The sequence below is a fragment of the Ptychodera flava genome, chromosome 11 (assembly GCF_041260155.1).
Source record: "Ptychodera flava strain L36383 chromosome 11, AS_Pfla_20210202, whole genome shotgun sequence".
In the NCBI taxonomy this organism is placed as follows: domain Eukaryota; kingdom Metazoa; phylum Hemichordata; class Enteropneusta; family Ptychoderidae; genus Ptychodera; species Ptychodera flava.
This window is the reverse complement of record NC_091938.1, coordinates 10,833,151-10,905,239: the sequence shown is the minus strand read 5'-3', so window position 1 is coordinate 10,905,239 and position 72,089 is coordinate 10,833,151. Positions and strand designations below refer to the sequence as shown.

Here is a 72,089-nt window from a genome sequence, read left to right as displayed (position 1 = left end):
ATAAATATGCAAATGAGCAATTAATTAATAAGCCACACCCACCAAAATCTAATCAGATCTAAGTCTCATCATGATAATACCAAATACCAAATTGCATGACATTGGATCTAAGGGTTCTTAAGTTATGAGTGGAACAAAATCTGTCTACGGACGGACGGACGGACGGACGGACAGACGGACGGACAGACGGATGGACGGACAGACGGACACACACACAGACATTGTGGCGACATAGGACACCTTTGGTGCTTCGCACCACGGTGTCCAATAACAAAATGGCTGTCATGCCGGCATATTGGATCATTTCGTGAAACAAATTGACGTGCATATGTATGATATAGGTCAATGTCCTTGTACCAACTTTGAATAAAATCGGTTGAGATGTGCCTGAGTTATGGCTCTGCACATAAAAAATCGTAACAAAATGGCCGCATGGCAGCCATATTGGATCATATCACAAAACAAATCAATTTGCATATGTATGATTTATGAAGTAATCCTTGTACCAAGTGTGAGTGAAATCGCTCCAGGCATCTCTGAGATATCTGCGTGAATGGACGCACGCATGCATGGACAGACGGATGCACGGACATGGCCAAACCTATAAGTCCCCCGGACGGTGTCCATGGGGACTAAAAAAATGACAAGAATTGCCTCAAAATACAAATTTGCATATTTCACTAAAATTTGAACAATTAACCTAACTGAGGTCACCCCAAGTGAAATGCATATAAAATTTCAAAGCAATCAGATAAGCAACTTCAGAGAATAGATTTTGTGACCAAAAACAGCAAAAAAATATCTAAAATATAGAAATATGCAAATTCTGCACGAGTATCAAATTTCAAAGCAACCAGACAATTTATGTGATTTGAGAGAAGAGCGCAATTGTGATGGATGACGGACGGACGGATGATGGACGGAGGGAGAGATGGGCAATGACGTAAAATCAGCCCATTTGATAAGCTCCGCATTGCTGACAGCAGAGCTAAAAGGCTGACAAACAACAATACATATCCACTCATTAGATTAGCTCTGCTTTGCTGATAGTAAAGCTTAAAAGCAAATTCACCCCCAAAAATGCTAAAAGTTGACAGATGACAACACAACAACAACACACACCTACCAGGGTACACAAGATAGGCTCATTCACACTAACTGCAGAGCTAAAATAGAAAACAGTTTGATTCCCTGTCTGTTCTTTTAAAGTTATATCCATTAGAATACAAATAAACAAGTGATGATTATTACATATATAAATCTCTATTTTTCATAAGCTTGTCTGACTGCTAAAGGTGAATTTTGTTGAAATATTTTCACTTATTGCAACATACACCTTCGAGAAAATGGGACAGGCAACTGCTGTGGTTTCTTTGTGTAATCTTAGTAATATTGAAATATATTAAGTTTATTTGCCAAAGCGTCCCCAACAACAATACTTGGTACTTAACATTGAATCTCATGAACGATCAAACTGATGTTCTGAATATGTACACTTTGCTCTGGCATAGCGCGTTGCGAGTAATGAGGGTCGATGATTGCAAGCAATAGTTTTTATCTCCAAAGCCAACTTCAGATGTAGTTTTGAGCTTTTTTTCTTGATGATGGAATGTGACTTGGTGTGCTGTATTCATAAGTTAGTCCCATTTGCAATAATCTGCAACATTCTCTGTATCCTTTTGTCCACAAGTTGACATTGCCTGAAATCCATATCGCACAAGCTTGAAGATATATCTCCTAGGGAGCCATCATTATTTACAGCCTGGGGCAGAGGAATGTGAAGGGGTCACCCAAAATATTGAAAGCTATAAGGGAGGTTATTCAAAATGTTGAGAGAAAGAAGGGGGTTACTCAATTTTTGGTGCAAATGTATTGAAACACCTCTCAGATTGCCTACTTCACACATCATTTCTACAAATTTTTACTCAGTAAAATTACACATTGAAAATACCTCTTAGATTACACCAAACTGCACCAATGCACACTACAATTTCTCAAACTTTTCCATGCAAGGGAGGGGAGCAAGCCAAGCGGACACTTTCCCCATCAGCCCTGCATGTTCTTCAATCTGTACTTTCAAAGTCTACCCTGTCGGATATCCTAGTGAGGACCCTGTTATGATACCCATACATACAACAAAACTGTATGTGGTTGTATACTGGTTATAGTGTGACCTTTGACATCTATGTTTTGTTGTGACTTTGAATTTCATTTTGTTGGTTTCACCTTTTTCAACCGTCATGAGATAACCAATGATTATCTAGCAGGGTACACAAGGATTTGAATGGTCTTTCCTATGCTGTATTTATGTAAATTGTAGAAATACATGTATTGAAATTTAACTTTGCAAAATTGAGTGTGGGGGTCAGTCAAAATTTCCATGTAAGGGAGGGGGGGTTACTCAAATTCATCATGGTTTGGGGGGTACTCAAAATTTAGAGTTTCCGACGAAATTCCTCCAACATCTCCTCTCCGACCTGTACTCCGTAAATAATGACAGCTCCCCATGAAATTTGGGCTCCAGTTGCTGTAATTTTTTGATGAATTTTTCACAATTCTTTTGATATCAACTCCAGTTTTTGTTCTTCTTCTGGAAGCTCATTGGGAAACAAAGTGTATCATACATGTGCACATTGCAATGTTATTGACAAGTATATGTAAATCTGGGTCCTGATTGACATGTACACCCTCTGGAGCAGAAAAAGAAGTTATAATGGAATGTTTATAAACAATCATCACAAGTGACAACTAGCTACAGGTCCGTTAATATACTACAGAGATCACCATGATACTGAGGGGAGGCATGAAATAATAATTGTCTTTTCTCAGTGCTCTGAAAGTTGAATTTTTCCTCTCTATGAGCTGGATATATAATTATATAATTATATATCCAGGTATATAATTATATACCTTCAACAGTTCTGTACTAGCTGTATCTGATGATGCTTAGTATTGAGGGTTTTGTCTGTTAAGTTGCCCACTCTTTATCTGTGGTAGGTGCTATGGTTTAGGATCCTCTGATCCTAACATACACAAATCTGTGTGCTGAGCAGTGTAAGGGTGCACGTCTCTCCACCATACTGACTAATAGGAAATCCTCTACCAAATGGAGGTGCAATCCCACTGTCTTCATCTTGAGACAACTGTCCCTGGTGGTTGGTTCCTTTCTTTGAATGGTAAAATGCTGCCTTATAGTCGGTTTTGGATTTATCCTGCTTCCTCTTCTGCATGGATTACACACCTGTTCCCTAACATAGTAATAATAATAAACTCATGGAAGATAATCATGGACAAATCATGGAAGATAATAATTTCTCTTCACAAAAAGTTAGTTTATTTGTGTGTCACATATCCAAGAATTCTTGTGTAAAGAACAATAAATTTATTTTTCTCTCCGCTATATGCATGTTTCTCTAACCTAGACATCTAAACCATACTTTTTCCTTCTTGCTCATGTCATATTACAGTCCGGGTCAGCTCCAAAATTGGAGACTCATTATGATAATGTATTCCGGCATTCAGCCAATCATCGACCAGATTACATCATTAATAAAGTACAGGTCACGCTGGGTCACAAATTACCCACCAAGTGTGATCGGCAGTTTTGGGCCGCTTATTAAGCCCCCGTCTTGTGAATTTCGACGAATTTCGACAGTCAACATAATCCACGTGTTCTGCAGAAGGTCATGTCCAACAAGGAGTCCGATTAGTGAACAAATATTCGAAATATTGACGATTCATTTCTACCCCCAGTTTATCGATTTCGCTCAAGTACCGAGAATCATTTTGTGGATGTTCGTCATCTCTATTAGAAATACTGTTATAAAGGTTATTTGTGTAGGTACGCGTATAACATTTTGCAAGAAAGAAGAGCAATGTCAGAGCTTTAAAACGATGCCTGTTTTGTAGTTGTCAAACGCAGACTAAAAATGGTACGCGATTTTGAAAATGTGTTGACAGAGTGGCCACACAACTGTTCCCCATACGGTAGAATTTGTATCGCTGCCATCTCCGATACAAATGGGGTATTCTGAACGATCTGTGTAGGTACACGATTTATATTTCGCAGGACTTCAAGCCAGAGTCTAGGAATCACAGCGATATATGGGGTTTGGTTGTCTTAGCCAGAATAAAACTGGTACGCGATTTTGAAATTGTGTTTTGACAGAGTGGCCACACAACTGTTCGACATTATGACAGAATACGGCGCGGGAGTTCGACACAGTATGGCGTACGTAATGAAGGACGCATGTGGAGGTTGCCAGGAAATACAATTTTTACTGATGGCGCGCTGGCCGCTGATTGGCTAATGAGAGGGGGAAATATTATGGTATAGCGTCTCCAATTTTGGAGCTGACCCGGACTGGTTAAGGTAATACAATGTAGATTGGCAACAACCAATGTCCTGCACAGTTTAAGAATGAGGATTGCTGTCACATGCATGTTGTGTATAATTCAGGATGAATTAGTGTAAAACTGATGTACCTACATAGTTGCAGCTGGCAATGTCAATTAAAATACAGAAATGTATCACTAATATTTTTGTGAACCTGTGATTCTAAATAGTATTCTTGTAATTGTAAACATGCTAAACATGTGTATAGCTATAAAGACAACTAACATAAAACACTTTGTGCAAGTTACAAGATACCAGTTCCAGCACATCTTTGCAACAGCCACTTGTGTATATATACTGTGGTGCAAGGACTAAAATGGAAATTTACCTGTTGTTTGATCATTTCCATTCATCTTTCGTAATAATGTCATGATCCAAGTCCAATCCAAAGCCTTCCACTTTGTCTTTAATGCTCTTTGTCAAGGTCAATGGTATTTCTCATCCTTGATATTGCGCAGCATGCACTGCTGATCCTGAATTGTAAACACATAGACTCGTGATTACTTATAACTCTTTAATAACAATGATAACCGGAATGATTAAAATACATTTGGTGATGGGATGTACTACAATGAATTGCAAACACTCTGTATGTCCTTAACCCTAATGATGATAAGCATTAGACACATGTAAACATTCTAAATCACGTGTGCATACCAGATGTATTCTCTCATTGGAATATACTTCATCATAACAGTTTTATGGATCCTACGAATGAAGCTACATGTATTGAATGTCTAGTCATGTGCATTTATCATATCATCTGCATTTCACTAGGCAATTCATAGAGTGCCAAGTGGCAAGAAAATTTTTTAGCAAATTCAGCTAAATAAGAGAAAATAACTTTACCAAAAATGTGTAAGCAATGATTATCACAACAAAGTTACTGATTAAATAGTATGGTAGAGGTGTAATACATTTGATCTACTCAAGAGGGTATTTTAGAAAAAGGACTACAAATGTGTATGACAACAGCAGTGTTTCCGCTGCCATTCGCAAGAGCGTGAAATGGCAAATGAAATGTCTGCAGATTGGGAAATATTTTTCAACTATCCTTCGCCAAACTGGTCTGTGCTATTTTTCAGGGGGCTGATCGAGAGTGCAGTTAAAGCCGCACTTTTCAATCCCAGGTTCTCGCATTAGTGGAGTTCTTCTCCAAGTCAAACACTTGGCCAGTACGATGTTTGATTTCTATAACATTAATTACACAAACTGATCTCAACCTTTTATCACCTTTTGCTAATCCTGCAAACAGAGTTTATACAAGCGTTTGATTGACGGTCAGTTTAAATCGCCAACAGTCACAACAAACACTCGAATTTCCTAAAAAATTGTCTTCTAGTCGCGTTAGACTTTTAATATAACCACAGAGTCCGATCGGCAGCAACTTCACGCCTACCGCTTGGCAGTCTGTCTGCCTTCTTGTGGCCGGGGAAAACTAAAAAGTGGCATTTTCTGGAGCGTGTAACCTTGTGTTGACTGTTTGCTGTCCACTAACACAATGAACGCTGCTATAGCTTTGCGTCCTTTTAAAGGGAGGCTCCACCTTTAAAAGGCAGAGAGATTTTTCAACATCCCTGGCTGGTCATTCTTTCCTTGCTTTAGTGTGGCAGTCTCAGAAAACTATTATAATCAGTAACTTATGAAGTTATATGCCATGCTTTCAGATGGCTGCATGCAATGACCTTGTTATTTTATGACAAGTGCTTTGTAAACAATGCTTTAACATAGTCAGGAAATACTGATTGCAGTGTATTTTCAAAAACTAAGCAGACAACAGCAGCCAATGACAGCAAGGGTGGTGAATAAAATGAAACCAGTGTTTCAAAAACGTCACCGTAGGACACTACTGCAGCAAACTCAGAGGCAGCTATTAATGAGCACAGTGTGGTAAACTGTCAATTGGATGACGTCCTGAGCCAAACTTCATGCAAATGTTATAACCTATGCAAATACAATGACCCAGGCCTATCCACAAAACAATTACTCAGCATCGCAGGTGACTCTGGACTATCCAGAATACACATACAGGTACCTGCTATGGAAGATGACCCAGGCCTATCCTGAATACAATACAGGTACACATTTTTGAAAATGACCTGGGCCTATCCTGAATACGATACAGGTACAGACTGTTTGTATTAATGATAGGCCTTAGTCATCTCCCATTTTGTATTCTATATAGGCCAGCTGATTCATCATACATGTACATACTGTGTGCATGTATGTGTATTGGCTTAGGCCATCCTCCATTGCATATATTATGTGTATTGTGGATATATGTCTGTGCCATCTTCCATACCATGTGAATGCATTTGGATTGAGGATAGGCCCGGGTTATCTTCCATACTGTGTACATGTATTTGTGGATATAGGCAGGGGTCACCTCCTGCCATGATGTGTACACGTACTGAGTAACACTGTATTGTGGATAGGCATTGGTCATAATATTTGCATGAAGATATGCCCAGGATGTTGTCCTGTTGAATGTTTACCACGCTGAACAACAAGCAGCACACTGCGACATGCTAAGTCGTGTTCGAGTACAATTAAGCAAAAAAGATAATTGCACAGGTTGTCCGCAGAGTTGCAGGGTAGTAGTAGTTACAAAAAAGAAAGTGTACCAGGAATAGTTTGTTGAATTTCCATGACTAGTGTTTTAATAAGAGAAGAGTCAGCTTTTTTTTTCTGTAAGACATATAAAGTGGCCAGACAGGACATTTTAAAATACATGTATACACCCAGTTTGATTTTGAAACTATTAAGCATTTACTGCTTGGAGTACACCTTCTTTAAGTGAACAGTTGGTTTAATAATCAGACTCTGTGATTGGAGAACTGAAAGCACTTGATGATTGAGGCAGAAGCTATGGATCTTTCAAAGGAAACATCTTGAAGTTACCCTGTCAATGATGCAATACTTGTAATACATCTTGATACATTTACAAAAGTGCAAAATTAAGTCACATAAGGTGTGGCACACAGGAAATAAAATTTGTTGTGAATGTTATTAAGAAAGCAGTTTGTTCCATAAAAAATAGTTGTTTATTTTCATTGCCACTATTATCAGTCGGTCGGATGAGTCCTACTTAAATTTTAAATCACAAATGTCCAATGGACCTGGTAATGTATTACCTTGAATAGAAATGATTATTGGACCAGTTTAATGTCATCTTGCCACTGTAGCAACTGATAGGACCCACCTGAGTATATATATACAACTGTCAGTTGGATAAAAATCATAAATGCAATTACATGTAATTTTGATGGCTATAGTTCTGGCTAATCAATTTTGGTCTCAATTAGCCAGAATGGTTTAAGGGAAAATTTACCCAGTGGAAACACTGAACAGTGTAAGTACAAACCTGTGCCACAGCAAGGACCCATTGTCTTAGGAAAATAAATATATTGATGAAAGATTCCCTCAATTCCACAGGTTTTTGCTCTGCATTGATGACAACACCATCATCTCTGTTCAGTGTTGGCTCTCTGCATAGCCACACACTGTGTATATGCTTTGCAATGGAGGATGGTATTGTCACTATGTTGCTTTTCACCTGGTTGTCATTGCCCAGTATGCACTGCCTCAGCAAGGGATCTTGAATCTGATTGGTGAAAAGAAACATTAACTTGAATCATGCAATGTAAATATTATCTCCTGCAAATTGCTGACATTAGTTTACATCAGTTCATTCTAAAACATGGCTTTTTATATGCAAGATAAGACAACTTGATTGTTTATGACTTCTGTAATTTTAATTAAACCTTTCATCACTGGTATAACTTTGCCCTAAACCCATTGTAATCACTGGTGATTGTGGACCTTTTTAAAGGAAACAGGTACATAATGTAGGTCAAGACGTGTATTCAAGCAAGTAGCAATATCTTTATATATTTATTTCAAAGAAAGACCAACAGGAACAAGTCACATTAACAGGCTCCATAAAATAAACATAATAATATGAATGCATGAAGTACAATAAACAATAAACAACAAACAACAAACTATATGAAACCATTAAAAATGTACAAATTTAAGCATGGCATTCTGACCAAGCATCTGAAACTTTGACAAGATAAAGTGTTGTCAATGGCAGGGTTGGAAATGCACGATTCATTTAAAGTAGCCATACATCTTTGAAGAGCCAAGTACCTAAAAACATCGAGTTTTATACTGCGAGTTCTTGTACATGTAGTTTACTGAGAAACATCAAAATTAATATGAAACATGATTGGGACAATCATACATATATTCACATATTTGTATAAAAATATAAATAATCTCTAATGATAAAGAGGCTAAAGTTAAAACGCTTGCAGAATTATCCATAATTATTTCAGCTGTAAGGATGCTATGTTTGAAACAGAAGAACTTCATGAATTTCATTTGCACTTGCTCTATTTTGTCCTGTTGAATTTTTTGCCAAGGAGATCACACTACAGACGCATATTCTGAAATACTTACATGTATTAAAGTTACGTAGAGAGCATTGAGGAGTTGATGTTGAAGAAAGTATTACAATTCCGCCAAATAAAACCGAACATGTGAAAAGCTTAACTGATAACGAACGAGACATGTGCAGGAAATTGAAAATCAAATCTTACCTGATGAAGGATTTTGTCAAAGAGCAGTTATCAATCTTTTGATTCTTGTTCCTTCTAAGTTTCACATACATGTACCTCTGAGGCTTTACGACCAGGTTACGCGAGGTATACTAACAGCTGTAGGCAAATGTCAACGAATACAATGAATTAGAATCTTGCAGATAGTCCTATTTCTCACCGTCTGTACAATGGATACTCAACTTTCTAATCATAGAATCTATGATATATGGGTCAAAAGATCAGTAAAATCATACACTCATTCATTATGTATTACCATGCTATAGACATCTCATTTAATTGGTGGAGCAAAACCATGTGACTGACCACAAATACACAGTAATGGTTTGTTTTGATGTCCATGAATATAATAATGCTGCTAACATTGTGACTTTTCATCAAAAATGTAAATTGTCAATTGTACAAAGATCATAATCAATCACAAAAACAAAATGAAGCACTTGTGGCCCAAGTTATACATTTTTTTAAAAATCTCCAGATTTGACAAATTTTTAGGTGGCCATGACTGTGCATTGCTTATTACATGCCTTGATGTGAGTGCAAATCAATGAATTGATTTGAAAGGAACATCCGGGGAGTTAGGGGGTCGGTGAACGACGTACTGACTGGTTTCCATGGTTACCAAGGCCAGTGAAGCCCTACAATGTTTTCGACATCTAAGTAGACCCTGAATGATAGATGTAAAATATACATGTGCACACTTCTATTTTGACTTTCGTTAAAATCCGTTTGATGCTGGTCAATAATGGTAAAACTGTTTGAAAATGTCCAGCATATAACTAAATGTCATACAGCATTTATAACCAGAGGCATGTAATAAAAATATTGTTGCCTGAATACATGGGTTTATGTGCCCTCGCAGCAGGAAACGATTTGCCATCCTGGTGTCTGGCAAATTGTCACCTGTTCTCTGGCACATAAACCCATGTATTCAGGCAATATTGCACAAGTTCTGGGGCTCCGTTGTCTTTCACATGGGAAATTTTTGTAAATATTGATGATTTTCTAGGGTTTGTTGGTAATATCATGGAAATAACAGGCTCTGCCCCGACCATTAACGTTTATCTATAGGCTTTGGCAAGACTGAAAGCCAAAATAAGCTTGCTCGCTAAGCCTTGTAAATTCTTGACTTTCCTCTCGCCCTTGGCCATAAATGAATAATAATGGTCAGAGCATCACCCATTATTTCTATAACATTAATTACATTAATCATTAATTAATATTGTTAAAATATCTGTGATAAGGGCATTTATGTACAAGAAATTAAATTTTGGAATTTCACCAAATGCACTACATGGATTATATGTGGCCTCTGTTCATTTACCTGCCAGCCTTTCCCCTGAACCGGAAGTTTACAAGGTCCCGTTCGATTGATTTCCCTGAACGCTACATGTAAACAATAATTGTAGAGCGGACTTTCAGACCTTCATTCAGACAGAATGAAAATGATTATCAAATCTGTGACTCCATGAAAGTTAAATATGCAATAATTTGCAAAGTTAAATATTAACTATGCACACACCGGAGTTTTTATACACCAGTTTAGCATGGAGCTAGAAATGGTGTATTTGTTCCTAGCTCCATGAGTGTATAGGTAAGGAAACTGTGAACACACACTCATGCTTACGATCCATGATACTGTACAGCATGTAACCATTTTACTTGACAAAAATTTCGTCAGTGCATGCACTGTCCGAACATAAAGCATACGGGCTCGGCACAGCTGCTTCCGATCCCGTGAGAACAAGCTTGATCTCACCATGGAGGTAATCTCTCTTCTACCTCCATGATCTCACAGTGTGACCTCTATCCGTATGATCTGATACCTCCTGGCCGCTGATGCCATATCGTTTTAATCAAACATCTCTGTACAGTACACTGAATCGCCAGCGTATGTAATGCAATTCAGCTCCCGTACGTATGTACGTGTACGTGTTCCACATATGAAAAAATCTAAGACACGAACACGAAAAAAGAACGAGTGTGACTATAAGCAAGTACACTACGTAGCCTGCGTACAGGTCTGTATTCCCGGCGTTACGGCCTCCGCCACGCCTGAGACCTGTACGCATGGCGATACTTATACAGTGAATCATCAGGTTACCTCAGCTGACAAAGGGGTAAAACCCCAGCTCTGCGTGGCAGCAGGGCAATGTTTTACCGGCGTTATACGGCGGGAGGCCGTATAACCCCGGTAAAACACAGTCCTGCCACGCACAGCTAATATACCCATGCCGTGAATAACCTGCGGTTTCGTGCAACGTTCACTCTTTCGATCCTCGGCGGTTCTAGCGTATGACCATATGTTGACACAACTGTCACACCACATATGATCGACTATACACCGAAATCAGTGCAATGAATATATCAAATTCAGTCAATTCGAGTATAATATGATCGAGCGTACCTCTGCGTGGCAGGGCTGTAAGTGTGTTCACCGTCCCTCCACCCACGAGGGAGGGGCGGTGGTGTGTTGAACACACAGTCGACTCGTGGCACGCACGCACAGCTACTAACATATTTTAATTGGCAGTACAGAAGTACTTACGTGGGAGGATGGACTTCACAACTCGAGCAAATAAGTTATCATCAGAGCTGTTACCCTACAACGGTGAGACTTGGCTTGAGTACGATGTAGCCTATACGGCGCCGCGTTGAGTTAACTTTCGCCGAGGCCAAGGGTTTCATTCTGCCTCCACAGTACCGGTCACCGCGCCGACCGTGTGCGGTCAGCGAAACATAGGTCCGCTTTACACATGTATATCCTTCCATGACAAGCAATCAAGTACGCCATTCTCAGCTTTATTTCGACAATACGTCAACGAAACTGAATGTTCAAATTTTACAGAATGCTTTATACAATACAAACCAACACTTCTAACACATTAAGCTTTCAATTGTAGTGTTAATTTAGCTTCGCTACACTTCGCGACACTTGTTCTCATTTGCATACAACTTTGTATATCGCTTCTTGCACTAGATGGTGATCATGACATCTAAGCGGCTTAATTTGATATATGAGCAAGCATTCCCGTGAATATTACGATTACGCTAATCACGCTTGCACGAGCGTTTGATTGTTACATTTTTGGCAGTTCGCGGCCTAATTATGAATCAGCCTGTTCCTGTAATTTTTCTGGAAATATTCATGATCGAAATGAAAGGATTGACAAAATTGAATTGTTTATTTTCTCCACCTTTATAGCATAGTATGCCCATACATTTACTCCAGTGGCACAATTAATATATGAAGATGATCAACGCGTCGAGGTCTATCACTCCGATACAATCCAAGCGCCCCTTTCGAATCTTAATGCTGTGACGAGCAAACCAATAAATGATTCATACATTTATTTCACAAGTTAGATTAATTTAACTAGGTTTATTCGACCACAGGGAGTTTTCATATTTCAAAATATGCCGGTCAAGATATTCATCATCGGGACTGTTGTACACCTTGTGTTCCTGCTGCTGCTCCTGGTTTACGTTGAATCATTGGCTGTCTTAATCGAGTTGTCAACATTGTCAGCTGTAATTATTAGCAAAGCGGAAATATCAGTCGATCACAAAGGAATACTCATTGCGAAAGTTGAAATATTGTCTAGCAGGAACTCAGATTTGTGATCAAAACAACACCGCCCGATCCACACACACCACGTTTGCTGATGATAACGCATTCACTTGTTACATTGTCGAATAAAACTTACTTCTTCGGCATCTGGCATCACATTTTATTTACATGTACATGTCCTTACATTACCTTGGAGCGATATATTCAGTTTATAACTTTGCAGAATGCAAGTGTGTACTTTGGAGTGGGACAGGTCTTGCCGAGCAAAGGTAAGTAGCAAATCGTTCAACAAATATTTCAATATACAAAGTACGTCAGTATTGTGATTGGTCCGGTATTTCTCCACACAGATGCCGTGATATTCGTCGCTCACTCTAATGACCATTATATGTTGCTGCCTATTATTTGGTAGGAGGGAGAAGGCATATGACAGGTAACTTAATTTCAGTACAATGAAGGAACTCATTTGAAAAGTATTTATATAAAGAAAAAGTTAATTTTGTTCAATCAAGTGATATGTCAATCGCCTCCTTGTCAATGTTTGGTTCATCGGATTGGCTGTTTCAAAGGTTTCCTCAATGACGTCAATGAGAAATCCCTATCGACCACGCCTAAACTCAAAGAGAAATTAGAATTTATTGTTGGCTTGTCAACATGGTATTGGCCAATCGAACATCGATAATTTTAAATGCGATTTGACAAATGAGTTTTGAAGAGTTAAAAAGGGAAAAGAAGAATTTGCCAAACAGAGTTTTAGAACAGGATGTATATTTCTACATATTCAATGAAGCTTTCAAAGCAAACCTTTGATTAGCCGGAAAGTACCATCCTCACAAAGGTCGCTCTAGATACAAAACCCAAACAAAACGACAATGAATGAACAAACACTACAATTATTTTTAGGTAGATATCACGGTCGGCTCCATTGAAAATAAAAATGTATCGTTCGTCCATTTACGATTAAACGTGTGTTTCTTCGTGATCTTCTCGATTAGAGAGATTCAACTAGCGTTGACTATTTATTCATTTGATGTCGCTACGGAAAGCTGACAAAATAATGAACGGAAAATGAATCCTCAAGATACCTTTAGATCTATTGTGCCCATGAAACAAATAAAAGTCCCCATTATTAACAAAAGTATGCATAAAATGTATACTAAAGTGTCATTTCAAGATCAAAAGTCATATTCCAGTTGAAAATTTAACACGACTTCTGCACATCTACGGACTTTGGAGAGCATTCTGCTGAGAGTACACGTATATCCATTTATTGATTTTGAGAGGGGCCCTTTCCATTTTCTAAGTGTACAATTTTGACTACCTCTATAATATCAACATAAAATCCACATTTCAATTCGTTAATGTTTGCTTATCGAAATATTGCAGAAAAACACATTGATATCCAAGTGTCAACAATGTCCCGTGAAATGGAAGTCGCGTTGACAGAAAAGAGATTGAAAACCCCACTAATCTCTTTTTGTTATAGCACATTTTTTCTGGGTTATGTTTAAAGTTGGATTAAAAGTAAAACCAGTCAAAATTAATATACACTCTAGTCCTCACTAGTACTAGTTGTACTATAAGAAGATTGTTTTTATTTATCCCCTTTACCCCTACCCCTCTAATGAACCAGACCCAAATGAGTCCAATGGTTGTCTTGCCAAAATCATTGAGTTTATGTCTACGGAAATGTCTTATAATTATAAAACGATATCACAGAATATCAAAAGTTTAAGATATTGGCTACGTAACAAATGTATATAAATTTCAAAGTTGAACAAGCGTATGGAGCCGTCGACAAGCTTCAAGAGTACCGCTGCCTCTCGGCTATGTTCAACAACATTCTAAGGTCAAAAATAGGTTTGTTTCTCATAGGTCTCTCACAAAAATGATGTGGCTGCGTGTTTTTCAAATTTTATTTATGGTTTTGTAGATTGGAAGATTTAACAGCCACGAGGAAATACGCATCAGGAATTCTTACATGCAATTGTAATTCAGAGAACCTGCATGATGGCGGCGGTTACTTTTCTGTTCAGAACTGTACAAAGTAGGCTAAGTATAAGATCTTACAGACAATAAATGTTACCTTTTCTGTTGTTCGTAACAAATTGTTATTTGTAAATAAAAGTTTTACAAGTGAAAATAAAAAGGCTGACACAACTAGTCTAGATCAACATGCGCGAGGACGAAAAACGTGCATTTTCCCCTTTCTGGCTGTGGCACAGTTTGTCATAGACAGAAAGAGCCGCCGTCGCTCGAGGGCGCTCGCTAAACTCCCTCTCTTAGCGCCCTCGAGCGACGGATCTTTGTCTAAGTTTGTCATAAACAAAAATGATTAATGAATGATGTTTTCATCACTTGGTTCACTTCTGTCAACAAAACTCAAACGCTTATAAGTACCCCACTTTTCTTGTAGCAGTCTTGGAATGTAGGAGGAAGGCGATTAGATGTTTGGTAAGTCTAAAAAGGTCAAAATAATGTATGCTAACAGCTTACACTGACTATGAGATAAGTGGTGAGGACAGGTTACCCGAAGCAATTTCCACGCGACAGCATGTTCAACAGTATGACCATCCTTGTGGGCGTGCGCTGGCTTAGCCGAAGAATACAGACTGATGCGTTTATCGTTGATTGATTGTTGACGTGGAGAGAGAACGCTGGTGACTGTTTGTAGGTATGTTCTTTACGGATGTTCGTCACTTTGGAATCCTTACATTGTCAAAATCTACTTGTTACTAAGTATGTTCAAAATCCTCGAGAATTCCCGTCGAGTAAGTTTCGAAAGGATGGTCTGCCGTGAAACTGGTGACAAACAATAGTGGAACACAAATAGAATAAACGATATCTAGGTTGGCCTAGACTTTGAAATATTTCGACGACGAATGAGCACGATGCACCTGCAAATGTGAAAAATAACAATAATCAATCATTTATCGCGTCTTTATACCATTAGCTATGATTGCTTAGCGACTTTCCATTGTTCGTAATAAAAAGAGTTAGGCGACTTCTGCAATACATATGCAGCCTGATCAAGACATTCAGCTTTGCAAAATGTCGTTCCTCGAACGTTATGAATCTGCTTTCATGTTCCACAGATAACTGGTAACAGCAAACTCAGTGCCGAAAGGAAAAAGCAACTATTATTTCCATTGTATAGGTATTGATTAATTTCACTCGTATTTAGTCAAAAACACGTAACCAAAGTTAACGATTGCCTTGTCGTTAGTTCTTGATGAATTTTATGAATTCATGGATATAAAATCCCCAAAGAAAGGATAGAAAATATCTGTAATGAATACAATTCACAAAAGGGCTAATACGTTGCAGATAACTATCGACTACAGATAAACATTTGCCGTGACTATACTCTGAGCTCTGAAATCACTACTTTACATCTACCCTACCGTTTGTAAAACCAGTTGAAATGAAAATGAGATTTGAAAGTTGTAGTCAATGTATAATGCATTCCCTAGATAACTCTAAGACTTCGATTTAGTTATGAACCCAAAAGTTATCCTGCTTAAAATAAAAACAAAAGTAAAAAATCGAACTTACAATTAAAATATAACTGTTATACCCCATATGGAAGCATTGGAGAACATTTCAATGAAGAAAAGGAAAGGAAAAAACCCAACCTAACCTAACAGAAAACAATGATTACGATTGTTTGGATGGTTGAATCTCACTCACACAGCCTGAAAAACATTTAAAAATTGAAAAAGGTCAATGTTGCATACATTACAACTCTATTTATAGTGTCTGTATACATAATATTAAAAAGGATGTTTTTCATGGTGTCGTTAATACATTTCATATAAAAGCCACATGACGTTACAAACAAAGTGATCGATTTATGAACCAATATTAAACCAGCGCGGACAAGCCGCTTTATCACGTCCTGATATTGGTAACACTGGTACTACAGCGTGTTGATAATGCGGCAAGTTGACAAGACAAATAATTTTGGAAGATCAGACAGTATTTTTGCAAGATCGTAAATATGTCGACGATGCCATTGTCTGTGATCCTCTGCAAATTTAAAAAATACAGGTACGCCACATCGCTCTGTAGCCAACATCCATTATAATGCAAATTATATTCACTTTCTCCTTCTTAGCTATGCAAAGATGATATGCACAAATTCTCCGTACTAATTCACTCATGTCTTTCAATCGTTCCTTAATTGGTAATAAAAGGGTACAAACGCAGAAACTTGTTCATGTCAAAGCTTACACTTAGATATTTATCAAAAACAATATCGTAAAAATCTATGGCATAGACGTAAAGTACGACTGTTTACAATGATTTTGGGTGCTCTCTACTATAACAGCGTAATTGATTGGTTTTGTAATTGATATGAATTGAAAACCAAGTACCGATACTACACTACATACGTTACATACTTTGTACGAAAACACAGATAATATATGTGATAAACGCAAACGTAGTTGTCTGTCATCTTGTGACCTACCATGTACACTAGTCGACGTCTTTCAGGTTAAACAGTCTGAGACATAGAGAATACGATTCAGAAACGACAACTCATCTATCATTTTACTTTTAAGATCTAGATCAAATTTCGTATTTTAAATTCATTCTCTTGGTTTTACTTAAAATATACTTTCTTGGTCATGATGATCTTCGTGAGGATTTGGTCAACTTCTTGTCCATTTTCTAACTTAATGGGCCTTTTTAAACACGATATCTCGTACCATTGTGAGCATGTCTAAAAGGTGTTCCTCGCTTGTATGTTTTTTCAGTATTTCAGTAAGCGTTTGAATGTACACGCTTCCTTCTTTTGGATGCCGGTAGCAGATGGCGTTTGGTTGGGAAGCATATGCGAAGAGAAAGTCTGTTTGATTCGCTATTTCATCCTTAGCGCTCTGTGGCTTTCACTTTCCATATTGGGTCTAGAGGCGTCTTTACGATATTGCGTTGGATGTTCTATGTCCCCTCTGCATGCTTGAATGAAGAACATTTTAGGTTTTCTCTCAAGGGAGGGACACTTACTGCCGACGAACATATCACGGACATCTTCCATCTTCACATTCTTGTGGTCACTTGTACAGACTCCGTTCTCATTCCCATGTGACATAATGAAACAAACGAAGGAGTCATGGTCTTTATGGTCGTAATCACGATAGTGCTCCAGTTTAGACATAAAATCTTCATACTTCAGGTCACAATGGACGTCCACTTTGTAGTTGAGGTTATTGGAAAACACATCCTTTACATATTCTGTAAGTATAAGGTAGATGTCATTGAGTCGTAGCTTCTCAGTTACTTGGCGTTTTGGTCGACTAATGTTTCTATGTATTGTCCGAATGTGTGTATTGAAGTAAAAGTAACGTTTCTCTCAAGTGCATCATATTGCAAGTATTGTCTGTGCTGTCTTCTTGCTTTAGCTCGACCAATAGCAATTACATCTCTCACACGCTGGCTGAACATCAGTTCAACGTGTTGCAAAGAACAAGAATTGTTACAGACTTATTTTTTGGCGTTTTAATATTGTTTTGTGATTTCGAAATCTGTATAAAGGTCAGTGAATGATACGACTGAACATCAAAGTCTGTGTAAAGGTTAATGAACGTTACAAATTTTCCTGCACATTGGATAAAACTTGCGTGTCGGGTACATTGAATGTATTTGCGTTATTGATACCTAATTACCAAGGTATAAAAAAATTTGCGTCAGTGACATCTAATGATCAAGCATGTAGACAGTGAATCTGCGTCTTTAGTACATAAATCCCAGACTTGTGACTGTACTGGGATGATTACATAAGGTAGAAATGGTGTAACAGATGCAGATCATGTAAAATTTGATATGATCGATGCCGAATGAGAGGAAGTTTAGTAATGTATTTTCCAATGAAAGAATATATCAGTCACTTTTAGCCAATCAAGGAATACTAATTCATTAGTGATTGGAGAGTTAACTAAATTAATCTACATACGATGCTACAATTTCTTTTAAATAGAGAAGATCACCAACTATCTTCAGCTGGGCATCTCTGATGTGTAAACTTTACACTTCGGCAATAAATCACCATCTATTGATATTAAACAACTTTGTGAGTCTCCACACTGTCCAATTTCCGACGCACCTCTCAGCAGTGAATAACCTCCCCAGACCGACGAAATGAGACTTAACAGTATCGCAATTTTGAAAACTGCTCACTCCACATGATCAGCTGATTCAACAATATACCGAGCATATTAAAGTTTTACTGGCCTTTGGGAGCAATATGCTTGACTGTCGAAAGGCAAAACAGTATCCTTGAAAGGTAAAGGACTATGCAAAAAATCTTTATGAATTTTTCGCCAATATGTGGATCTGAACTCTCATCAGCAACTCAGTATAGCCGATATTAGTGGGGACAACCCTTATAAATCATTCATGCTAATAGTAACACAATAAATGGCATGTTGAACGATAAAATTATTACAAACAGGTCTGTCGATCTATAGTGGGCGATTGTTAATATCTTGTTGTTGGGACGATTTATGGCAATTTTTCCCAATTTATATTAGTGTCAACAACATACCGACGTCTTTCTTAGCGCCACGTCTTGTCTTGTCTTCACTGCCAAAGTTCTCAAAGTTGAAAATGACGGCAAAGCCGTGCGGAGTACGGTCCATCGAGTAGTTAGGTGTGCGTTTGGATGAATCGAGTAAAAGATCTGTTCTCCAACTTGTATCCACGTTTGTCGCTTTTATGGGGATGTTTAACGGATCTTTCTTTATTGTAACGCGCGATCCAGCTAATGATTTTGGCAAGTTTTCGATATCGGTTCTTAGATCTGTCAGTTTTGCCATTCCACCAATGGAATCCGGAAGTGTTAACTCCTTGTTTCCAGTCACGTCAAGCTGTTCTAGATATTCTAAGTCCGATATTGTAGGTATGCTTTCTACGTCATTCTTAGCGATATTCAGGAGTCGTAAATTTTCCAACCTTTTAAAACTTCCCTCCGCCAACAAAAATTTGTATTTTTTATGAATTGTCTTTTTACTATCCTTTTTCCTTATTGTGCTCATGCCATTGCTATTCAAACACAAAATTTCCAAACTTGTCAGACTTTCTATCGTTTCAGAAAAACCTAATCTAGAATTGCAACCTATAATCAATACCTTTAAATTTTTAAGTTGGTCGAACTCTTCTGGTAGGGATGATAGTTTACAAGACTGTGCTCTGAAATCTTCTAAGCTCGGTAGATCGCATATTTCTCTCGGAAGAGCCTCACTGAAAGCATTGTGAGAGATATCGAATATTTTAAGTGATTTCAGTCTCCCTATTTCCTTCGGAACGTGACTGATAACATTGTGCGACAACGTCAGCTTTGTTAGCCGTTGCAATTCACAGAGTTTCGCGGGGAATTCGTTCAACGCATTGAAATCTGCAATGAAAGTGCGTAGGTTCACAAACTTTGCAATCTCGGCTGAGATATTTGGCAATTTATTGGAAGAAATATTGATTTCTGTAAGGCAGGAGGCATTAAAATCGCAAAGAGTCGACGGAAAGCCACAGAACCTGTTTCCACTCAGATTTACGTGACTTATATCGTACGAATTAAGTGAGGGTTGCAGGTTCTGTAACGAGCGGTGACTGAGATTCAATGAAAAGGGTCTCGTTTCGCCAATTGATGAAGTATGACTACAAGAGTGCTCAACATTCTCGAAATTTTCATTGTCGTCGGTGTTTTCTGCCATTCTCGAAATTACTAACTTTACTTCCTGTCAGAAAAAAAGGAAGAACAAAGTGAAAGAATGGTTGTAATTAATTAAGGTTCATTACAGTATTTATGTTGATATTTTATAATTACAAAAACATGCTTGCTCGTCGAAACAGATATTGACCTCGCAATCTCTTTCTATCACACCCATTTATTGTGGTGACGTCAAGTTTTTTTTTCTCACAAATATGATCGACGATGTAGCTCTTTCGGGGCAAATATCTACTAAAATTTAAGGATATGTCAGATATTCATAGAATAAGATGTAAGTTTTCCTCAGTCTTTAACAAAAAACCAGGTGAGAGGAGTCATTCTGAAAAAGTACTCATAAAATTGTTTCATTGCGCTAAATTTCAAGATAAACTGGCAAAAATATATTTTATTTGTGCCAGACACAACTCGTACAAAAATGCTTATTCATCAACTATTATTCTTGATGCATTTTGAAAACACACTATCGTTAATATATTTCTTTATATTTAAAAGAATGAAAAATACATATGGTTTATCAAAGTAGTGGGTTGTGTGGTCCAGTGAACAGTGCTAAACGGGAATTAAGTTGTGATGCACTTATTTACACATGGAAGACGCTATTTTTGTAACTTCAAACTATACTTTCATCAAGTTGTAGGAAACATGAACAGCTCATTTCGGAATTCTTCGTGAAGATTATTTTACAGCATTAGCGTTAATCTTGTACACATGCAACAGTTGACTCATGAATTTTACAACGGACTAAGCTTCGGTTGCTAAAATGCGAACTGACAATGCAATTACAAAGTATTGTGTACATTTACAAACTGAATGATTGGATTTAATTCGATAAGGTATAGGAATGGAACAAGAACGTTTACTTTGCGGACGAAACAACAGTGACGGAAAACACGTAAACGTTAAAAGTGGTGAAGTTATAAAAATGTCTGTACAAATTTCTGATAGCATACTCCTTATTATGTTATCACCTATTGTAATATCTTATTTCATGAAGTTTGGTCAATACCGAGTCGTATTCGCGTGATGCCATTCCATTCCACCTCAAAGAAGGGTTTATGATATACATTTAGAGCGAACAATTTCAATACTAGAAAGCATTTGCAAGCAAAAGCGAAGTTCCAGAGACCAGAGCAGCGGAAGAAACAAGAGAATGTGTGACAAAGATAGGTGCAGAATGAAAGAGTGCTTTGGATTTTAATATTTAGGGCTAATAGCAGTAAACACCATGATACAACTAAAAGCAAGGCAGTCCGGGGAATTACAGTACACAGATTACAAATGAATACATGTACGGTAAAAACACAACAGATACATCAGACGACATTCTCGCGAGCCAGTGCAATAATTTTCGCTCCGCTGACCTACCCAAAAATCAATCGCTTGACGGGTAGCGCTGAGTTGTTGCCATAAAGAGGCGCGTCATTTACGACAATGATCAGACGAGAGGAAACATCGGACCTCGGCCATTGAAATTGAGCCACATGCATTTTCATTTGATTAAAAGCACAGACTAAACAATTTTCATTGCTATGTCGCTGTTTTCACAAGATACTGACCATTTGATCTTGGAAAGTTGAGTTGCTTTTACGTGCAGCCAATGCATGCCGGTGCATGACAGACAGTACGTTCACTATGAATGCCTAGCTCTGCATGGCAGGGCTGTGTGGTACCGGCGTTAAACAGCCTCGCAGACTGATATAGGAAAAACCGCTGTTGGCTCCTCAGAAATACGGCGGGCAGTTTCTCCGCCAAAACAGCCGATTTTGAGTCAAAACTTTGCATTGATCATCGTTTTCGAGCACACCCACCTCGCCTAGGTACACGATGTGCCCAGCCGCGCTTGTAAACTTAGGGAAAGGCTACTTTTCTCTCTGTGTGCGAGCGAGGCGATCGATACGCCGCCATTTGTCTCATGAGCATTCGGGCGAAACAGTATAGCGCCACGTACGGCGAGTTTTTAGAGAAAAATAAAATCAAAAAGCAACAAAAAACAAAGCGAAAGAAAGCTAGAATTATTAATAACTGAACGCAATATGATAGTTGAGCAATGCCAAATAAAAAATGAATAAATAAACAAACAGAAATGCCCGTAAAACCCGTCCGAGCTGAGCGATGACGTCATAAGCGTTTCGCAATGCATTCTGGGTAATTAAGGTAAAATTTGTGTATAGTATGTTCTATGGTAGTAAAACCGGAAATAGAGAAAGAAAGAAAGAAAGAAAGAGGAAAGTGAGCAAAACTAACAGTTCCAGAGCTGGTCTCTGGAACTAATTAAGATGTCGACACAGGTTTTCATAATTTGAAGAAGGTTTATGTTTTAGCTTAATAGGGTGGTAGATGTAAAACATAGGCTGGAGTGTGTAAAATGAGCATTTTTAGTATTTTGAAACATAACGTCATCCCTTCGCGAAATTTATGAGGCCTGCCAAAACAAACGGATCGAAATACTCGCGCCAGCGTTTAATTTCAAGCTCGATCGAGTATGAACAGCAGAGAATAAAGCAAGCAGTTCTACAACATCTATGGATGCAAAGTGTATATAGTAGCCGCACCAGTGATTTATCATCTAAGAAGATATTTGTGAGCATATAGGGGAAAATTTGAATAGAGTACACTGTATAGCGTCGTAACTCGTCCATGTACATTTTGTTGCTGTACGAATAAAACCTTCAACTGTATTTACATCGCCTGCTCGTATCCTTTGGTTACTGGCTTGCCTAAATAGAAATAAACTTGCTTTAACACCCTAAACAAAAGTTTCATTTTCTTCGGAGTACCTTGCTGTAAAGACTAGATTAGCAGATTAATGGATAGGATTGGAAATCTATGTCTGCCCTGAGGGCAGCTCTGATATATTGCTGCCCTCGGGCAGATTAGTAGATATACACTTATGCAATGCTATAAGGATAGGAAATGTATGTCTGCCGTAAGGAAGCTCTGATATGTGGCTGCCGTCAGGGTAGGTTTGTAGATAGGATAAGAAATGTAATATCTGCCCTGGGGAAGCTCTGATAAACACTGTGCAATGCTGTAAGGATGGGAAATGTAAGTCTGCCCTGAGGGTAGCTCATCAGCTTATATATTGCTGCCCTCACGGCAGATTGGTATGCGCACTGGGACTATTTTCAAATAATTTGTGACGTCATTGAATTTTGTGCACATGCATATTTACTCCGCTCTACTGCCCTGAAGGCGGCGCTGCCCTCAGGTCATTTTTCAGTCGCAACTTATGCCGCCCGCAAGGTCACGCGTACGCCTAGCTGTGAGTTGTTCCGGTTACAGTGAAAATATAATTTGTATTTTAACATGTTAAAATACTGTTTCATAAAAGTACAGTCTAAACAATAGCAGAATGGCATAAAGGCAAAGCATGTATGATAAGATAGGGTAACAATCATTAAAGGAAATGAATCGTTACCTTAGGTCAACATTATTTAAATGACGCTCGAGAAGTAAGCTAAAAGAAGTTAGCTATAATATTGATCAGAATCGTGTAAATGCGGAAAGAGTGATCAACAAAACAACTTAACACATTCGAAGCATTGCCATCATGTAGAAAAAAGGAAAATTACAGAATTTGTCTCTGTAAGGTTGTAGAAACCAATAACAATTTCTTGCACGATGAAAATGTACTCACAGCTGGAATCTGATCAACCAAGTGGTGACGTGGATGCTTAACGTTGCAGTCACAGTCTCCTCAACAATCAACAAGTATGAGATGTGTCGCGTTCGGAGTTTGATGTAGTATGGATTATCGAGTCAAATCGGGTGTCCTTTTATTAAACGGTGTTTGTCATTGTTTATGCAACCTGTCGAAAAAAACAGGCGAGGGTTTTGTTCTAACAAGCATAAATCAACCATATTGTTTGCACACAGGATCCGGGCTATGCTTACGTTCATTGTAAATTTTGGGTGGATTCCAAATACATGGCGATACTAGATAAGACGAATGGAATTCAGACACGGAAAGACCTCGCATTCCAATGGCGTTATATAACATCTTATTTATCAAGGGTGGGTGCATTTTAGAATTATAATATCTCGTTTTTCGTCGACAAAACTGCCTAAAATTAAATTGTCCGGAGTGAAATACTGGATGCGTGTGTGTGTGTGATAAGCCTGTCTTTATTTTATCCTCTTATTACCCCTACAGTAACATTGTCGTAACATCATCCACAGTTACTAAAATAAAATGTTTTGGATAAATTCTGTGGTGAACAAACAGAACATGCACCTTTGAAGGTTTCTGAATTTCTGAATTCAGACGCCATAACTTTTAATTTTCTGTTGATAGAATATTTCTTGTTTGATATTGAGTTGCATGGAGAAAGACTTCAAGGATGGAGATGCGAAGACAGAACGTTCGGATGGAGATGTAAAGCTCAGTGAATATCGCGAAGTATACTTTAAAGAGAGAATTGTTTATACAGAAAAAAGTGTACAGTTGGGAATATCTAGTTCCACAGGGTATGCGAGCAGCAAAAATTTGCGGTTAAATTCTGTCGTCCATTCTAAATTTGTTAGTTTTTCTTTCTTTCTTTAATATTATGTCTTTCAATACTCTAACAATATGAGAAAGAATGAACTGTTTTGAAATTATAATATGACCAACACGCACTGTTAAAGCCATTTTTATCCCATATTTTTCGACAAGTAGATCGAGCGGTGCCGTGCTCGGCTGGTGTTCTATTACAATGTTATCGATTGTTGGCAAAAAGGTCACAAGGAAGTTCACTTTTTAAAACTCAAGCTCTTTTGTTATGTGCAGAAACTTTCCTCAACGAACCACATTTCATATTTTCTGCCTTGACATCCACTCACTAAAAGACATTAATCACAGACATATGTAGATCATTATGTCAAGAATCAAAAGCATAAATCATACCGGGGAATTATTGGATATCTAAAATATTTCAGAAAACTTGAGGACAAACTGAAAAAATAAACGCATGGTGATACCCTGTAACGAAAAAATTACGACAAAGCGCAAAAATTGTCAAATGCGAACGATATCAAAAACACGATAATGTCAGAGTCGTCATTTGAGTTCTTGGTTCTTGCCCTCTTCAAGCCAGACTCGTACAGCTGCACGATCATTCTCGACAGTCGTCAAATTATTTTGCTTCTACAAGAGTTTTCAGTTCACCTCGAATTTGATGACTCTCTGGGTGTGCTGTATATGGACGAGCCTGCCTATGTTTTTGGTGCCTGACAATAAACATGTGCTTCACTCCAGGGAAGAACAACGTAAGGTCGGCGTCCAATATATTAACAGGACCAACTAGACCATCTGCTCTGTAAAATTCCATGTGCCAAATCTCTTTGTATGCACCATACTAAACTGTAGATTCCTTCTGTACCTTCTCCAAGAAGCATGACTCAAAATAATTTTTCAGTTGTGTACGACTTGCTCGAATTACATTGGTACCAATAGGTAAAGAAACCGCTGCTCTGTAATCTGTAGTGGTAACCTTAAATGCAGGAACACTAACTTTAAATCTAGAAATTCCAAATGTAGCAAAGTAACTCCATCATATGGAACTGATTGAACTGTGGCACCCTCTATTAAAAAATACTGGATTGAAGAGGTTGTTTGTACAATTCTGGATGTTCATGTACAAAACTGCTCGTTACAGAAGTAATCTGTGAACCAGTGTCAATAAGCACCCTACAGACAACACCATTACAACTATAGACTCTGCATTAGCTGGACATATCAATTGGTGATGAGAACCATCAACAGTCTCTGCTTCAATATTCCCTTTTTCTTGGAGCATTTTGTAAGGTTTACCCGGTTTCATGTTACTGTCAGAATTCATAACAGGGCCATACCTCTCCTTACTGCCTCAGACGTGCCCTATCGTCAAGTCTTTGGTCGTTAAATGTGTTTTTGGGTACCAATTTTAGCAGTCTCATTTGGTCTGGCTGTACACACTCGGCTTTTATGGTCTTCCTTACCACAAGTATAGCAAAGAACTGGGAAACTAGGACGACTTTGAAAGTAGTTCTGATTGATATAGCAGCTGTGTTGCTTAGTTTAGCCGTCAAAACTTCAAATCTTTGTTCCAGATCATGCATTTTCTTGGCTTGTTCTTCCTGATTTGAAGCCATTTTCTTCATCAAAGCTGTACGCTCTGCAAACTGTGTAGAGGGGACATTATGTTTTTCAGTTTCTCCTTCACATTGCTGTTATCATCATTGACAACTTGTGGTTGGTGTTTTGGTGCCGTACTGAATATTTATATACATGGATATTAATATTTGGTGCCCTATTATTCTTTTCATTTTCAATTTGAGATTTCACTGCTTTGTGGCATTTCATGACAGTTATATTCAAAATGTATAAGAAAGACTATTATTATTATTATTATTATTATTATTATTATTATTATTATTATTATTATTATTGTTTGTTTCAGATATAATTATCCATATACAAAAACAGATAAATAAAAAGTAAATGACAGAAAAGGAGTTAAAAAATCCAATTACACAAGTTTTTCCATAATTTACTATATGTGAAAATGGAAAAATCCAGAACTGCTGAAACAATTTTACAGACAAATAAAAGTATAGAAACTGAGTGGCCAAAACCGAGTAAATAACAACCTTCATGACGTATACTGTAATCTAAGATGTGAAGTTATTGTTTTGACATGACATTCGGAATAATAAGTTATGGGAGTTTTTACTGGCTGGGGATGGGGGGGGGGGCGCAAAACATGCCATCTGAGTGCTCACAATGCTCTTCATTTGTTCACAAAATGAGATGAAATAGTACCAAAATTAAAATTGCGATCCATATATTGTAAAATGCTGATGTCCATTTGTATCATTGTAATGTAAGTTCGTCAATGTAGCTTTATAGTCCTATTGTATCTAAACGAGTATAGTAAATTAACACCTCCTCATATGTTAAAGATCAAGCATATTCTTGGCTCGCTCTTCCTGATTTTAAGCCATTTCTTTACTAAACCTGTGAGCTCTGCTATCTGTGTAGAGGGGACATCATTTGTTTCAGTTTTTCCTTCACATTACTGTTATAATAATTGACAAATTGTATTTCGGTGTTTGCTTTTTCGGCTAATAGGAAGGGTTTGCCCTCTGTTCACTGAGCAAACATTAAACTTGTGCCCTCGACTGACTGAAACTTAAACTTCATGTTTGCATGGGGTAAAGCCGGTTATAAACAACATCATCCTGCAGGCCTCTCATAAACTGATTTGTGAGATGATAGTCTCCGCCAGGAAGAAGAATCCCTCCATTCTGTTTCTTCTCCATATTACGTAAGATGGCTTCAAGTGATATCGCGTAAGAACTAGCTGATTCATTACATTTTGAATTCTTGTATGAAAATCTGCCATAGCATCTAGGAAACAACTGATGTCACCATATTCTGCCCTTTACTCATCAACAGCTCACTCTTGAGTTTGATCTACAGCAGGTATGTTAAGTATCATTCTGTTTTCTAGCCTCTCCACCTAAATTTCTAACAATAGTCATAAACTGTAAATGCGCAGGCATTTCTTCTGCATTAAGCAAATATTGGACATCTTTAATCCAATCTTCGAGCAAAATTTTACAGTCTGGGCCTCCCGTAAATGTAGGAACATTTTTAAGTTTATGTGAAGATTTCATGTTAAAACTTGACATATTTTGATATTGAGAGAATATTGAACAGGAATAAAGGTTGATATTCTGCTTGACTTTGAGCGGCAGGTTGGCTTACACCCAGGCTTGATGTTTCTGTAGCATTGTTTACATGCCCGCTGTACTAAAAGGAATTTTGCGTTGTTAAAAACTTTGATAACCTGGAATTTGTATAGTTTTAACCGTGCATTCAGCTGCTGCCATGTGTGCAAGAGGAAGAAGATTTGTTCCATATTCAGGAACAGAAAAATGCTGCTGTTTTGTTTGAACATATTGATAGTTTGACTGATAGTCAACATTACCACAAACCCCTAGAAAATACATGAGGATATTGCGTCGTATATGTTGGTATTGCACCAGAAGAATGTGTTTTTTTCAGGTAAAACAACACTATTCTGGGTGTCAACAACATACTCAGTAACAGGAGTATTCATTTGTTTGCCTTGTTGAAGTTATATTTTTCTCTACCTTGACAAATTGTTCAGGTGCGACACCAGTTGCTATGATTCAATACAACACACAAAAATATGTAAGATACAATAAAGTAATTGGCAATCTCTACAGTTCTGTCTTGTTGAAAACTTTGATAATATGGAATTTGTTTAGTTTTACCCATGCATTCACTTGTTGCCTTGTATTCAACAGGAGGAACATTTGTTCCATATTCAGGAACAGAAAATGCCGCTGTTTTGTTTGAACAGATTGATAGCTTGGCTGACAGTCAACATTACAATAACTCCCGTATATACATAAGAATATTGCGTTGTATATGTTGGTATTGCGCCAGAAGGATGTGTTTTTTCAGGTAAAACAGCACTAGTCTGGGTGTCAACAACAAACTTATAACACAGTAACAAGAGTATTCACTTGTTTGCCTTGTTCAAGGGAGTCTCTACCTTAACAAATTGTTCAGGTGTGACACCAGTTGCCATGGTTCAATACACACACAAAAATATATAAGACTCAATAAAGTAAGCGGTAACCTCTACAAAGGCTACAAGTTATATTAAATTTCAAACATATGTTGGGGATAAAAAAAAGAAAATACAATACAAGCCCCACTTTTTAATATGCAATGGCCAAATGTGGAACAGTACTTTTTTAGGTTAATTATTTGAAGACAAAATAACAAATTCGAAAATCATGCCGACACAAAAAATCCCTAAAGAACACCTAATGTAGAACTAAGGCCGCGTTCAAAAAAATGATGAGGAGGGGGATAGAGGAATTCAGGGGGGATTCGAAAATTTTGGGGTAGTCGACGGGGGACTTGAAAATTTTGCTCTGCCTATAGACGCCTGCAAATATTTTGACTACCAACATTTTGATGTCGTCCAATGGTTCTAATGTTCGTAATAATTAAACAAAATCTACAACCGTTTGTCGCATCTTATGTCTTTAATCTCGAAAAATCTAAAAATATATGAATGCCATTAAATTTTCGTAAACAAATTGGCCTTGTTATGGGGCACGAGCTGCAACCGTTGATAATTTGTCAATATTTCTATGCAATGTATTAAACACGGTTTCTTGGTGTCTCTCTACAGCATGCTGAAAAAAATATCCAGTTTGTCAACAAAGCCCATTAATATTTGTATAAATATTGGTGATAATTGAATAATACAAATGCACGGTACACGTAGGCTTTGTTGGCAAGCTGAATACTGGACAGCTCAACATGCTGTAGGGAGTAGAATAAGAACGCAATTGTAAAACCGAACAAATTATTGTCAAAAAAATAAACAACTACTGCCCTGCTACTACATACTGGCAGAGATTGTGATACATGTAGCTCTGACTCTGATGTAGTTTAAGAAGAGTTTCGGTCATAGGACACTCAATTGACAGTGAAACATACATCACTTGTACACAAGATCCAGCCAGAAACAACACATTGAAGACTAGGGAACTAACAGTTACCATGGATTTTTGAATTCTGGCATATGAGAACAATCAAATATTAGAGAAAAAAGATGGGGTCAACATACTTGATCGTATACAAATATACGATGAAAGTCAGTGTTTTCAAAAATCAATATATAAAACCATTCATTTCAAGTTCATGCAGTGAATGAAATTTTCACATCTCATTGTACAATAACACAATAGTAAAATTTTGAACAGTAAAGCCTCTAATTTAAATGGAAAAATGTGTGACTAAAGGGAATTGTTTATTTTTTATAAAATTTGCCATCATTACACCCAAAATTTCTGAGATTAAAACATTAATTTCATGGAATATTTTAATCTTCCAGTATTGTCAATTTTGTAAGACATTTATAAGTGGCATCTAACAAATCTTCAAATAACATGAAGTGGCATGTAACAAATCTTCTGCCCCATTGGATACCGATCAATGGTTACACTTGACAAAACTTGCTTCTTGCTTGCATCTGAAAAAAATGCGATCATTGGCTAGAAGAAAACTTGAATGCCACAGGCTCTTGTTCCCCATCGGCACAGCAAAAATTCGTTTGTTCCTCACAACCAGCTCAAAAAAATGCAGTTATAGCCAGCTACCACGATGCCAGACAGCTGGTACATGTCTTGTCAAACTAAACAAAAAATCGTACGCTAGAGTCAGCGGTGCGTAGGTGAACACCATCCAGAAGCAAGATGAGCTAACAGTATCCACAATCACGTCGGGTCACCATTTGTAGCTCGGTTTTCAATAAAGGTACTGCATTGACGGAATACGTATTCGTAGGTGGCTTGCATGCGATCAGAAAACACCCGAGTTCAGAAATTACGGAAATATCATCTTGGCTTCTTTCATTAAAACAATAAACTTGACAAAAATCCTACAACACACAAGATGGCAGGCTACGTTAATGGTTTGTCACATGGTTAGGAATTAACAAAACCTTTGTATCATAATTCAACTTATTGTCAGGATAGATAACATGTATGACACAATAGAGAAAAAGAATATTTTGAAGTGTCTCAAAAACATGTATTATTTGATCAAATATCTAAAGAAGACATTTTCTTGAAATTCAATACTCAACTCACTAGTACATCATATTCATAACGATTTATGCAAAAAATAAACACCACGAAACTGTAATTGCATAGAGCAAAAATCAATCACCTACAACACACAAGATGGCAGACTGGGTTAAAGGTCGTTATGTGAAATTTTATTTGCATATAATCAGATGGTGCCCCCACCATAGGTGAGACAGGTGAAAAAAATCTTTGTTTACACACACCACTTTTGCATAGATCGAAGTAGGCGCGGGTTACCTTGTCTGTCAAAATCTGTGCCACACTTTGCCATATGCAAACCGAGTGTATTTTAACTTCATCAACAAATTTTCATGTTCTATATCATGAGTGCCTGGTAGTAATCACCAGGGAAAACTCAAGAAAATATTGTACAAGACTATGAGTTATTCACAAATCGCATGTGATTAATGTAGACGAAATGAGATCTTCTGCACTTAATTTTGAAGTTCATTAACATGTTAGGGCTACGGGAAAATTATCGAGCAGGCACTCAAATGGCTCGCTTTCCTCTTATGCTTGCCCGTACATAAACGTTAATAGTACAAGTGGGAAGCAAACTAAACACTAATGTATTTTCAGCGTGACCAAGATAATATAAGTATTCTGCTCTGTTTCTCGAAATCATTCTGTTTACTCTAGTACGGAGAATAGAACACTGATAATGTATTTTAAATAAACTATGATTATTTGCAAACCATTTTGCTTGTGGACTTAATGAATCCAAATTCATTTTTCCACTGTCGTCTTGCAAAAGTTGGAAGTATATATTTTGTTATCACACACGTTAACGAGCTTTAAAACAGCCCCTTTATCGGGTTTAGTCATCGTTAAGTCACGTGGTCCTATACAATAATGAAGCCATAATTAATTGTTGACACAAATAGCAAAATAATTGCAATCATACCAATCCATAATCGGATAACACTAGGCCAGAATTCGTAATACAATAGTTATAAACATAGACACAAACAACACAGAACAGACAGTAAATTACCGCTATACACAACAAGTCAAATTCACGAATATGGATCTCTGGCCAGCGACCGAGAAGTGACGTCAGGTGTTTCGAAAATAGTAAGCGCATCCTGCCCCATGTGTGGCACCCGCCATATTTCAATCCGTTGGCAAAATAGGTAGTGGTCACCAACTGAGGCCTGATGACACTGATGCCACCAGCGATTATTTCTCGAAGAGAGATATATTCAATTTATCTACTAGCTTGTGATATTAATGACACCCAGAGAAAAATATACTGATACTTAGGTATATAAGCCATATACGGCTGCATTCACAAATACTATTGGAGGGGGCTGGAGGAAATCAGGGTGATGATTTTAAAATTCGTTGTGTAGTACAGGGGGACTTGATAGTTTTGCTCTGCCTGTAAGTGGAACTGGAAATATTTGGTGCCCTGTGTTTATCTTTTACATTTTCGTTGTGCAATTTCACTGCTTTGTGGCATTTCATGACGTTTATTTTCAAAATATATAAGAAACAATTTTACAAACAAATAAAACTATAGAAACTGAATTAGCCAAGAACGAGTAAATTACAACTTTCTTGGAGTATACTGTAAGCTAAGATGTGAATTTTTGGTGTGAATGACATGACATTCGAAATAATAAAGTAAAGGAAGTTTCTACGGCTGGGTGGGGGTGGGGGCGCAAAACATGCTATTTGAGTGCTAACAGTGCCCTTCATTTGTTCACAAAATGAGATAAAATAGTAAAAACATTATAATTGCAATCCATATAGTAAAATGCTGATGTCCACTTGTATAATTGTAATGTAATTTCGTCAATTTAGTATTGTCAAATACTATCTAAACGAGTACAGTAAATTGCCATCCACCTTACATGTTAAAGATCATGCATTCTCTTGGCTTGTTCTTCCTGATTAAACCATTTCTTCATAAAAGCTGTAAGCTCTGCTATCTGCGTAGAGGGATTATCATTTTTCTCAGTTTTTCCTTCACATTGCTGTTATAATCATTTACAATTTGTGGTTGGGTGTTTGCTTTTTCGACTTATATGAAGTTTGTCCTCTGTTCACTGGGCAAACGTTTCACTTGTCAAAAGTTAAATTCCATGGTTGCATGGGGTAAAGCCGGTTATAGACAATATCATCCTGAAGGGCTCTCAGAAACTGATGTTTCAGACGACGGTTTCGGTCAGCAAGAGGAATTCATCAATTCTGTTTCTCCTCTACGTTACATAAGACAGCTTCAAGTGATATCCCATAAGAACTAGCGGACTCATAAGATTTTTAAATTCTTGCATAAAAATCTGCCATAGGATCTAATGGACAACAGATGCAACCATATTCTATCCTTAACTCATCAACAGCTCGCTCTTGAGTTTGATCTACAGCAGGTATGTACGTATCAGTTTTCTAGCCTCTCTCCACCTATATTTCTAACAATAGTCATAAACTGTAAATGCGCAGGCATTCCTCCTGCATTAAGCAAATATTGGACATCTTTAATCCAATCTTCGAGCAAAATTTTACAGTCTGGGCCTCCAGTAAATGTAGGAACATTTTTAAGTTTATGTGAAGATGTCATGTTAAAACTTTAATATTTTGATATTGAGAGGAATATTGAACAGGAGTTAAAGGTTTGCATTCTGCTTGCCTTGAGAAGCAGGTTGGATTACACCAAGGATTGGTTTTTTCTGTAGCATTGTTGACATGCCCGCTGTGCTGAATTGACCCTTCATGACCCCAACTAGATTTTCTGAAGATCGCCCTCTATCTTTCTTAAGGCCCTCTGACACAAAGGTCAAGAAATTCTTGGTAAAACAATTAAAAGGTTACAGATTAAATTACACATACGCAGACACGTTTTTAGCTCATATTTGGTATGAATAAATACCAAAAAGAGCTCATATGATGAGTCTGTGGCGTTTGTATGTCTGTATATTTGTGGGTATGTGCTCATGTATGTCCGTCACACGCAAAGGCTCCCATACCGACAAAGCTACCATCTCAGTATTTGGTGTACGGGTAGATGCATGGGTTGAGATGTGATTTGTTCAATGAACATGCCAGTGTCAAAAATGTGCAAATAAGGTAAGAAAAAGGGGAAATCCTGCAAATGTGCGGGAGTGGACCCATTAAGGGGAACAGCAAACACATCTGAGATGGAGAATCTGGTATGGGTAATCTATTTTCATGCAGTGTACCTATTACGTGCGGGAGTGAAGATAGAGGGAGTACGCGCGTTTGGGAGTCCTGTCATCTGGTTGTAAATATGTCATGTGGTTGTTGGCTATGACACACCCATATTTGGTTATGTTTCGATGTCAAAGATCAGAGTTGAAAGTCCAAGCATGGGTAATTCCTTGCATTCTTGATACCTTGTGCTACAGCTCTGGTTGTCAAAGCACGTTTTCATTGTGCCATTTCGAAGCAAGTGAGTACAAGTATAGTAGTCTGTTCGATTCTTGATCGTAGGCTTGTAACACAAGGATACGATTTCTCATATATCTCTGGTGTTAGCATGCAGGCGGTTTTAAAATTCAAGGGTCTTTAAAATTCAGAGGTCAGACGAAACCAGGTCTACATGACAGTTCGCCTCTGACTGTGTCTACATACATCAGTCATCATGATCGACCTCCGACTCGACAGATTCAGCACTTTAGTGTTTGATCGTTATGGTCCAAAGCCGTACAAAGCTACTGTTCTTGCTTTTGTATTCATGGCACTGCTTCAGTAACAACGGTCGAAAATGCTCAAAGCATTATAAACCTGGTTGCATGGACACTCCGGCGCATCTCTCTTAGTGTGCTATGGCTGTGACTTCTAAGTTTTCCCAGTGGTTTATCATCTTTCTATGCTATCGCCAACTAATTTAAGTTGTCTAATCAAATATTTTTGCAGAATCTGCATTTGGAGTATGCTAGTCACCATGTGTCACCTGGTTGCACGAACACTCTGGTGCATCTCTCTTACTGTGCTAAGGCTGTGACTTCTAAGTTTTTCATTGGTTTTCATCTTTCTATGCTATCACTAATGATTTAAGGTGTCTAATTAAATTATTTGCAGGAACTGCATTTTTAGTATGCTGAGTCACAATGTGTAACCTGGTTGCACGGACACTCTGGCGCATCTCTCTTAGTGTGCTAAGGCTGTGGATGCTAAGTTTTCTCATTGGTTTTCATCTTTCTATGCTATCGCCAACTGATTTAAGTTGTCTAATCTAAATATTTTGCAGGAACTGCATTTTTAGTATGCTGAGTCACCATGTGTCACCTGGTTGCACGGACACTCTGGTGCATCTCTCTTACTGTGCTAAGGCTGTGACTTCTAAGTTTTCTCATTGGTTTTCATCTTTCTATGCTATCGCCAACTGATTTAAGTTGTCTAATCTAAATATTTTGCAGGAACTGCATTTTTAGTATGCTGAGTCACCATGTGTCACCTGGTTGCACGGACACTCTGGTGCATCTCTCATACTGTGCTAAGGCTGTGACTTCTAAGTTTTCTCATTGGTTTTCATCTTTCTATGCTATCGCCAACTGATTTAAGTTGTCTAATCTAAATATTTTGCAGGAACTGCATTTTTAGTATGCTGAGTCACCATGTGTCACCTGGTTGCACAGACACTCTGGTGCATCTCTCTTACTGTGCTAAGGCTGTGACTTCTAAGTTTTCTCATTGGTTTTCATCTTTCTATGCTATCGCCAACTGATTTAAGTTGTCTAATCAAATTTTTTTGCAGAATCTGCATTTGGAGTATGCTAGTCACCATGTGTCACCTGGTTGCACGGACACTCTGGTGCATCTCTCTTAGTGTGCTATGGCTGTGACTTCTAAGTTTTCCCATTGGTTTTCATCTTTCTATGCTATTGCCAACTGATTAAGGTTGTCTAATTTAATTTGTTTGCAGAATCTGCATTTGAGTATGCTGAGTCACCATGTGTCACCTGGTTGCACAGAACTCTGGTGCATCTCTCTGACTGTGCTAAGGCTGTGACTTCTAAGTTTACTCATTTGTTTTTTATGCTATCGCCAACTGATTTAAGTTGTCTAATCTAAATTTTTTGCAGGAACTGCATTTTTAGTATGCTGAGTCACCATGTGTCACCTGGTTGCACAGACACTCTGGTGCATAGGCTGTGACTTCTAAGTTTACTCATTTGTTTTCATCTTTCTATGCTATCGCCAACTGATTTAAGTTGTCTAATCTAAATTTTTTGCAGAAACTGCATTTTTAGTATGCTGAGTCACCATGTGTCACCTGGTTGCACGGACACTCTGGTGCATCTCTCTTACTGTGCTAAGGCTGTGACTTCTAAGTTTTCTCATTGGTTTTCATCTTTCTATGCTATCGCCAACTGATTTAAGTTGTCTAATCAAATTTTTTTGCAGAACTGCATTTGGAGTATGCTAGTCACCATGTGTCACCTGGTTGCACGGACACTCTGGTGCATCTCTCTTAGTGTGCTATGGCTGTGACTTCTAAGTTTCCCATTGGTTTTCATCTTTCTATGCTATTGCCAACTGATTAAGGTTGTCTAATTAAATTATTTGCAGGAACTGCATTTTTAGTATGCTGAGTCACCATGTGTCACCTGGTTGCACGGACACTCTGGTGCATCTCTCTTACTGTGCTAAGGCTGTGACTTCTAAGTTTACTCATTTGTTTTCATCTTTCTATGCTATTGCCAACTGATTTAAGTTGTCTAATCTAAATTTTTTGCAGGAACTGCATTTTTAGTATGCTGAGTCACCATGTGTCAATGGTTGCACGGACACTCTGGTGCATCTCTCTTACTGTGCTAAGGCTGTGACTTCTAAGTTTTCTCATTGGTTTTCATCTTTCTATGCTATCGCCAACTGATTTAAGTTGTCTAATCTAAATATTTTGCAGGAACTGCATTTTTAGTATGCTGAGTCACCATGTGTCACCTGGTTGCACGGACACTCTGGTGCATCTCTCTTACTGTGCTAAGGCTGTGACTTCTAAGTTTTCTCATTGGTTTTCATCTTTCTATGCTATCACTAATTGATTTAAGTTGTCTAATTAAATTATTTGCAGGAACTGCATTTTTAGTATGCTGAGTCACCATGTGTCACCTGGTTGCACGGACACTCTGGTGCATCTCTCTTACTGTGCTAAGGCTGTGACTTCTAAGTTTACTCATTTGTTTTCATCTTTCTATGCTATTGCCAACTGATTTAAGTTGTCTAATCTAAATTTTTTGCAGGAACTGCATTTTTAGTATGCTGAGTCACCATGTGTCACCTGGTTGCACGGACACTCTGGTGCATCTCTCTTACTGTGCTAAGGCTGTGAATGCTAATTTTTCTCATTGGTTTTGCTCTTTTTATACTATTACAAAGTGATTCAAAATCAAAATTTTATGCAGTCGTCTGCTTTAGGAGTATGCTGAGTCACAATGTGTCACCTGGTTGCACGGAGTCATGTGGTACATCTCTCTTTCCCTTATAAGGCTTTGTCATCTAAGTTTCTCCTATGTTTTGCTCTTTTCATGCTATTAAAAAGTGATTCAAGTTTTCAAATCAAAATTTTATGCAGGAATCTGCTGTTAGATCATGCTGAGTCAGAATGTGTCACCTGGTTGCACAGAGATTTTGCAGTGGTATAAAACATGCTAATTAAGGGGCGCTGCACCCAACACAGGGTATTTTGCACCAAAATCACTTTTTTGTAGACATTCATTTAATTTAATGAAATTGTTAACCCAAGATTAAAATATTATTATTTGGGTTCATCTTCAAGGCTGTCAAGCAGTCGTAGGTTGCTTGATAAAGAAGTGTTAATTTTTGCAAATGTTTGCAAATCACCCAATTTCCTGGCTTCACTATTCTTCCAATTTCAAGATTTCCAAACAATTTAACTCCATACTGACTTGGTCAAACTTTCTTAAATTTTCACATTATTTTCTTTAAATGTTGTTAAACAAAACTTTTTTTGATTGGCAATAAAGTTCTTACATTTTGAATAAGAGGCATTTCAATTTGTATGAGGATCATGTACTGTAAAATATGTTCAGATGTAACCTGCCAAAAGAAGGAAATGACGACCATGTTAAAAGTGATATTTTATTCAAATCATATGTGTCACTGCCCATTTGGGGCAACTGTTGTCAGCTCCACTTATACATAACCATTGCAAGACTAATATCATTTTTATATGCAAAGTAAAACATAAACTGTGTCTTTTGAAGGTTTATGGCATGTCTGTTGAAAACAGAGAGTATTAAAAAAGAATACTTTTTAATATGAAACGTCTGTTAACAGTGTTTATTCATTCTGATTTAATAATGGATTTCTGTTTGTTTTGACAGTATCTTTGAATGATATGACACTGCCTTAACAACAGATGGAAGAGGAATGTGAAAGAAACGTCAATGTAAGTAGGGTATTATGTTCATATGTTGCTACTCACATTGGTGTACCATTTTGTGTTACAACTTGAGCTGTATCCTGTGAATGGTTTTGGGATAATTGTGTAAGTTATTATATTACAACTCAAAAAAATTTAGAGGGCCTGTAATGCTTACTTTTGATATTATTTTCATTATTTATAGTTGTCCACTGTAAGTTGTTATTTTACTACAAAAAGATTGCTAAAAAATCAATATTTAGCTTGTCAGCATAGCATTTGAAATATACAAAAATGTATTAATAGTATATTTATATTTCTATTTTTCTCACTCAGGTTTGTTGTAGACTACATCACAATTGTGTTGTTGGAGGAGGCTGAAGTTTACCTTATGTCAAGGAAAAGAATGGTTATGCTTGAAGAAGCAAATAAACTCTAGTATTGCCACAGAAATCTAAAGATACTGTTCTGCAGGGATAACCTTATTGACATTTGTTCATATTGTTATGAAATATTTTAAAACTTACATTTTAAGGCAATTATTGTCATATTTAACCAAAAATATCATTCAAAAGTTCTGGTCAGACACATTAATATTGATTATACATGTCCCTTAGAATGGCAGCAATAAGATTTGTAAAATCGTGCCAAGATATGCAACTTTGTATTTTTGAGATTATTTTTGTCATTGTAGATCTATTTTTTTCTTCAAAGCTCCTTGTCAGACTTTTTGATATTCAGTATACAGGTCCTTAGGGTGACTTAAGTCAGATATTTTATACAGTGAGAAAATGCACAATTTTGTATTTTTGGAGCAATTTTTGTCAATTTCGGTCAAAAAGTGCTTTTGTCTCATTGGTGTTTATCTGATAGCTTTGCATTTTCTTATAAAAATCCCTGGAGACTACCTAAGCCAAATCATTTTTCAAACTGGGGGAACCAATGATTTTTTGTTTTGGAGCCAATATATTAGTCCGCAAGCTTGAATGACCTATTCCAACCCGGAATACCTTGTAAATCAATTTTGAAGACACTGAAAATAATGTAGTTTTATTTGATGCCAATTTGTAGTGAAATATGATCTAGAAAAAAAGTTGTGAGCTTATGTTTTATGTAGTGGATCAACTTTAGCAAATATTTCATGGAGGAAACCCCATACACTGATGAGGGATTTCAATCCACAAGAAGGCATATGGCAAGATGCACCATACCAATAAAACAGACTCCAGTTTATTTGTATCAGTTCCAATCATTATGTTACATAAACAAAAAAACCTGTCATGGTATCACTTAATTAAGTAAATCTTCACAAAGATGAAGGCAGCCGAGTGAAATCATGTGTAGATTGAATAAGATGAGTGATGAATGATAATATCAGGTAACTTCACCACACAAACTTACTTACACAAACAAACTTGTGTATAACTTGACTCTGAGTAAATCTTAACATTTCAAGCAAGGACCATCAAATTTTATTGTTGATCTACAAAATTGAAAAGTGGCTGTTAAAACGGAATTCTGCCATGAAAATTGAAAGTTCAAACTCTTTGCAAACACAATAGTATTTTGAGTGAATAAGTGGAAATAGGAATACCTCTTTTTGTTTGTCAGATAGGAGCAATACTGTGCCCTTGGTGGTATATTTTTAAATGACTTGCAGAAATTGATATTTATTACTGTTGTTATTATTGCTAACTGTTGTTTTGCCTGATTGAGGCACACACCTAGCTATCCTATGGATTCTCTTGAACATTATCACAGTACAGCTACATGAGATACCAGGCCGCTGCTAGTTGAAACGCCTATTTGTAGGGGTTTTAATGACTGCTAAGCTAGTACGAATTAGTAATGTAGATATTGTGAGTTCAAGCCTCATAAAAATGCATCAGCAAGACTGCATCAAAGTTGACCACTTTTACTGTACATGTTTTCACAAATTAAAGGCCATCAAGAATATTTTTATGGGTCTTTTAGAGTAATTTAACATAAGGGCCTGGGGGGGGGGTCAGAGGAATGTGAGGGTAGTCACTCAAAAAATTGAAAGCTACAAGGAGGTTGTTCAAAATTGGAGAGAAAGAAGGGGGTTGCTCAATTTACAAAATGAATTGAAATACCTCTCAGATTGCACCATTTCATCAATTTCTCAAAATTCTTAATGCGACCCCCTGTCACTTCCTCTCCCCCTGGGTGTTCTGACAGTTTTACTTAGTAAAAACAAATAGAAAACACCTAATATTGCACCAGACTGCATCATTGAACTCATTAATTTCTCAAAATTTCCGACGTGGCAGAGGGGACACGCCTCTCACACTTTTCCCCTGTTGGGTGTTCTAACAGTTTTACACAAATTGATAACATCTCTCATATTGCACCAGACTGCATTATTGCACACATCAATCTCTCAAATTTTCAACACGAGAGGGTACAACTCCTCTGACACTGCCCCCCCCCAGCCTCCTGACTGTTCTCCTGTACTTTCAAATTCTGCCCTGTCAGATATCTTAGTGGAAACCTTGTCATGATACCCATCCAAAATAAACAATACTGTATGGTAAACAATACTATATGGTTGGATAGTGGTTACAGCATGAGCTTTTGTATCTACATTTTATTGTGACTTTGAATTTTCTTTTGCCGGTCACATCTTTATCAACTGTCATGAGGTAACCGATGATATTCCAGCAGGATATGAAAGGTCTGTACTATTGCTGTAGTTTTGTAAATGTTACAAATACATGTCTTGGTATTTAACTGGTCTAAGTGCGGGGGGGGGGGGAGGGGAGGGATCAGTCAAAATTTCTGTGTTAGAGACTGGGTTACTCAAATGCATTTGGGTTGCATGGGGTTTACTCGAAATTTCAGAATACTATGAAATTCCCCAGACTTCCCCCCCCCAAGGTCGTAAATAATTACAACTCCCTAAGTAAGATTTTTACCACAGGAAAACGTTAATTTTATTCACTCTTCATCCTTTGTTAACCTTAGAAAGTTTGATTATGTAAAATTGTGTTGTTACTTGTTGTAATCTTGAATTGTTGAAATGAATAAAATCTTGGAAAGTAAAACATGATCCTGTGTCACTGTTGTTCCTGTCTTGTTTCACCATCAGAGAAAAAAAAGATTCTAATAAATTCACACCCAATTGCTCTACCAAAACAGAAAAATTATTGAAATTTTTCAGGCAAAACACACGCCGTCTCACCAGTAATACTTGTAAGTTCAATGCAACTCTGCATAACATGTTCGGACGAGAGAGGTGACCATAGAGGGCGAACGTCCTACTGGTACTCGTGTGACAGGCTTGCAACCACATGACATACTCCGAGTGCGCGCGTACTGGTCTACAGGGAGTGAAGGGTAACAGCCCACACATCTGAGTTGGAGAATCTGCTATGGGTAACCTATTTGTATGCAGAGTACCTATTACTTGTGGGAGTGGTGGCAGTAACTGAAACAGCCTAATGAAGAAAATGAGGTTTTATGATTCATTTCCTGTCATTGTTCATGAACTGTTACATGTTGGCGGACCTGCACAAAGTAAGAGGGACTGTGTTCGAACAATCCTGTGCTTGTAACGGAAGAACTGCCAGTAAATTGAAGGTAAATACATCACAGTCTTGTTTAAGTGTTCAGCTGACTATTGATATGTGTTTGAAGATGTATCCTCAGTTGTTAGAATATGAATTTTGGACCATTAGACACAGTGGTATATTTGGTCCGGAAAGGGACCTTGTCAAGGCGAGCTGTACCATTATTTTTTAGGGGTGCCAACAGTGGTGGGGAGCTGAATACGCGTGTTAATGGAGGGATGGGACTAGCACTGTAGCAGTAGTGTACTGTCTTACTAGTGTGCTTTCTATGTTCAAAGGAAAGCTTGCTTTAGCATGTGTATTGGAAGGACATATTGTTTTCAGACGTGTATTTTGAGGACATGTTAAGTATCAGGGTGTGAAATGACCGGTGGCCTTGAATCAGAAGACCACCAATTATCCTACTTAGACCGCCACCAGATTATATTTTGGGTGGTTCATTGATGACAACTTAGTTTCAGAAGGTCACGCTAGTACACTGCAGATCTTGTAATGTTGAATGTCTCACACAGGGTTTCCTCTGAGATAGATACTTTGGCAGTTATGTACCGGTATACATCTATCTTTGTTTTACTGTTTACTGCTATGATTATCATGATTAAGTCTGCAAATGTTGCATAACATCCTCTTACAAATTTCGTCTTTACTAAGTGATACAGGTCAAGGTGGAATACTTGTACACAACTTCATGAGTACATGTATGCAGCCTTGACCTCCAAAAGAATAACACTCCGATAGTGACTTATCTTTTTGATGAGATAGTTGACGTCCCATTGTTTAGCTCCCATAGCCATATGTATATATGGCAATGGAAGCTATTCTTATAGGCTAGGAAAATGTCTGTATGTATGTATGTCTGTATGTCTGTATGTCTGTATGTCTGTCCGTCAACATCAAAAACTCCAAAACCGCTGCACATTTCATCTTGATATTTGGTGTGTACATGGATGATGGGCTGTAGATGAGATTTTGTTCAAATGAAGTTGTCATTGCCAAAAATATGCAAATTAAATGAAAAAATGTAAAAAACAGTCAAAATTGAAAAACTCAATAACCACTGAGCAGATTACATGAAAAATTTGCATGTAAGTACTTTGGGCTGACCTGAAATGATTGTGCTTTTTTTTATTTTTGATATTGTTGAAAATATGCAAATTAGTGCCAAAAAAGGCGTGTTTTGGCAAACAATCTTCTTCATAACCGCTGGTCAGACAGCTTTGTTATTTGGTAAACAGGTCCCTAGGGATAACCCAACTTAGATTTGTTCAAATTGTGATGAAATATGCAAATCTGTATTTTTAAGGATTTTTTTGTAATTTTTGGTCAAAACTTTATTTCATCAAAACCGCTCGTCTGACAGCTTTGATATTTGGTATACAGGTTCCTACAGATAAACTAAATATGATATATCAAATATATGATGAAATCTGCAATTTTGTATTTTTGGTGCAATTTTTACCATTTTGGTCAAAAAATGTCTTTTCTCAAAAAGTACTTCTCTGATGCCTTTGATATTTTGTATACAGGTTCCTAGGCTTTATCTTAATGTAATATATTGAAATTATGATGAAATCTTCAATTTTTGTCTTTGTGGGTCAATTTTTGACGTTTTTGGTCAAAATATTTGTTTCTCAAAAGTTAGTCATGTGATAGCTTTGATATTTGGAATACATTTTTATACATCATTATCATCAATTTTGTATTTTTTGCAGCTAATTTTGTCATTTTAGGTCAGGCCATCCTGAAATGAGCTATCAAAGATCTCAACCTTCTTCATCAATACATATGTCACGAAAAGTTGCTCTCTACATAACACAGCAGAGCTCTGTCGACTATTGGGTAGCTTTTATTTTTCAAAACCGCTGGTCAGACAGCTTTAATATTTGGCTAACAGGTCCCTAGGATGACCTTAGTGAGATGATTTCATACAGTCAGGAAATACTTAATTTTGTATCCATGTCTATAGTAGCTTCAGGGACATTGGCCCTATGTTTAAGATAATGCGGTGATTCAGTAAGCATTTGAAATGGTGAACTGTATTTGGTGTTGAAATGCGGTAAAAAATAATGAAAAAACATAGCTGAGGTGATTTCAGCAGGTTTGGTTTCCAACAAATATATTCAAAGTTTTTTTCAATGTTAAAGAGTGATGGAGGAGGGGGGAGTCCTGGCAGATTTTGAAAAAATTCCAAACAAATGTCAATAAAAAAATCAGCCACAGAAGGTTTGTCAAAAAGAAAAGGTGGGATAGTGGGAAAAAAAGAATGTACAATGTATCGGAAAAAAAGATAATGTTCCTCATCAATCTTCCAGACAACCCCCTTTTATCAAATGGTACACCCCGATGTATTTTTGTGTGCAATTAACCATGCAGTGTATTTTAGTTTAAGATGTCAATCAAGTTAGGTAAGGATTTGAAAGGAATAGTCAAGTTCACCACAGTTAAATTTCTTAACTTTATTTCTTGTGTCATCATCCTCGTGTAATTGGTTAAGTTTGTAAGTTGCTCCAGATGTGGATGTACCAGCTGTTCTGGAAGAAAACAATGTTTACTTTTCCCTGTAGGGTTTCTGAGTTGATGATTGTATGTTGAAATCTCTCCATGTATCTGGTGCATGGGCAAAATGTAAATATCGGTTGCATGTTATGTATTTCAGTCTATGTAAAATATTGTAAATGAAAAATCATGAACAGTTGCTGTGTGCTTGTAAAAGATAACATGTTTGTCAATACATATTAAAACTGCCTTGCAGTTTGATTGTCTTAAAAATTATCACAGAAGTAGAAAACGAAAAGAAACTAATCAAATTGCTGTAACATATTCACCCTCAGTGTCTGTAGGCCTATACTTAACTATTTTATCATTACATTCAGCTTTTTTTTATATCTTTATCACTCTTCATGGGCCAAGGCACATTTTGGGTCAATGTCATCACTCTGTGCCAGTCTGTGAATGTCAGTCTGTCTGTATGTGTATGTCCATGTTTCATACAATTGTTGGTTTGTTTTGATAACTCTATGGGAGCGAACAGTGATTATTGTCACTATTTTTTTACTTTACTAGGTGTAATTGAGGAACATGCCAAAGAAAAAGTATTGGCGAAAATCAGCTGTCAAAAAACAGGTATGTGTTATACAAAGATGTATGTGGTCTGTATTTTTCTCTCGTCTCCATTGAACAAATTCCAACTCAAAACTGACATATGAACAGTTGCTCATGAATGTATTTGACAACACGGTATATACCCTGAAACATGTAGTTAATATCATCGGGTCAAAAGCCAGTAAAATTATTTAACAAATAATGAACGTTTGCATGAAGGTATATGAATGCACATTTCATAAATAGCACTAAGGCTGCGTTAAGAAAATGATAGGAAGGGGCGGAGGGTTGATTTCAGGAGTATATGGTAATTTGGTGGGGTATTTCCAAATTTTTGATCACATAGATGGGGGAGAGGGGACTTGAAATGTTTGAGGGTATTGAGGGGTGTGATGTGAAAAAAAATAATATGTCAATCACGATTCCTCTAGCCCCCTTACCATTTATTTCAACACAGCCTTAGACTGGGGAAGGCAACAAATTGTTACTTTTTGCTGTAGATGGTATGTTACTTTCAAAAGGCATTTGAGTAGAGTTCCTGTGATCTCCACACCCTATTTCCACATTCTGAGATTTGTAGAGTAACTCTTTTTCCTGTATTTTTCTTAACAGGCTGATGGCGATGTCAAAACAGATGGTTTTGATACTGGTTTGGGTGTTTCTAGTAATGTAAATCACCCTTTGCAAGAAGGAACCTGCAATAAACCACTCCACAATAAGTCAATGTACAGCAAATCAATAAACGATAAGTCCACATCATACAACAGATTCAATGGCAGTACACAATGTACAGCACTTAATACTTCACTAGCAGTTACAAAAGGCAACAGTAACCAATGCCTTACCACATTTCAGTGCAGTACTACTGCTCATAGTTCCAACAGAGCAAACAGTGGCAACAGTGTAAGTAACCATGATGTGACTACGTTTACCACTACAACCTGCACTACCAATACTTGCACAAATGGTGTAAATTATAATCACATTCAATTATCAATGCAACAAGACATTAATCAACATCATGAAATGGCTGCGGAAACACAGATTTCAGCTCCTGAATTACAATCAGAATATCATTCACGGACTCACAGATATCAGATGACAGGTAGTTTAGATAACGCTATTGAGAATCAGGATATGTATATCACTAACAATAGTCAGACTTTAAAATGGGAAAGTTACAGAATAATAGTGTTGTGCAAGGTAACATCCACCAAGGCAGTAACATCTTTAGCGTAGAATCACAAGGTAGACAGTGTACATGTAATGCCCTTGCTTACCTTTTTATGTCTCAAAATAGAGATGGCACACTGACATCTGAAGACTTAGATTGTATTTTACATGTTGGTGATGATTTGTACAGAGAAACAACCAAATGCCTTCGAGCCAGTAATACGTTGTTTTCTGAAATATTATTGTTGGATGAATTACCAAATACTTGTAACATCAAGTTCATCCAATACAATATAATAAGAGGACAACTTTACTTTGGTCTGCTAGATTGTATCACTAATTTTGACGTACCAGGCTGCATGGTGTTAAGAGATGCAATAGTGAATGTTTCAGTTCGAGTGATTCAGTGTTGTTGATGTTTGGTGGGTCACATACTGTATGGCACTCGCTAAAAATGCAAGCAAATACTTCCTATTTGATTTCCACAGTCGGAACTCACATGGCTTCCAGTGTTCTGATGGAACTATGTGTTATTGTGCTTTGACATGCTGAATGATTTGTTAAACTATTTGTATTCATTATGTCATGACCTTAACTTGGATAGGGTGACACCGTAAGAACTTCAAGAATTTTCCATCCAAGTAGAAACTACCAGCTCTCATACACAGTGTCAGCAGATGTACAGGCAAAATGAACCCAAGGACAGTTCTTTGAGTCTCAAAAACAGCTACAAGTAAACAAGCAGAGCATCCAGAATAGGGAAACACAGATTTCAGCTCATGGATTACAATCAGAATATAATTCGCGCAGTCACAGACATCAGAAGACAGGAAATTTAGATAACAGTATGGAGAACCAGTATACATACCGGTATGTCACTAACAACAGTGAAACGTTTAACTGGGAAAGGTATAGAATAAAAGTGGTGTGAAACATAGCATCCACCAAGGCACAACTAGCGGTTCACACACACAGTATCAGCAGATTTACAGACAAAAAGAACTCATGGAAAGTTACCTTAAGTCTCAAAAACAGCTACAAGTCAACAAAGAGAGTATGCAAAATACTCAAATATTATCTACATTTAAAAGAAAGGCAAGAAAGATATACTATAGAGAATGCAAACGTATGAAAAGACTTGATTCTGTTTTCAAAAGGAAGGAAAGGGCAAAGGACAGAGACACAAAATTTGTGAAAAGACAAGATGAATAATTCAAAGACAGAGAAAAGAAAAAAGAAAATGCGCATAATAACATTATAACAATAACATCCTAATTTCGGGACAAAGAAAAGAAGAAAATAAATTCAGACAAAAAGATATTACGTAAAAATCCAGACTATGTAGACAAAGAGAAGAAGAATACACGATTGCGCATGCACACATTGCGTCAAAATGCTGAATTCAGGGAAAAAGAAAGGAAAAAATCGTTTGCACATGAAGACATTACGTGAAAAACCTGAGTTTCAGAACAGAGAAAAGCAAAAAAAGCAATCACATATGAAGACATTACGACAAAATTTTCAGTTCTGGCAAAAAGAACAGAAGAATATGAGAGTGCGCATGCAGACATCACGTGAAAATCCTGAGTTCCGAGCACGAGAAAAGAAACGAATACAAACTTACTTGAAAGCAGTGCGTCAAAATTCTGATTTCAGAGAGAGAGAAAGGAAACAGCAAAAATATATGAGAAAAAATTTGCGAACTAATCAGGACTTGTGGCAACATGAAAATTAAGTTGAAAGTGCAGATCAAGACACTACGTCAAAGTTTAGCTTCATGACAGCCCTGCGCCCACACAGAACTTGACGGGGCTCAGAGTGTCGTTTGGGCCTGAAACGACGTTCTGGGCCCCGTCTATTAGTTATGCATAGTTTACTTTACTACTTTAATCGGAGGCGCACTTGACACCTTTTGATCGTCTCAGCAAACGAATGGCTGTTCCAGTTATACGTTAACCACCCGACTAAGACTTATCAAGTGCAGCGCCACTGCCAGTCGCGACGCGTCGACGGCCACTTTCACCTAATTACATATTCATGACATCATCAGCAGATTTGTATAAAGTGTGAAAGAGGCTCCCCACCTAACTATCCAAATGTTTTTGTGTCGAGTTTGTGTTTGGTTCGTTTCAAAAATGTGTTCCTACATTCTTATCCGATTGTTTGTGTTAATAAAAAATGTTTGTTTCGCCTCGGATATTTGTAGGGAAGTTTGGATAAGTGTGTACGGTAATGTTTTGATTGTGTTGGGAAAGCTTATGGCGAGACGCAGCCGGACCTATGGTGTTACAAAGTTGATAGAGTGGCCCTTTGACGCTTGCGTTTCGAAACCCGAGTGTGGTTTCTCATCAGTCGCAATGTAGATTCTTTCCTTAGTTTTTGTTGTGAATATTTATTTTTATGTGTTTGTGAATATTTATTTTAATGTGTTTTAGTGATCTTGCTCATCGAATAGCGAGGCAAGAATATCAATGTTTGGGTCTCGTTGTGAGTCCATTTGGTGGTCTGGTTTGTTTGTTTTTTGTTTCTTTACTTCTGTGAATTTTGTTTGACTAGTTGGGGGACATTTGTTTTTCAATTTCTTGTATGAAGTTTGTTGTATCTTTTCAATACGTTGGTTGTTGCTGGACCAATGGTTTTATGAAGTAATCCAAGAATTCTGAGATTCTGTTAGTGGGACTAGAGCAGCCGCTAATTATTGGTCCCCCTGCAAACGTTGAGTTTTCGGGCGGCGGTTTGTGAATTTTAGGTAGTAAGTACCACTGCGGGGTACGGATTTTTATGTTTTTTGGATCGAGATACTTATAAGTATCATGGTCCACGGTCCCTCCACAAAAGGACCGTGCATGGTTGATGTGTTTTTTCTCGTACATTTTGTTTAATAGTTCGTGTACTTTGTTTACTGTTTGTTCTGTGTCGTCATTGTCTAGTTGTGTATAATACTGGGTGTTGCGTAATAGTCTTTCGCATTCGTGTACGTAATCTTTTGTGTTTACAATGACGATGCCTCGATCCTTGTCGAAGGGTTTTATTGTAATTAGCCTATTGTTTGCAAGCTTGTTTATTGCGATTCTTTGAGCACGCGACATGTTCTGTTTCCTTGTGTGAAAGGGTATCTCTAGAAGTGCGAGTTTTGTCGCTTCTAGATAGCTTTCGAGTTTTGTGTTTTCTGTTGTTCGAGGAGTCCAGTTTGACTTTTTTTGCCGACCAGCCATCAAACCAAATAGATACGTGCATGTCCCTTCGTTTTGAATCACTTCCTTCACAATGCCTTTGGACCACCAGTTACCATCGTCAAGAGCTTCTACCTTACAGCAAGCGCGAAACCTTCCATGGTGTCTCAACCGATGCTATGCAGTTGTAATACTGATCACTTGTGTATAGCTGAGACTATACTACTGTTAAAATACTGATCACTTGTGTATAGCTGAGACTATATACTGTTAAAAGAAGTTTAAACACCTCACCAGCACGAGGGGTCATAAAAAATTATCGGAAGAGCCCTTTAGACCAACCAGGTACAAGTTTCCCGAAAGGTATCAAGTACATAGGACTAACCAAACATTTAAGGAAAAACAGCAGGAACAATGAAATTGGTTGATAAGCCATAATCCCAAATTGGTCAATTTTTGTGTGGGCGCGGGGCTGGAATGTTTTACAGAGCAGGAATGCAAACAACAACAGTCGTACAGAAAGATGAAGAGACAGAATGATGAGTTCTGCAGAGGAGAAAATTTAAAAAAAAACAGTGAGAGGGAATGAAAAAACTCATGCTGCGGAATCAGGAACAATTACAAATTCTGCTGAGTCACATTATGTACCACTGCATACAGAAAACCAAAAATCCTGCAGTCAGACATTGGAAGAATGCATACAGATTTTTCATAAAGCAGTATCACAAGGTCCGGAATATGTTTGTTCTTCATGCCATCAAACTTGGTTCAGAAAATCTGTTACTCAAGCTGCCAAGTTACATCAAATGTTTGACTGGATACATGTCTGTCGATAATACAGAATGGATATGCAACACATGGTACAGATCTATATAATCTGGCAAAATCCCAAAATTGTCGAGAGCTAACATGTGACCTTTCATGACATTCCTCCACAGTTACACTTACATCCACTAGAGGAAGGACTAATAGCACTACGAATTCCATTATGCATTTGTGCAGCTTGCCACGTGGAGGTCAAAGGTCATTATCTGGCCCAGTAGTTAATATTCCAACAGATATAATCCCTACTTTTAATGCTTTACCAAGAATGCCTAATGAATCTGCAACTATACCAGTCAAACTGAAACGAAAGTTTCATATACACGATGTGAATTTACTGAAAATATCAGACCCAACAAAGTGATGCAGCATTAGTCTGGCTCATGAATAACAGTGATCTGTACCATACAGGTATTCAAATTAACTCTGATTGGTTGTATGATGTCCTTGAAAACACAGATTCTAACAAGACAGTACTAGTTGAAAATACAAATGCAACGCCACAGCCAACTATAATGCTGAAATTAAATCCGACTCTGATTCTGATACGTTCAGTAAGGCTGATCCTGAAGAGCGACCTGTTGCTAATATGGATACTTTACTTGATGATGCAGATTATCTCAATCAAATGCTTACATTTGCACCTGATGAAGGTCAATGGCCTCTCGGCTAATTTGCTGCTACAGATGCAGAATATTTAGCTTTTCTTACATTTTTCTGTGGACAGAGCAGAACTATTTACAAAGTTCAAAACTCAAATGTACATTACAGTGACATTAATTTTGCAAATGGGAACTACGTAATGTTGACAGACGTGTTGCAAACTCTGTACCAAATATGTTCTTTAAAGTAAAGAAACTGCAACTGAAACAAATAAGTGATACAGTACACCTTGCACTAAGACGATGTAAAACTGAAGGCAAAACTTACAAAGTTGCAGATTTATTAAATCAAGAAAAAGTGAATAAATTACTCCGACTTGATGATGGTTTCTACATATTCAGAGATTTGCGCAATTCACCTCCCTATTTAGAAAAGAGAAAGAAAGATGTATTTGCTATGATCAGACAACTTGGTTTGCCACATGGTTTTGCTCTTTGTCCAGTGCTGATACAAAGTCGATCGACTTGCACCGAATTCTTGGTAAACTTGTAGATGGTAAGAATTATTCTATTGATGAACTTAAGACCATGGATTGGGCTACAAAGACAAGGTTATTACAATCTGACCCTGTCACATGTGCTCGCTTCTTTGAGCACAGAATCAATGAATTCATTACTAATGTTATCAAGAGTCCACATGAACCACTAGGAAAGCTGACAGACTACTTTTACAGAGTTGAATTTCAACAACGTGGCTCACCACATATACATATGCTAATGTGGATCAAGAATGCACCAAATTATCAGCAAAACACGACCAAAGAAGTAAAAGATTTCATTGACAAGTATGTATCTTGTTCTTCTGATGTACCAGGTGGAATGGCCGAGTTGCTGAATCTACGAACACATAAACACTCTAAGACATGCCGTGAAAAGGGTAAACCTGTATGTCGTTTTGGATACCCAATGCCTCCAATGTTAGAAACAATGATTCTTACACCACTAGATGATGATCCAGATGAACTACAGAATTGTAAACAAAAATATGAAGAAATTAAACTGAAACTGGATGATATGAAAGAAGGTAAACCCATATCTTATGAGGACTTTCTATGTAATGAAATACAGATGAGTCATGATGATTATATAAATCAATTCGTAGTTCCCTTAAAACTGCAATAATATTTCTTAAACGAGAACCATGTGATTTACGTGTCAATGCATACATGAAACCTTTATTACAAGCATGGGGTGCCAAGCATGACCTTCAGTTCATTTTGGATCCTTATGCATGTGCTATGTACATTGTATCATACATCAGCAAGTCTCAAAGAGGCATCAGTGCATTACTAGATCAAGCATGCAAAGAAGCCAGAAAAGGTAATATGGAACTCAAAGCTCAAGTCAGACACATTGGGAATAAATTTCTGAACAATGTAGAAATCAGTGCTCAGGAGGCAGCAAATATGTATTTATTAACACATCACCACCTGGTCAAAGACATTTCTACTCAAAAGCAAAAGGGCACTCGAAAATACACCAGCTGAATCTACAGATATAGAAAGCGATAATTTAATAAACGTTATGCTAGAAGGCCTAAATTATTGGAATACTGGTGTCTTGCAGACTATGCATCTAAACTGAAAATTATATATCCAACTACAGACAGCAGTATTCAGTTACCAAATTTCAATGATGGTGACCCATATATTCCAAACTATTCAGATTCTGACAATACAACCAACATGGTCAGCATCATTTTCAAAAATGGTTTAAAGATACAAGAACGCCAAACCCCATGTATCATACGTTATGTCAGCTACAATAAGAAAACTGACTATGAAAATTACTGCCGTGAAAAGCTTATGTTGTATATACCTTGGAGAAATGAAAACACAGATCGCATAAATGGTTGTACTTCATTTCAAGAATCTTATTCTCTTAACAAACACATAATTGTACAAACCATAGGTAAATATGAACATCATACAGACTTGCTGGAGGAAGCAACACAAGCCGCAAACCAGTATGATAATGGTCACCTACATGTATTTGATCAGATTGCACCAAATACACAACAGACTGAAATAGATGATATGGAGACAGGCATTTTACCTAGTGCTCATTACATCTACTTTCAACCTGACAAACCCGAAAATGCTACCTATGACCTTGGCCTTGACATAGGTGTAAATACTGGAAGTGCCAATGCTGAAAACACAATCCCAGGTCGAATGCCTGACCATCAATATTCTAATCTTGTGAATTCTCTCAACCAAAAGCAAAGATAAATCTTCCATCAGGTACTGAAATCAATAAAGACTAATCAAGACCCAATGCATATATTTATAACGGGAGGAGCAGGTACAGGGAAATCAGTTGTAATCAAAGCTATATATCAAGCACTACATCGCTATCTCTGTTCAACAGCTGGGGAATGCCCAGATGACTGCCGTATCATTCTGTGTGCTCCAACAGGGAAAGCTGCCCATAATATAAATGGTAGTACTATTCACACTGCATTTAAAGTACCGGCAAGTCAGGGTTATAAATATAAACCACTGGATAGTGACAGCCTTAACACCCTGCAAGCTAAATATCGACACCTATCAGTAGTGATCATAGATGAAATCAGTATGGTCGGCCATGACCTATTAAATTTCATAAACCTTCGACTTCAGCAAATAAGAGGTAACACTCAAGTGTTTGGTGGTGTTTCATTAATAACATTTGGTGATTTATTTCAACTCAAGCCAGTTATGGACGGCTGGATATTTAATGATTTAACAAAAGAGTATGGTCCATTGGCTACAAATTTGTGGAAAGAATACTTCACCATGCATGAACTAACTGAAATCATGCGACAGAAAGATGATGAAGATTTTGCAAAACTGCTGAATAGGTTAAGAGAAGGAAATCACACCAGTTATGATATTTCACAGGTTGCAGAAAGGCATTACACCCTCAGGTGGTGAACCAACCAATAAATCAGTGCCTCATTTGTACACTACCAATGCGATGGTTCAGTCACATAATGATGCAGTATTTCAAAATACCAACACCTATAAAATTGTTGTACCTGCTTTAGATATTGTTATTGAGATGTGTCGCAACAAGTAAAAGCACAAATACTTAAAACCATTCCAAAAGATCCAAGCAAAACATGTGGCTTATTATCACAAGCTCCAATTGCTGTTGAACAACGATATAATCCCACTGCCAATGTTGATGTTGAAGACGGTACGACAAATGGTGCAAGCTGTATAGTACAACACATAGACCATAAGATGCCAGATACATCAAACAAGAGACCAAGTGTAATTTGGGTTCAGTTCGATGACAAAGATGTTGGGCTCTTAAGAAGACATAAATACAAGCATTTACAACAACCAGGTATCAATAAACAATGGACTCCAATATTTGATATCAAACGCCAATTCCCTACAAGCAAATACTACAAACATGTGTACGTCATGAGAATTCAGTTCCCACTCAGAGCCTCTGCTGCCAAAACTATTTACAAATCTCAAGGTAATACTCTTGATGAAATAGTTATCCACTTGGGTACAAGAAAAATTGACTATATACATTATGTTGCAATAAGTAGAGTACGTACATTAAATGGCCTTCGCATACTACAACTGAATAAAAGCAAAATATCCATATCTGATGCAGTTCGCAGTGAAGTGGATAGACTGCGTGCATATGCCAAACTTAAACTATGCTTTATATGTTTTCCCTGACAACTGTTGCAAAGTGCTTTTCCAAAATGCTAGATCACTTCATAAACATTTTACTGATTTATACAGTGAACACAGCATTCTTGCTACAGATATTATTGGTATTGCTGAGTCCAGATTAACAAGTAATGACACCCATGAAACATTCAATCTTCCTAAATATTTCATTTTCAGGAATGACCAACACATGGGTTATGATGCTGTACATGTCACAAGACCTCATCATGGTCTTGTCCTGTATGTCAAGAAGACATATCAAGTTATTCTTATAAATAATCACTCCAAGGTAGATTTTGAATTTATACAAGCAAATATATTAACACATCTGTGTCACCAATTACAAACTGTTATGATCTACAAATCACCACATTGCACTCTCCACAGATTTAAACAACAATGTAACCAATATCTCCTGCCATTCATTACTAGATTTGACAAAACCACTTCTTATATTGGGTGACTTCAACGTTGACATCTTGTCACCAAGTAACAGCGCTACTTTCCTTAACTTTATGATGTCAACTTTCCGATCGCAGCAACTGATACATGAGGAAACTACTGATCATCATTCTGCTTTAGATTAAATATTTGTAAATTTTTCAACTGATATTTCTGGTACGATAGAAAATTCCTGGTCTGATCATAAAGCAATATATGGAGTCATTCAACACAGTCTACGGAAATGTGTATCAGGCGATTAAATAATGTACACGGGCAGTACCTTTCCCTGACAAGAATATTGTACAGAGACCTGTGTATTCAGTCTATTAACTTACTCTTCGAATAAACTTCCGCAACAGATGGAGCAACCGACAGAAGCACAACATCCTGTATGTTATCAACATAATCTGCAATGTACGTATCTCCCTTTAGACTGTAATAAATACCTTTACACGCACTATTGCGTAACGTTCGAATCAAATTACAGCCTTGTATACGGACAGAACATTGCATCTACGCGGAGTAGGCGTACTCATGGACAAGTATTCAATGTCACATTACCTTCCTACAAGTAACTATACAGTAATCATAGACCCGACCTGCTTCTATCAACGTATTCGTAGGACATCCGCGCACCAAGCATGCACACTTTCCCCAAATACTATAAATGGGATAATCCACTGATCGTCGTATCATGACAACAACCGCCCTGCCATTCACATTTCACCTTCGGCTCCATTTAAAACCTGCTAAGCCTATTTTATACCACCTGCGATGAATATCCGCTTATTAGCTACCCAGATGTCTTGAAGCAATTCAATACATGATGACAACGAACGTGTATTTACTTTTTGTTCACCTTACAAGCTCCAAAACTCTTGGCGTTACAAACATGTACGCGACAACATGACCGCCGGACAATTGACAGGACAACATTACATGTCAACTGCCCACACATCATTTTCCACTGTCTGGGGTCAGAACACCAGAACTCTGTAATTGATACATGTAATACCAGCTTGCATATATACACCTGTTCATGCTACCAAAACAATCAACTGAACAGGAAACAAGTCGCTGCACATAAAGAAAGAGTAAACTTGCACACGGATTAGTTCACCGCGGCACACCGTCTCATGTCTTAGGGACTGGTCAGTTTCTTCGGCCTGGGGGGGGGTGGATTCATGGGGGGGTCACCCTGTTTTTGACTTTGGTGATAGGGGGGGTCACCATGTTTTTGAAATGCCCAATAGGGGGGGTCAGTGTGTTTTTGAATTTCGACACAGGCTCATCATTGCCTAAAATGCATCGTGTCAGCCACAAATTTCATTTTTCGGCGCGCCCTTCGGGCGCGTAACTTTAATAATCAGACATATTTTCAGCACGCCCAACTTTAACATATCAGGCATACATATATCAGAGATATACATATATCAGAGATATATGTATGTTTAATATTTTTCAGCGTGCTCTTCAAGCGCATTACTTTAATATATCAGACATTTTTCAGCACACCCTTCCTGTGCATTACTTTAATATACAAGACATATATATCAGAGATATCAGGATGTTTCATATTTTTCTTCGCGCCCTTCGGGCGCCATACTTTAATAAATCAGAGATATATGCCAGAGATATCTTGATGTTTGCTAAGTGAAAGTGTACTATTATGAAATCTGCATTTCATATGAAAAGCATGACAAATTCCTGATACTTTTCTGTTCTCTCTATGAGAATTCAGTATGAGAAAGCAACATGCACAAATATCAATGTTACAAGAAAAGGTCATCTCAAACTCTGCACACATCAGATTTGGCTAAAATGCCTCTCTATTGTTCCTCAGGAGATTTAATTGGATGGCTGGCAAGTCTTAACACCCATCAAAGTTTTTGATTTACTGCTTTTTCCTGTTTGATATTAATGATTGACTCCATTTCTGTACAACAGTTCAGGACATCTGGTTGAGCATAGAAAGTGTGAATACATTCACAGCTCATTCAAAATGTACTGTATTCAAACTTTAAGATTGACACTTTGAAATTCCTATCTTACAACTGACATGCCAACAATTTCATTAAAACACAGAATGACTTAAAATATAAATGTATGTAAAATATAACATATATATATATAATATATATATATATATATATATATATATATATATATATATATATATTACAGTATTATATTATTACATATTACAGTTGTCGCGTGCAGGGGGGGGTCACCCTGTTTTCAAAATTTGGAATAGGGGGGTCACCCTGTTTTCAAAATTTGGAATAGGGGGGTCAGCCACTTTTTGACGTCGGCAAAAGATAATCCACCGCCCCCCCCCCCCAGGCCGAAGAAACTGACCAGTCCCTTACACTAGTCTCAATATACAATAGCCTTCTCGTACGGGTTTCACATCTGTCAGACTTCGCGGAGACTTAAGCTTGTTGCGTAGTATTGAAAACTTATACTAGATAATGCAGAAAGATTGATTAACTTTCAGACTACAGATTCGGCAATCTTTGAATACAAAGACGAAGGCTAGCTGCGCACCTCCTTGTATGTCGTTTAATTTTCGCACAACAATACTGCGTATTCATACGCAGTTGCAGCGAGACACAAGCTTAGCTATCACTAGAAATTATCAGTAACAACAGAAAGGCAATGTTACTGTGTGTTGTTCTCATGTGATTTCCCTATTCACAGCAACTACTGCGTTGTCAGTATTAAGATAGGACCATAGTCAATATTCTTTGTCATGAATCTCTTACGTTTGAATCCAGATATGTGTGTAACCGTAACCACAGTAACTCCACCACAGTGCAATAACTGACTTGCTTCCTGTTGATTGCTTTGACAGGGCATGTGTACATATGCAAGCTAATAATATCTTTTCACAAGAGTTCTGGTGTACATGTTGACTTTTGTTCGACCCCCTGACTGGAAAGTCGGGGGAATTTAATCTTGTTGTCATCAGTCGTATTCCAACCTATACTCGTTGTACTATCAAAGATTACTCAGGCTCTGTCATCGTCATTGGCTAATTGGACTTTTAAGCGGTTTAATGATCAACTTTTCAATTTCCGTAGTAAAACTTACTACTTTTACAAGCATACACAGTGTCACTCAATGCTTCGCTCGTGTCAAGTCCGTCGCTTTAATAGGGAGCGTTCAGTTTTTACGGCCGGGGGGGGGGGCGTCAAAATCTTGTCGCCGGTGTTCAAAAAAATATAGACCCCCCTGCATTTTTTGTGAAAAAAAGATGACCCCCCCTTTGTCAGACGAAACAAATTGATGACCGCCCCTAAAAAATAACCAAAACCCATATGTCAAATTTACCCGCATGGTTTGGATTTGAACTCCGGTACACGGCGCACTTTATTCGATGCAAGTGCACAAACTTCTCAGCCACATCCATTGAAACGTCTGTTAATTAGGACGACTGTAAGGCAATTTTTAACTTCATTTCCATAGACAACTCATGTCCATGGACATTGTATAAAGTAAACTTTATTGGAGTGGTTCGCCAAAGTCAGCCCTCCGGTTAAGAGGGTCATGGGCCATTACGTAAAGTCAACTTTATTCTAGTGGGCCACCAAAGGTGGCACGCCGGTAAAGAGGGTCGATCATGGCTATTGCATAAAGTAGACTTTACTGGACAGGGCCGCTGAAGGCGCGCGGCCATTACCATTATTCAGTGCGTGATCCCAGGGGTCCCTCAAAAATGTTTCTAATACAAGCCGCGGCTTCAATTGGGAATTTTACGGTAAGATTGCCATGGGGTATTACATAAAGTCAATTTATTGTAGTGGGCCGCCGCAGGCGGCCCGCCGGTAAAGAGGGTCAATCATGGGCATTGCATGAAGTAAACCTAATTGGAGTGGGCCGCCAAAGGCGTCTGCCCGTTAAGAGGGTCATGGGTAATACATAATGTATATTTATTGTAGTGGGCCGCCGTAGGCTGCCCGCCGGTAAAGAGGGTCGATCATGGCCATGGCATAAAGTGAACTTTATTGTTGGTATTATGTTTTTGAAAATATGGTGACCCCCCTTTCCTACCAGTGAAAAAGCGATGACCCCCCCCCCTTTGCGGATTCCAAAATTATGATGACCCCCCCCTGGATTTTGCCGCCCCCCCCCCCCCGGCCGTAAAAACTGAACGGTACCTTAGTACCTCTGCTAGACGTCAACCATTGCACCAATCATCGAACGTACATTACACTTCAATTACATCGTCTCCCTCTGTAACAGACCTCAGCGATTCCAAGGTAAGATACAAACAACTACAACAAGATATTTACATTAAGTAATATTATCACTAAGGTACATTTCTGATAGTAAATTCACGTACGTCTTCACAAAGAGTGTATAGTACAGCAAGTACTATGCTTCATTCTGTAAAATCAATCAACGGCTGTGTACTTTATACCGAAACACGTCTCTCATGGTCAAGTGGAACAGGGCATTTCGTCAGAAGAACTGCTTTGCCACCGCATAATCATTTTATCGTTCAACATAATGCTGACAATGTTACACCCACAGCATGTCTTTGGAATTCTCAAATGCATACTGCCATATTCACAACGTTGGGTCCTTGCTCAACCTTACGAAGCATACAAAATATGACCTACAGCTTTCCCCCAAAACAACTTCTGAGCCATTCACAATTGTTAGCAGACGTAGTAGATAAAGAACTACTGCCCCCAGGCGCAATAATTTCAAACACTTCCTTTTCAACGTTACGACTCTATTACATCTGTGACAGTAACAAATCCAAGTGCGCCTCTTACAAGATCACGGGTGATCTATGCCAATTTTTGGATACCCTGTTATTAATTATCCATCACGATAGTACACTTCCTGATGTGATTTCGTCACTATATTTTAACAGTGAAATGACAGCTGTAGACACTGTAACAAGTGCATGCTGGCAATTATATGCCAATTTACTACTGCTCTCTTTTCGCGATTTCCAGCTCATATTGTAAAATATGCACAGTCGTTGATATTTGGTTCTTACAACATATGATTTTACTATTACCTGTTACTTCTTTATTACTTTTGCTTAATTATTTTCCTTTTCACAAGCAGATGCCTTATTCGTCTTTACTTCAAGTGATGGAAATGGACATCAACAAATACCACCCAGTAAAAATTATTGCCAAGATTATTCACTTCGAAGACGGGCGCGAAAAATACAAAAGAGCCGTAATAGCGGACCACTCTTCTGCCACGGTCCTCTACATTTGGTTCACACGACGGGACAAACTGTCCCTTGTTGAAAGCAATGTAGGTAAAACAATGATTGTGGGACCCAAGATTTACGTGCGGAACAATGGAATCTCCATTAACAACGATTCTCAGTTAGCAGCTACCGGAACAGACCTCACCATACCACCGTCAATCTTATCTAACGCTCATTGCTTGGTATCCATGATGACCGAAAAAGACCAATATAGTTGCAAACGAAAAATTGCTGATGTCGTTTGACTTATTGAAAGATGTCTAAAAAATGGTCGACCATAGACAACTTCCATCCAATTATGCCTACACTGTGTACAAAAACCTCGAGTCAGAGGTAATTGGATGGAAGTTGTCGATGGTCGACAATTTTTTAGACATCTTTCAATACATTGAACAACATCAGCAACTGCACGTTTGCAACAACATTGGTGTAAAAAGGGTCAAAAGATTGCTATAATGCCCCTTTAATCCTGTGTTTCATTATGCAGCTTTATAGCCTTTACTTAACATACTTTTTGTAATAATATTTAATCCTGCGTTTCGACACTTCCATTTATTTCTTTTCAGTCTTTGGTAATAAAAATAATTTTTTCTAACTGCATACATCTGTAGCTTCCTCTATGTCAATGCATTCATCTACTCCACCACATTGTACAAATTCTGCTCTCACCTACATATACTACCACATCAGTCCTGTACTATCTATTAAATATGCATAACCTCGATCTCTCTGACCAACCCCATGTTACCAAATATGAGCAAAGTGTCATTGACGCTATTTGTCTTCCACTGTCTTAAAGCAAGTAGACATGCCACGTAGATCTCACAAACACTCCAGCCAAAAGTAGGACTGTAGGCGCAACGATGTAAGTTGACTTCCTTTATGACTTTCGATTATTTAGAGGACCATTTTGAATGCAGTCCTTAAATATTTTTGTAGAATTTAGTTCTTTCCTTCCGTTTACTTTGGACTTGATTTACCTCGACTCTCAGCTGTAGCAATGAATGACCTTGTATTTTAATCTCTTTATTTACCCAGTTTTCACCGCTTGTTGAATAAATCTACTCTAAACTAAAGCAACTGAGGGTGGTTATTTCTTGGAGTGTTTGCACTTAGCGGATACAAAAGTAACTGGACTCCGCCACACCTGCTGTACTAAAAAGGAATTCTTTGTTGTTGAATTCTTGATGAAATGGAATTTGTTAAGTTTTACCTGTGCATTCACCTGTTGCCATGTGTGCAACAGGAGGAACATTTGTTCCATATTCAGGAACAGAAAAATGCCGATGTTTTGTTTAAATATTGATACTTAGTCAACATTACCACAAACCCCTAGAAGATACATGAGGATATTGCTTTGTATATGTTGGTATTGCACCAGAAGGATGTGGTTTTTTTCAGGTAAAAAAGCACTAGCCTGGGTATCAACAACATATTAACAGGAGAATTCACTTGTTTGCCATATTCAAGGGATATCTCTACCTTGACACATTGTTCAGGTGCGACACCAGTTGCCATGATTCAATACACACACCAAAATATGTAATATACAATAAATTATATTATATCAGAGCAATTGTGCCAGAGACATAATGTTATGATTGGATGAGAACGGTTTTAATTTATGCAAGCCATGGTTAAATAAACCATAAAGCACTGCTATCGTTGGCCCCAGAATATGAATATAATAGTGAAGCGTCAGCAAATAAAGGAGAGGGCAGGATTAGATATCAGAGAAATATTTTGGTAAAAATAAAATAAATACATACCAATAAGTACACATTCATTACATTTTTGGATTAATTAATGAAAGAATTTTGCACGACCTAAAATTGTGTTGTACTCCCCTTTGATGTCGTCTGCAATATAAACATGGCCGAGTATGCTGCACGAGAGTTAACGGAGAAGGATTCCCTTCAAGAAACAGAGGAATAGTCCAGCCAATGCAACCAACACGATTTGGTAACTTCACCGAAGATGACCTCGACAGTATAGAGTTACTGAAAGACGAGAAAGCGACCACAAAGCAGACAACATGGGGTGTAAAACTTCTGCGAGGTGAGTCGATAGATCGGAGATTAATATATCGGTACGGTCACGCCTATGTTTACAAAAAAAAACCGATTACGGTTTTTGACCTTTTAACATGACCTCAGACATGTCACTAATCGGTTTCTTGATTTCAATTTTTCTAGACTGACTGATCGAAAAAATGAAAACCCGGCGTTCGAACACTCCCCCAGAAGGATTGGCGGTAGTTTTGAGGCGATTTTATGACGAGGCACGAAGCAAGACCGGGGAACGGTACTCAAAATCTAGCCTGACCGGAATCCGTGCTTCAGTCAACCGACATCTGAATTCCCTGCCGTACCATGCAATTTAAACATCATACGCGATCGAGAATTCAAAGCCGCCAACAACATCCTTGTAGCTTTGTGCAAGCAGCTCAAGGCGGACGGACGTGATTCTACAAAACACAAGCCAAAATGTTCGCCATCGGCGGCGAAAATTACCCAATTGCAGTATTCGCAAAATATCTGTCAAAGTTAAATCCGGGAGAAAATGCATTATTTCAGAGGCCTCACGTCAATGTAAACCCGGATGACAAAGTATGGTACTGTAATTCACCATTGGGCGAAAATAAATTACGCTCCATGATGAGAGATATCTCAAAAGCGGCAAATTGTCGACAACCTACACAAATCACTGTGCCAGGGCAACTGCGTGCACTGTGCTAGATTCTGCTGGAGTTGAGACTAGGCACATCATGTACTTCACGCTCATAAAAACGAAGCTAGTTTCAGATCATATACAAACAAACTCACCTCTGATCAGAGCCATGGAATATCTGGTATCCTATCTAAAAGCCTGGGTTGCCAAGAACACAACGGGGTGGTAAGTGTTGAAATAGATCGTAATTCTGCTGTCGTGCCCATGGCATCTCGACAAGCTCCTGCAGAATCGAGCATCGAAGACATTTCAAATATTCATAATCAGAGTGCTGCATCGTTGTTTCACAGTTACATTTAAAGTGGTCCCGCGAATGGCAGTATAATAAACACAAATTAGAGAAAAATACACTCTGTACACTATCGATCAATCTCGCGATATTGAAATATGGCGGCACCAAGTACGCAGGGTTACATATAGGTGATATAATTTCATTCACATGATTCAGGTCGCATTCATATGTAAATATTTTATTGAATTTACCTTTCAGAGAGTTGTACACGCGTGTTGTACCTGTTGACAGTTACGTTTGTTCTGCCATATTATTTAAAAATAAATATTCGTTTGACGATGTGATACGAAACTCACAGTTGCGCAAGTCTACGTATATTGTGAGTGTTGGATGTTTCTGAAGAAGGTTAAAATGCTTGTTCCGGGGCCCATTTCACTTAAACACTGTTTTGAGCAAAGAACGTTCCCAATAAATATTTGAATACGCCCCCTTTTATCAATATTAATGTCTACAAAAGTAATAACATGAACTTGATATAATATAATAGCAATAACCCCGCTGAGGACAGGTATACCACTCGATATAGCACAATTCACTCCATATATGCACTCGCCTGCGGCTCGTGCACATAAGTCGTGAATTGTGCTATATCTTGTAATACACCCGTCCTCAGCGGGGGTTATTCCTTAAGTAATTGGCAACGTCTACAAAGGCTACAATTAATATTTAAATTTGAAACATATGCATTGCATAAACAAAAGAAAATGCAATACAAGCCCCGCTTATTAATATGCAATAACCAAACATGGAACAGGTAAAATAAAAGTTACTTTTTAAAGACAAATTTTAGCTAACGATAATCCTCACAACCAGCTCAAAAATGCTGTGAACATACAGCCAGCTATCCCGATGCCGAACAGTTCTGTACATTTCTTGTCAAACTACAAAATCGTACGCTAGAGTCAGCGGTCCTTAGGTTAACACCATCCAGTAAGCAGGATGAGGTAACAATATCCACAATCACGTCGGGTCACGATTTGCAGCTCGCTTTTCAGCAAAGGTACTGCATCGGCGAAATGCTTGTTGTTGGTAGTTGGCTTGTGTGCGAACACAGAACACATCAGACTTCAGAAATTGTCGAAATATCATGTCGGCTTCTTTCATTACAACGATAAACTTGACAAAAATCCTATAACATGCAAGATGAGAGGCTGCGTTAATGGTTTGTCGTATGGTTAGGAAATTAACAAAAGCTTTGCGTCACAATTCAACTCATTGTCTGGAGAGCTCAATTCACTAGTATATAATATTCATCACGCTGGATGCAAAAAAAAATGAAACACAATGAAACTGTAGATTGCATAGAGCAGAAAATCAATCGCATACAACACACAAGATGGCAGGCTGGGTTAAAGGTCCTTATAGTCGGGTCGGAAGGTAGGGTTCCCATGCACCCCATGGATATATTTTTAACCTACATTTTTGTAATCCTTAGGGTCTATAGTTAATGAATTTTGATGTTCCCAAAATCAAATATTGTCCCATGGGGTTCATTTGGCGCCATCTTGGCCGCCATCTTGGCCGCCATCTTGGATTTCAACAATGGGGTAGGGGTCACATATTTACCGCTCGACGGAAACAGAAACAATAAAATACTACAAACGTTATATATTTAGAAAGCCCAGATTATGGCCTTTTCATTGATATATAACTTAATGGGGATAAATTAATATTCGAAAGTCGATTAGACTTTATATCGGCCATTGACCGTAAATCGTAAAATTTGCTAAATTTCAAACCCAATAATTAAGTTCCCGTTCCTCCAAACAATTTTTCATGAGGTATTTATTTACTTTTTGGAAGAACTAATTGCAATAAAAAAGAAAATTAACATTAAAAGTATATGTCTTGAGATTTAGTAGGTGCATGAGCTTGTTTTCTTAATAAGGTGCATGGGCTTGTTTCTTAATAGCTGGTATGCCACATATCCGTGTTTAATATAAGGGGTAGGGGTAATGTTTCCCTTTCTGTTTCGAATCATGAATGACGAAACTATAAAATGTTACATTTTTGAAGGTGCTGAATCAGGCTTTTCTAAAAATATATAGCTTTATGGGGAAAAGTCGCATATTTGAAAGTTACTAAGCTTAAACCTCTCAGTTTGTGACGATGGAGACGACAATCAATATTTATTTATTTTCATTTCATAAAAATGTGCTGATCAAAAATTGATAAGATAGGCCGTGGACACATGACTGTCATAATATCCTTTTGTACCCTGGGAGTACGTTCACAATAGGAAATAGAGGAAGTTTGAGATTAAGATACCAAATACCTTAACTTTGCTTTGAAATTACATCACATCAAACATGATGGACCCTGGAGCCGAGGATATCTCGGTCTCTCACTTACACCTCAAGAGACACTTTACTTGCTCAACCTGAGGTCACTGTGGTATCCGGGTCAATTGACGGTCATAAATTCCTGTAGCTTGATTACAATATGTTTATTTAATCTATTTGTCGATAACTGACATTTTCTCTTATTATTAGTTAAATACCTTTAGAGAAGAGGTCAAGGAGCCAGGTGAGGTAAAGTACGTCCACGGTTTAAATGTGACGAACAGCATGAAACATGTCTAGTACTGATCAAAATCATGAACAATTTTAATAAGACGCCTTTTTCCGACGAGTCGTGTAATCATGTTTTGCATCTCTTGATTTTCAAGTAAAATATCATTTTTATTTTCATCACACTGATAATTTCCCAATCAGCCATTGTATTGACGAGCGTTTTTAGAAAATTGAATTTTAGATCAAAGTTGCAGTCTTATTACAGTTATCACAATATTCAGTACTGATATTTGAGTCTTCCACAGTATTTCAACGACTTTGACGATTAGGTCTCTTAAAGTCTGATTTGATTTAAACTACAGTTCTTCTGTCTGCTTTTAAATTGATTAAGTAAATAATGTTTTTCATTTGTTCGAACTGCAACTTGTTGCTATAATAACGTGGATAACTTTTTGTCAGCATAAGATGCACACACACGCCTATACACAGCCAAACACAAAAGTCAGTTATTTGGATTGTTTGTAGTAAATCGTAAAAAGTTCCTGGCTAATAATATAAACATGTGCACATAAGTTGAAAACAATGTAGCTTTCATATACCACCCACGTCATTTAGACAATTCTGAGATATTGTAAACTTCTGTTTTGCAGCCGGGGTCATTTTAAACTTTGACATAACAGACTTTAGTAAATCAACTTACTTGTATTCGACGTCCCATTTGCATCTTTGATGTCGTTACGGATATGTGACAGTTTGATATGTTTTCATTTTTGATTTTGTCCACTGCAGGAAACACAAAAGTCACTTTTTGCTACAAATGACAGTCGTTGTCGCTTTTAATGCATGTTATATAATCGTAAACGTTTAATAACTGTACGTATTGATAATGAATAAGTAGCTCATGTCTCCTCGACGTATATTGAAACAGAAAGACTATATCTTGCAAACACGACTATGTTTGGTCACAACATATATATATTATATCATTGTCGACTGGTGAATTCTGGTTTGGACTCAAGTTAAGATATCAGCAATAACTGAACATTAAACGAATACACAGTGAATTGAAAAGTTGAACAATGGGCGGTTTGAAGTGAAGTTTAGGGAAATGGGGAGTAAGAAACTCTATTTTACATACTGAACTTGTGTTGCAAATAATCTGCCATGGCGTTACCACGGTCTCTCGCTGAAGTCAAAACGTTGAAATACAGTGCCAATTGACCATGGATAGCGGACCGATATATAAGTTTTTAAAAGCATGGTGTATGCAGCAGCCAAATATAGGAAAATATAATCTTCCGGGGATATTACTTCACTTTACATCGCAAGTTATTGATGCCATACTCAGGGAAGTTTTTAGACATGATACCATTAAAATTTCTCAACAAAACATATTTCTTTTACTTTAGAGTAACAATTACCAATTACGTAGTTTTTAAAGAAATGCTAACCAGTTTGGTAATGCTATAAATATTAAGAAGGTCGCTTCATTGTATCTAAAGTTCTTAAAAATATATTATTTATTTGATAATTAATCTTTCTCAAGATGTAACATCGTGCATCGAGGTTCGAGATGTAAGATTTTCAAGATAACATATTTTACTATGTCAAGACTTATCTCAACGCTTATCTCTTTTCATCCATTACATCAGATTATTACTTATTTCAATCTGGCATTGTGACTGTAAAACCATTCTTTACAGAGAGTCTGCGCGAATCAAAACAACTGTGCGTTTTCTTCTCTCAGCCAGGGCACTGGTTGTACCACATTAAAAACACTGACTCGAGAGATCAGGTGGTGGAAATATCAATAGAATCGAAGTCTGCCAGTTCGACTTCTGCTCCACTGAGATTATCGTCAAGCAGCAGTTCTGGTCTAATCACAGAATCACCGCCAATGATCGTAATACACGCTGACCTCCTCCAAGGCTACCAGCAGGTCAACAATGCCAAGGTCACGGCCATAGTTGAAAGGCCAAGTTCGTACGGTGCCGTTGAGCTGCCCCTTCTAGACAGTGGTGTTGGTAGGTACTTTGTCGTTCATACTATCGTTCTCAATAACCAGGGCTGACTTTCATGAGCAAACGATCGAAAATCTGAAAACGAAAAATTTACATGAACTTGCTAATTTTATTTTATGACGTTGGCCTAAAGGGGATGCATCATAGATTACAATACCCCAGTGGATTCATTCGAGAGTTGTAACATATGTTGTTACGGCTAGATTGGCACATTTTGTCTTCCATTCTTTGTCATTATGTAAATAAGCTACATCAAAATTAGTGCTACCGACGTCATTCCGTGACGTTTTGGATGCCCAGAAACAAAATCTCGCGGATTTTTGCACTTTGTATATCCGAGGGATATTTATCAAGGATCGGTTGTCAAATTGAAATTCTCTACATGTATGGTTTTCGGTGCTGATATCACAAAAGATGATGGCACCTACTCTGCCTATTTCCTGGATTATGTCGACGCGAAATGCCAGAGGTCTTGTCGCTTTGGGATACAAGTCATGGCCAATGATGAGGATGGCACGGCTGCTATCACTGGCACGGCTGCGAATTCCGCTGCCATGCCAGCTGATTACTGTGAGTTTTTTCCCTTCTCTACCAAAATTTTATTTTCAAACTTTCTATTCTTAAAACAATAGACGTCTGATGATAGACAATGTTTATAAAATATTTGCAGATTATTCAACCTAGTTTGTTTTGGTTGGCAGTTCATTCAAAGAAGAGTAGTTTTTCATAACAACTTAAATGAAATTAAAAGTCTTTCATCTTAAACACGATTGGAACTGATTTGGGATAATTGGATGGTGAAGTAATGTCAATTTCATCTACAAATGAAAGCTCATCTGCTTTTCTTTTTACATTACACACTTTTCTTTATGAAACACGATTGGAACTAATTTGGGATAATGGATGGTAAAGTAATGTCAATTTCATGTAAATGTAATCTCATCTGCTTTTCTTTTTACGTTACACACTTGTTTGTATGATAATTTGAAATGTTGCAACACTCAGCTATACGGCAACCTAATACTTTTGAGAAATTTGAAAAATATGAAAATCCAATTATCCCAAATTAGTTCCAATCGTGTTCTTTATGATTCCAGCATTAATCCTGAGAAGGGCGACCCTGAACCCGTCGGAGACTTTGATCGCATAGCTTCGGGTGGGTCGTTCCAAGTTGATAATGACGTCGAAATACCGAGTGAGGACGATGACTTCTATCCCCCGTCAAGAATCGTGGATCTTGAAAGTCCCAGTTCAGACTACGAGAATCAGACAATCACTCTGGAGTGGACAGCTGTGGGAGATGATTTCGAACATGGGAATAGGTGTGTATACGTTGTTTGCTTTCATTCTGACGGTCTTTATACTAGACTGATCTACGTTTATTCACTTTCATATACAAAGCATAATGCTTCTCTCTTAACCTTGTATTTGACTGGGGAAAATGTTGAGAGTCGTTAAGGAACGCTTTTGCCGACATTCATCAACTAGTAAATTTTGTGTGGCTCAAGACTTATTAAATGTTTATGAAGTTGACTTGCGTTGTTCCAATACCTTCGATGACATCTTAAGTGACTTTGAAAATATCACTTTGGTCACCAACGACGATCTTGTCGTCGGAAACCTGACATCACCTTTGCCGGCGGGCTCTTTAAAAAAGTACGTTGTGTTGACCAATGCAAGCGGTGCGGGAATGACCCACTACTTCGCCGTCCGAGCTGTTGACGCCGCCGGCAATGAGGGCGCTGTCTCGAACATCGCACAGAACACTATTGTCCCGACTCCGATCGTTGATGACGACGGGTTGGCAGGATGGGAGATATTGCTTATCTGTTTGATGGTTGTCGCGGTCATAGCTGCCATATTCACAGTCTCAGTGTTGATAATTGTGATGAGGCGATCGAAGAAAAATGAAAAAGCGATATTGAAGAAACACGAGTTGAAGCAGAACCTAACCAGACCGCGCATGCCCACAACAATCCAGGTTATATCTGAAAAGGATGGCAATGTACTATACACGTCAAGATACTATCATATGGCTTAGCTAAATACACGAAAGTAGATTAAAATGAAATAAATGGAAATCAGCATTTTGCTATTTTGATCGAAATTTTAATATCAGCACTTTTTCACCTTATCTTGTGATCACATGGACGGCACTGCGATACACTCAAACGATGTTTCGCGACCGCCAGTAAAAACTATCATTAGGGCCTACCTTTTAATTATTATTTCGAATGTTATGACACAGCGACAATTTCTCAGCTTTAGCCAGTCTGATTCAAGAAGGTTGTTATTTACTCGTTGCTAGCCTATTCAGTTCGTAAACGTTTAATTGTCTGCAATTTTTCTTCTTAATACGAGGAAACGCTAACAGTCTGAGAGCTCCTGTCGTCAAAGTTCCCGAGAGTCACAACCTGCATCTCAAAATCATATACACAAACGTTTCCATGAAGAATTTCGAACGGCCAACTCACTTGATTGCAATTCTAATCCACCCATCACATTTTCCTTGATGGGGACAGCGCAGGAGCCAAACCAGTCAAACATTATATTCCTGTCAGAGGAAATGATTACAATGTTACTCATTTTGATATTAAAATAAATATTATATTCAGCATGCATTACCATTTTACTGCATTATTTCTTCAGAACCATATGTGGATATAAAATATTAGTATGTATGTATGTATGTATGTATGTATGTATGTATGTATGTATGTATGTATGTATGTATGTATGTATGTATGTATGTATGTATGTATGTATGTATGTATGTATGTATGTATGTATGTATGTATGTATGTATGTATGTATGTATGTATGTATGTATGTATGTATGTATGTATGTACGTAACACGCCAGTATCCAATTTTGATCTTCAGTGTACATTCTCTACGAAGCTATATACCTTTCTAAACTTACATAATTATAAAATTATCAAACTAGTGTGGAGACATACCTATTACCTGGTCATGGGGGTTATGGCACCCGTTTATTACCTCGAGGGGGGTCATGCGTTACCAGAAATACACCGCTATCCCCCCGAGGCCATAGGCCGAGGGGTATATATAATGACGTTGTTTCTTGGAACGCATTGCCACCAAGGGTAATAAACAGGTGTTCTAACCAGGCCATAGGTCACGTGCTTTATAACACACCAAAAGGTTCATCCTCTTATATATCATTGTCTTAACGTAGGCATCGAGACAATACATAAAAAGAAGTTTAGGCCGACTGGCGATTCTTCACAGCGAGTACACGTGTGCAAATTGCTTTCAGAAAGCAAGCAAAAATGTCCTTAGTCGCGTTAGTATAACGCACAAAGTCATTGTTTGCACATGAATTTTCGTTTTCAATGAGCTCTTCAAGTTCCTACGCCGTTGAAATAGAAATTCCTGCTGTTTTAGTCAGAGACTCGTTGATCATCCGGGGCGCTTTTATGCTCTTATCACCCGGCCGGCTATCGATTCAATAATGCGCTTTTTTATTACATTATATCATGCTACCATGCGCCATTCTGATTGGACAAGAGCTCATTCCATCTATGCTAAAAAATTGTTTTACCACTGACAGTTGTGCTAAAACGGGCCCCTAAACCTAAAATTCGAAAATTGCCCAGTCGGTGCATATTAATCCGAAACAGTCCGCCTTGTTTCAAAGACCGTTAGAATTTCGATACACAGTCAGATAAATTATAAGTCTGTAACTCACCTCTTGGTGAAAATAAGTTAAGGTCGATGATGAAAGAAATCTCTGAGGCAACACATTTTAGTATGGTGGACACAAATCATTGCATTGCATAGCATAACAGCGCACAATGCACCTTGCCAGATTCAGTCAAGACGCGACATATCGCTCTTTAAAATGAAGCTAAGGTTTAAATTGACACTTCCTCAGTGTAAAGGTATGTCCCATATTATTTCCCAAAGTTTGGGCTACAACAGACCAGAGTGTTCCAACGATGTAGACCAAGAAAATCAAAATAATGCGATGACTCCTGGCGTCTGCGATGAAAGTCAACAGCCGATGCGACAAGCAGTGTCAGCGTCCAGCTCCCGCTGAATCGGGCAGCACAGTCTATGCACAACTTTTCGTCACAGTTGTAGTAATCCCATGTCTATAGTCAGATGGCTTGCAAATAACGTTTCACGGATGACAAAAGTACCAAATTTGCTACAGATGTTCGCGATCGCATATATGTATCAATCAAAATTAGCTATTGCTCCAAAAATTTTGGCCACCGGAAAGGCTCGACGACGTCATAAATTCAAAATGGCCACCATTATATTGCTTAAAATATCAAATTACATTTAATTCTGGCAGTTT

At 37.8% G+C, this 72,089-nt stretch overlaps 1 protein-coding gene and 3 long non-coding RNA genes across 5 annotated transcripts; 2 read left to right on the top strand and 2 right to left on the bottom strand.

Annotated features, from left to right (window-relative positions):
- Positions 1-4,701: 4,701 nt before the first annotated feature.
- Positions 4,702-11,749, bottom strand: LOC139143503 (uncharacterized). Its single transcript, XR_011554600.1, has 4 exons — positions 11,567-11,749; positions 9,001-9,117; positions 7,761-8,000; positions 4,702-4,869 (listed from the first exon to the last, which is right to left on the bottom strand). It is a non-coding gene; the product is annotated as an uncharacterized lncRNA (long non-coding RNA).
- A 4,053-nt stretch (positions 11,750-15,802) lies between these two features.
- Positions 15,803-24,068, bottom strand: LOC139143502 (malignant fibrous histiocytoma-amplified sequence 1 homolog). Its single transcript, XM_070713891.1, has 3 exons — positions 23,953-24,068; positions 19,137-20,322; positions 15,803-17,827 (listed from the first exon to the last, which is right to left on the bottom strand). Exons 2-3 carry the CDS (start codon positions 20,296-20,298, stop codon positions 17,454-17,456), a joined length of 1,536 nt encoding a protein of 511 aa, XP_070569992.1. The 5' UTR covers positions 20,299-20,322; positions 23,953-24,068; the 3' UTR covers positions 15,803-17,453.
- Positions 24,069-34,173: 10,105 nt separating this feature from the next.
- LOC139143042 (uncharacterized) lies at positions 34,174-38,933 on the top strand. Of its 2 annotated transcripts, none has more exons than XR_011554505.1 (3): positions 34,174-34,307; positions 38,288-38,352; positions 38,662-38,933. It is a non-coding gene; the product is annotated as an uncharacterized lncRNA (long non-coding RNA). The 2 variants fall into 2 exon arrangements; XR_011554504.1 differs by lacking the exon at positions 34,174-34,307 and adding an exon at positions 34,368-34,386 and having other exon boundaries at positions 38,662-38,932.
- A 2,889-nt stretch (positions 38,934-41,822) lies between these two features.
- Positions 41,823-47,397, top strand: LOC139143501 (uncharacterized). Its single transcript, XR_011554599.1, has 3 exons — positions 41,823-41,925; positions 44,979-45,038; positions 45,630-47,397. It is a non-coding gene; the product is annotated as an uncharacterized lncRNA (long non-coding RNA).
- The last annotated feature ends 24,692 nt before the right edge of the window (positions 47,398-72,089 follow it).

What these genes read in the sequence shown, in the direction of transcription:
- LOC139143502 (XM_070713891.1), bottom strand. Translation starts at nt 20,298, where the DNA reads ATGGCAGAAAACACCGACGACAATGAAAATTTCGAGAATGTTGAGCAC. An exon ending in TGGCGCTAAGAAAGACGTCG is followed by an intron (nt 17,828 to 19,136) that starts GTATGTTGTTGA and finishes TTATACTTACAG; the next exon opens with AATATGTAAAGGATGTGTTT.